This window comes from Nicotiana tomentosiformis, chromosome 4, assembly GCF_000390325.3.
Source record: "Nicotiana tomentosiformis chromosome 4, ASM39032v3, whole genome shotgun sequence".
Lineage (NCBI taxonomy): Eukaryota > Viridiplantae > Streptophyta > Magnoliopsida > Solanales > Solanaceae > Nicotiana > Nicotiana tomentosiformis.
The window spans coordinates 125,918,141-125,989,060 of record NC_090815.1 but is presented as its reverse complement, the minus strand read 5'-3'; the positions used below and the strand labels follow the sequence as shown (position 1 = coordinate 125,989,060).

Here is a 70,920-nt window from a genome sequence, read left to right as displayed (position 1 = left end):
AATCTGATGTCCAGTTTGTTTGGATGAAGTCTAACTGCTCAAATTTATTTATAGGGTATCTTGAAGGGAATTGATAAGGGGGATGTTCTGAGTAGTGGAGCTCCGCAGGTTACGAAAGATGGAACATTAGGTAGAAACTCAACTGATTATACGCAAGCAAGGCGTAACAAACTAGGTACTTATTATTGTTAGATCAGCTTTTGGGGATTTCTGAATCTAGATTAAGCTCTCAAATGAGTTGGTTTGTGCTACGGTTTTGATTGTCTTCATTGTTTTCTTCAAATGCTCAGGTAGCAGAGAAGATTTATCACTTGATGATTCAAGAGAAGAAAGTATTGACAATGCCAAAGGTGCTTATTTGAACCATCCGGAAGGCTTTTCCTTTGAAAAACTTCATTCATATGGGTCCAGAGATGTTGCTCGGACTCTCCAAAAGTGTTGCCGCACCCGTGTTGGATCCTTCAAAAATGCACTAAATTTGGAGGATCCGACACGCACTCACCAACATTTTTGAAGAGTCCGAGTAACATAGGGTCCAATTCTAAATCTGAGAATAAGCAGAATTTTGAGAGATTTTCTGATCCCAAATTAGGTGTTGAAGGTATATTTGTGAATTTTTGTCCCTTGATGTACTATGCAGTTCATCGGGATGTAGTCAATTACAAATCTTAAATGTCACTAAGGTTTGGATGTCCTGTTGTTGAAATCTCGAGATACAAATACATAAGCTAGTCTGTTAGTTGTATATATCTTTCAGTAAACAGAGTTGTCTTCTGAGAGAGTTGCTTCTGAATTACGGTGTTACTTGCTAAAAAGATCTGTCTATAATGCTTGTTTATCTATAATTGGGTTTCAGTAGATTGTTTGAACTTATTATTTATGTTCATTTTCAGTAGAAGACAATATTCTTCATAGAGAAAGCGAGTCTGTCAATAGAGATCCAAGCACACCCGGACACACACCTGGTCTCCATGGTGGCATATGGCGGTCTCCTTCAATTGGTGCACGTTCACATATGGTGGCTAATGATGCTAGGGAAAGGCCATCTGATGTCAGGCCAAAAACATCTGACATTGGTTGGCTACAGAGCCAGAAGGATAAGAATACAGAATGGGAAAGAGATTTCACAGATCCCTCTTATGCCAAAGATGAAGGATCTAAATGGCAGTTTGGAGATCCTGTTCTCAAAAGGCAATTGTCTGCAGTCATGGACAAAGAGTTGGAAACGAGGAAACTTTCACAGTCATCTCCGGAGGACCTAGTTCTATTATACAAAGATCCACAAGGTGCAATTCAAGGTCCTTTCTCAGGTAGTGATATTATTGGATGGTTTGAGGCTGGATATTTTGGCATAGATTTGCAAGTTCGATTAGCTGCTGCACTGCCTGATTCACCATTTTCTCTGCTGGGGGATGTTATGCCCCACTTACGTGCTAAGGCTCGGCCACCACCTGGATTTGGAGCACCAAAGCCAAATGCAGATGCTCCAGGGGGGTTGAACCTGAGCAGCTTCACAAAACTTCATGCAGGTTCAACTGAGATTGATAAGTTAAAGACTGAACTGAATTGCAAGCATTCAGCAACGGAGGCTGAGAATAGATTCTTGGAATCGCTGATGTCTGGCAAAGTGAGCCATGCACCGCTTGACAAGTTTGCTCAGTCTGAAGGTTAGTTTGGATGTTATTTTTCAGTAGCATTCCTCTACAATTTTGCATGATTGTTGTCTATGCTCATATTTTGTTTCAATAATTGAAGCTTCAAAAATTGGAAAGATGTTCATTAATATGCTTTGTGATTGCTTTTCTTGCTCGGCAGGTATTCCGGCTTATGCTGCAAATAGTACTGGTGCCGTTCCTCCTATTGTAGCTGAAGGTGGAGATAATCTGTATCTCTTGGCTAAAAATATGTCTCTTGAGAGGCAGAGATCTCTACCAAAGCCTTTTCCTCTTTGGCCTGGGAGAGATGCACCATCTGTTGTTCCAAATGTGGATAATGTTCAGGATCCTTTGCCTCATTCAAAACTGCCTTTTATGGCTGAACATGTTCGTCAGCATCCCCATAATCAGAATGTTGATTTATTGTCTCTACTTCAGGGTGTACCAGACAGATCAGCTGGCATTAGTGGCGGTGTTAGTGGATGGTCTAATTTCCCCGTCCAAGGGGGATTAGAATCGCTTCAGGAAAGGATGGATATGCATCAAGGTCAGAGTATGCCCCCTCAATCTGCGTTTGGAATGCAACAACAAAGGCTACACCCGCAGAGTCCACCTATGACCAACTTACTAGGCCAAGCCATGGATAATACTTCCAACATTTTGGCTACTGAGAAGCTACTTTCATCTGGAGTTCAAGATCCACAGTTGCTAAATCTATTGCAACAACAGTACTTGATGCAGCTACAGTCTCAGGCAGCACTAGGAGGACCACAGCAATTGTCATTGTTAGACAAGTTGTTGATGCTCAAGCAGCAGCAGCAGCAGCAGCAGCAGCAGAAACAGGAGGAACAGCAACTAATGTTGCGCCAGCAGCAGCAGTTGCTCTCGCAGGTGCTGTCTGATCCGCATCCTCATCAGCGATTTGGCGAACAACCTTATGGCAAGTTGCCAACTCCTGGCATATCTGTGGGAATTGCTACTGTGGATCCTACTCGTTTCCAGCCTTCACCTAATTTGTTTTCAATGAATACACAAGTACAACATCCAGTCATGGAAGAAGCTCATGCATCAAACTTTGTCTTGCCCCCAAGCATTTCTCAGGATGTCACCCAAATAGGTAGTTCTGAGACCTCATCGCTGCACTTGCCACATCAAATGTTTGGAGATGCTTCCAGTCAGAGGAGTTGGGGTTTTGTGGAACAAAGTGATGATATTCAACAAAAGGTCCCAAGGATGGCAACAGCCATGATTGACCCATCATCACATGCCAGCAAACATCCCCTAGGCGCAGAAAACAACGAGCCTCTAGCCGTCACCACTTCTGAAATTGCCTCTCATTTTCCACTTGTTGAGCAAGTAGAAAAGTCTGTTATACCACCACCACCACCAGCTGTTGATAATGACTTGCATCAGAAAAACAAACTTGAATCACCGCCAGCTGCAATTCCCTCGGAGCCGCAGGTTGAAAGAGATCCAAACAATGGGCTGTCTGTCACAAAGGAACTGAAAAGTGTTGAAACACGGGAAGTAAAAAAATCATCTGAAAAGAAGTCGAAGAAGCAAAAGTCCACTAAGGGGCAAGCTTCTGACTTAACGAAGGGAGCTTCTAAGTCGCAGCCATCAAAGCCCTTGCAATCTGATGCCGTGATTGCTTCTGATGCCAAATCTGATGCACAATCTGTTTCAGGCGAAAAAACTACAGCTGTAGGCCCAGAAAAAAGAGATAGCAAAACTGAAGTAGCTTTTGCTGATGTTGTGGACGAATATCCAGGGCAAAAAGCATTGTCTGCTCACGCAACTGTGGAGACAAAAGGTGAAACAGGGCAAATTCCACCAGTTTCACAGTTCAACACCCAAGTACAGTCTGGACAGCGAGCTTGGAAACCTGCTCCTGGTTTCAAGCCAAAGTCTTTGTTGGAAATTCAAGAGGAAGAGCAGAGGAGAGCACAAGCAGAAATAGCTATTACGGAGGTTGCCACATCCCTCAGTTCCTTGAGTGTGTCTACTGCATGGGCTGGGGTTGTTACTAATTCAGATCATAAATTAGTTAGAGATACTCAGCAAGATGCTGCCGACAATGATTTGAGTATGAACAATTCAGATGTTTCTCTCAACCAAAAGAGTAAGAACAATTCAGATGTTTCTCTCAACCAAAAGAGTAAGAACAATTCAGATGTTTCTCTCAACCAAAAGAGTAAGAAAAGTCATTTGCATGAAGTACTGGCTGACAACACTTCGGCCAAGTCAGGCGAAAGAGAGAGAGATTTTCCTGATATGACATTTGTTCCACCTTCTGTACCTGTAAACGACGATGACAACTTCATTGAAGCTAAAGACACTAAAAAGAGCCGCAAAAAATCTGCAAAATCTAAGGGTGCAGGAGCAAAGGTCTCAGTGCCCATTGCTGCTTCGGAAGTCTCTGTTGGATCAAGTCCTATTGACAAAGTCAAGAGCTCGCGCCAGGTACAACCAGACAAGGAAGTACTACCTGCTATACCATCTGGTCCTTCGCTAGGAGATTTTGTTGTTTGGAAAGGTGAGGCTACAAGTCCTGCTCCTATTCCTGCTCCAGCATGGTTTACTGACTCTGGGAAACTCTCAAAACCCACATCTTTAAGGGACATCCTAAAGGAACAAGAAAAAAAGGTCTCTTCTGGACAGCAGCATATACCAGTGCCAACTCAGAAATCTGTGCCAAATGCACCTGCCAGAGTGGGTGGTCCATCATGGTCTGCCACTGGTTCGTCGCCTGCCAAAACTGCAGCTCCTATTCAGATTCACTCACAAGCTGGCGCTAATTCAAAGAATAAAGTGGATGACGATCTGTTCTGGGGCCCAGTAGATCATCCTAAGCAAGAGACAAAACAGTATGGCCCCCCTCTTTCTCTCATTTCCCATCCCTTCTTTCTCCCTTCTCTTTGTTGGTAGGACTTTATATATTGTAATGCCTGCAGGTCTGAATTTCCTCAGCTTGGAAATCAAGGCAGTTGGGGAAGCAAGACCACACCAGTGAAAGGAAATCCTGGTGGTTCATTGAGCAGGCAAAAGTCTGTTAGCAGTAAGCCCACAGAGCGTTTACTATCATCGTCTCCTGCATCAGCTCACTCGTCCCTGAAAGGGAAGAAGGATGCTCTAACAAAGCATTCAGGTAACCATATGGTGTTTTTTGGTGAAGACCTAATGAAAATCTGAAGTAATGCATTGATTCTCATTAGAAAAAAAATTGAAGAAAAAGGTTTTAATACACTTTGCTTCACTGTTTCAGAAGCAATGGATTTCAGAGAATGGTGTGAGAATGAATGTGATAGGCTCATTGGTACAAGAGGTATTTAATGGAGCTGCAGTTCTCTCACTTGATTTAGATATCTCTAGTTCTGGAATAAATTATCATCCCTTATATTTGAAGGGGAGCCTTGGTGTAACTGGTTAAGTTGTTGTCATGTGATCAAGAGGTCACGGGTTTGAGCCGTGGAAACAGTCTCTTGCAGAAATGCAGGGTAAGATTGCGTACGGTAGACCCTTGTGGTCCGGCCCTTCCTAGGATCCCGTGCATAGCGGGAGCTTTGTGCACCGGGCTGCCCATATTTTTAACTCGACGTCGTAGTACTGAAATTTCTTGAATCTTTCAGTTTATTCTTTCCTTGATATGGCTCCTAAATCTTACTCGTAGAACAACCTAAGATTATAACAGTACTTAGAACTATACTGACAGTCCTTTCTCAAAAAAGAACTATACTGACAGTTTGTTTGATGTGATACTGATACCAAATTCTTGTTCCTTCAGATACCAGCTTTCTGGAGTTCTGTTTCAAGCAATCCAAATCAGAGGCTGAAGTGCTTCTAATTGAGAATCTTGGCTCTTATGATCCTGATCATGAGTTCATTGACAAGTTCCTCAACTATAAAGACTTTTTGCCTGGGGATGTTTTTGAGATGGCCTTCCAGGGTCGGAATGTTCGGAAGGTCACTGGTGTAAATGCCAGAGATGTGACTTCTGACAGCGTTGGATTTGACCAGGGTAATTCAAGTGTGCAGGATGGGGCCACAAAAGGAGGAAAGAAGAAGGGTAAGAAGGGGAAGAAGGTTAACCTTTCAGAGTTGGGCTTCAATGTGGTTAGTAACCGGATAATGATGGGAGAGATTCAGACTGTGGAAGATTAGGTAGAATGAGGAACAGTACATACTTTGTGTTGAGAATGTAAATGCTTTAGGATTATGGAGCCACAGAAGCAGTACTATTTAATCTGCTCAAAAGCAATTTTTGTGATACAATTTCTGACTTTAGATCTTCTAAATCAGGAGTAAACCTAGAGATTTTTTTCGTGTTTGTCCTCCACCAGAAGTGTTTTGTAATATTGAACATTGTAATGCATCCTGAGAGTGATGCTTTAGCTGATGTGGGTTCATTAATCTCCCTGCATTATCATTTCCTTTTTATATTTCTGTTCTTGTTGAAAGTCATTGATTGTATTGCTCTCGAGTTTTTACATCCTTGTACGTATGAGCGATTTGAACTCCAGTTATTTTGCAGGACCTCTTGAAGGTTTATGCAAGAAAACTTATCTGCTTTTTTGTTTTCATTCTCTTGGTTCAAAAAACAAAGGTTGTCGAATCTGGAATTGTGTTATTGAAATAACTGAAAAGAGATTTGGCAAAGACGGAAGACTCAATACCTTTCCTTTGCTGGTATTGGTGAATAGTGTCTTGGACTCTGCCTACATATGTAATGTCTCTAATCCTTTGACTTGCAAAACTGAAACACTTGATTCTGTGAGACAGGAATCTTTTAATGAAGTGGTTACGGGGATTACAATAATAAAGAACAAGCATTTTGGAGGGAAGTGATCAACCACAAATATGGACAGCAGGGGCGATGGTGCGCTAATCCAGTAAGATCTGCTTTTGGGGTGGTCGTGGAGATCCATTGGAGCTCACTGGTTCATTTCTGCTACAAGTATTGGATATAAAGTGGGAGATGGTAGAAATTTTGGAATGATAGCCGGTTGGGACATGGGCCTCTTAAAGATCTCTTCTCAGATTTGTTTGGTTTGACTCTATCACCAGAAGCTACAGTTGAGGAGGCAGGGAAACAACAGGGTTGTAAATCAACTACTAGAAGGCTATTCAATGATGAAGCTGCAAAGTTCTTTGAGGAATTTGAAGTGTTTCATGGCACAAGCACTGAAAACTCTTTAATATGGAGTGGCAACAACAGGGAAGTTTCCACTATTAAATCTGCTTCAAGTTGAACTAGCTCTAGGTTTGTTGAAACCTCTTTGCCTTCGACCGAGTACATGCTTTATAACTCATTCTCCAATAATGGACAACAGGGCGCAGGCAGGGGTGTATCTAGGGAGGGTTCCATGGGGCACGTAAACCCATGCTCCCCTCCCTAAATCATGTATAGTAATGTTATATTTTTTCAAAAATACTAAATATATGTGTGTCCACCAAGCTCAAAGTATCATATGATGCGATAATTATTGGATGCACTAAACTGAGTGGATTATGAGTTCAAATCTCATGTCATTCTTTTTTTCAGAACTAGGCGCCCACGAGAGATGGATATGTCAGGTGTCACTTTTAGCATATTAATTAAGTGCTTTTTCTTTCTTTCTCTGTCTGATTTATTCTTTTAAAATTTCACGCATTGAAATTCTTATTATTCTTTTGTTACCATAAAATTTTATATGATTAAACGAAATGTGCATATTAAAACTAGTAGCAGTGAATGATGTAGCATATAGTCAATAGATTCAACTGATCCTAACATTTTCGATAAAGAGTAAAGAATACAGATATAGATGTAAGAAAGTTACTATATAAATATTAAATTTGAACTTATAATTCCAAAAGTATAATGGATGCAATAGTAGAACTAAAGGTGAATCCCTAAAATTTATGTTTTGGATCAACCGCTTCGTAATAGTGCACCCATCCTCCCAAATTCCTGGATTTGCCTCCGGCCTTGGATACATATCTGGAAAGTAAAAGCATCATTCAAAGTGATTTGTCTTTCCTAGTTAGTGTCCAAAAGGCATGTTTGGCTCGTGAGAATCTGCAGAGAAAGGGAATCCAATTTAACTCTTTTGTCCTGCAAGTAAAGAGAACAGTCATCTATTTCTACACTGGAGTTAACTCCAATTGTGACAGTTTTTTTTCTAACAATGATTGGTCCCAAATGGGCCAGTCTATACTGTGGGAGATAATGTAAGGCAAAATAAGGTGGACAACTATCCCAGCACACATATGGACTGTTTGGAAGGAAAGAAACGCAAGGTGTTTTGAAGACAGAAGTAGCTCAATCCAAAGAATCAAGATGCATTGTATTTTGTCTTCCATTTTTTGTGTAAGGAAAACTATGCAGATGAAGCTGAGAGCTTATTAGAACTTTTGGAGTCCTTGTATGTTTGAACTGTAAATATGGCTGCCAGCCCAGCTATTGTACTGATGAATATATTGGTACCTCTCCTTAAAAAAAGAAAGAAATCCTCTCTGGCCTGCACTCCCTAATGGTGAAGCGGTAGTTAGCTACGATTGCATTATAAGGTCTCAATGGAACAGATCGAGCAAGTTCGAATAGACATAACATGAAATCTGTGAGAGCAACAAAAGTCCACAGACCCCCACTTGACACCAATGATAAAAGTTGATGCTTCAGGACCCCACTGTAACAACAATGAATGTGCTAACCTGTTGGTAGGAGTATAAAGAAATTACAGGCTTCCAAATAAAACTGGATTGATAGGTTATGATTGGTAAACTCATTCTTTCTCCCTTGATGTAGTCATCGTATTTTGTACTAGAGGACTCTAGCAGCCTGTTTGGCCAAGCTTCTACTAGTTAAAAAAAGAAGTGTTTTTTCTTCTAAATTTGAAATGTTTGGCCAAGGTTTTTTTTAGGAGAAAAAAAATACTTTTGAGGAGAAACATAATCAGTTTTGGAGAAATAGAAAAAGTGGCTTATTCCTAGAAGCACTTTTGAGAAAAATACACTTAAAAGTACTTTTTAAAAGCTTGGTCAAGCACTAATTACTGTTTAGAAGTAATTTTTAAATTAATTAGCCAAACACAAACCGCTTGCACTTTTGGAAAAAATACTTTTGGAAAAAGCACTTCTCAAAATAAGCTGATTTTTCTGCTTGGCTAAACGGGCTATAGGTCAAGTCTTCCGTATTTCCTAGTGTTTATTAAGTTTTGATACATAAAAATGAAAATGCAGGTATGCAATCAATTACAAAATTTGTGATACATTTAGCTAAATCATTTTACTACGTATGGGTTTTGTGGCACACTAGTGAGTGAATATAGCATGAGTTAGCCAGTTTTCGGACTGATAATTAAAAAATACCCACCGTTTACTAAGTCAATGAAAAATAGCCACTATTTTGCTGTAACACGGAAAGTTCCAGCATAATATACTGTAGATTGGTGCACCTGTGTATGAACTTCCAACATATTATGCTGGAACTCCAACACACGGAAAGTTCCAGCATAATATACTGGAGATTGGAGCACCTGTGTATGAACTTGCAGAATATTATGGGGTTTATTGGGGTGAAATTCAAAAATAGCCAGATTTATAAGTGGTAAATGGTAATTGAAAAATAGCTACAGTTTCAAAATTAATCGAAATTTAGCCACTTTTCATGTAAAGATAAATCGGAACAAAAACACTGTTCAAAATCCGAAAAATATTCCAGCATAATATACCGGAGTTCGAATTTTTTACATGTGAACTTCCAACATAATATACTGGAGTTCCAGCATAATATACTTTCCGTGTGCTGAAGTTCTAACATAATATGCTGGAAGTTTATACACATGTGCTCAAATCTCCAATATATTATGCTAGAACTTTCTGTGTGCTGGAGTTCCAACATAATATACTTGAAGTTCATACACATGTGCTCTAATCTCCAGTATATTATGCTGGAACTTTCCGTGTGCTGGAGTTCCAACATAATATGCTAGGAGTTCATAAACAGGTGGTCCAATCTCCAGTATATTATGCTGGAACTTTCCGTGTTGCAGCAAAATAGTAGCTATTTTTCAATGATTTTGCAACCGCTGACTATTTTTCAATTATTATTCCGAAAACTGGCTAGCTCGTGCTATTTTTATAATTTATTACGGTAGAAAACTTGTAGTTAGATTGAATATTTGGCGATAGAAATTATTATTCTCTTATTTTTCATCAAATGAGCTTAATTAGTCAAGTGCGCATACATTATCGTCATAAAAAAAAACTAAGCAATATAAATATTTCATGTGTTTTAATTAATTCACGAACCATAAACGATCATTACTTCGAATTTACTTCAACTTGGGAAGTAAAGTTAGCGCATGTTAGTACGTATTACCTAACACCGTTATTTCCCAAAATAGGCGGGGGTTTGTCTCCGTACAACTTTCCTCTCCTTTCTGCCTTAGATCCTTCCAAAACCCTCCAAAGTACCCAAAATGCGATTGTCTTCTGCTCCATAAGTATTAACTTACTTTACTTTTTTTTGAGTCCAAAATGCGAGGCAGAAAGAGGTCGAAAGATTCTGCTGTGGAACAAGAGAGTAATGGGAGCAAAAAGCATAAGGAGGATAAGGGAGAAGAGAAAGTGAAAGGATCAGAAGAATGTGGAAGATATTCTAAGCGGTCATCAATTTCCCTGAACAGAAAGAGGAAGGATGAGAATGTACTAGAATCTTCTTAACCTTGTCAAAATGCTTGCTTTATTTGAAAATATGCATCATTTAATTTAAAAAAAATTGGCAGGAGTATGGGATTGAATCCAATATGTGTCATCAGTGCCAAAGGAATGACAAAAGAAGAGTTGTTCGCTGCACCAAAGGAATAGAACTAAGCGATTCTGTGTTCCTTGCATCACCAAATGGTGCCAAAAACTTTTACTCGATTATATGTGAAGTAACTTTCTTTGAGCTTTTAGTTGGTAAGTTGGACTTACGAGTGATAAGATGATAAGCATGAAGAACATTTAACAACATGAAGCTTTATATATCCAATATATTTTTTCCTAGTATTGTTATGTTTCCTATGCTTTTTAGGAGTGGTTTAGCCTTTCAGAGATTATATGTTTAGAAAATATACAAACTTCTAATACTTTTTATTTGGATTTGCATAATATTGGCATGCGATGAGTTTAAATGGAGCGACATGATTGGTTTGGATTCATGTAGCTGATTCGACTTGTTTGGGACTGAGGCATTGTGGTAGTAGTTGTTGTTGTTATATTGTTAGCTTCAACACCAATTATCAATCTTGTAGTTTTCTTTTCGATTTTTCTCATGAGTGCCTTTTCCCTTTATGATGTTTAATAAGGTACCCTAGGATGCCTGAGGAGGCTTTTGTAGAGTCTTGTCCTGTTTGTCTTCAAAACTGTAATTGCAAAGCTTGCTTGCGGTTGGATGGGCCGATAAGGATTGGTTTCTTTGGCTGTTCCACTTTATTAAGTTACAGTCCTATTTTGCAGGTTAACAGTATAGGCTATGCTCTTATCCAAATATTTCTTGCAGGCTTTGAAGAACTTACAATTTGGGATTAGCAATGAAGAAAAAGTTGAATACTCTAAATTTATCTTGCAAAAACTTTTGCCTTTCTTGAGAAGATTCAATGCAGAGCAAGTGATGGAGATGGAGATTGAAGCTAAGATTCAAGGTTCTATTATCTTGCTTAAAGATTAAATGCCGTGGCAATGCTATATATTTTTCATTTGATATGCCATATTCTTTTCATTTAGACGACCCTAGTGTGCATTTTGGATTCTGTTAGGTGATATGTATTGGCACTGCTAGAAAAGATAAAGATAGCTATTTGGACAGATTTGAGTTTGAAAGGAGTTGAAATGTTAAACAGGGAATGTTTCAACATAATTGTTGTATTCTAGATAAGAAAAAAATACTTTCGTGTTGTAGGTAGAGAGATACTAATTTCTGCAAGAAAAATGGAGTGCATAACACATCTTCAGCTGCTCCCAATTGTAACTAGAATCTTTCTTGTTCATTTGGGCAGGATTACCAGTGTCAGAGTTAAAGCTGCAGAGGGCGAAGTGTCAGAAGAATGCGCGAATGTACTGGTAAGCATGAAGAAACTCTTCTTTCCATGTCAATCTTTTGGATGGTGTTCACATAAATTGAACTGAGCCATGTTTTTGTGCAGCAACAACTGCAAAACATCCATTGCTGATTTCCACAGAATTTGTTCCATCTGTTCCTATGATCTTTGCCTTACTTGCTGTCGGGAGCTTAGAGATGGTCGCCTTAAGGGAGGTGATGTAGAAGTCATCATGGAGTTCACTGACAAAGGGGTTGCTCATTTGCATGGTGATATGGAACATGATTCTGTACCAGATAGCGGAACAAGAATATCAAAAAGGACTAGACTTTCCAAGAAGATGGTTGAAAATGGTGATATGGAACATGATTCTGTACCAGATACCAATACTAGAACTTCAAGAAGGACTAGACTTTCCGAGAAGGAGATGGTTGAAAATCGTGATACGGAACATGGTTCTGTACCAGATAACAAAACTAGAACTTCAAGGACTAGACTTTCCAAGAAAGAGATGGTTGAAAATGGTGATACAGAACATGAGTCTGTACCAGATACCAATACTAGAACTTCAAGGACTAGACTTTCCAAGAAGCAGATGGTTGAAAATGGTGATACGAAACATGATTCTGTGCCAGATACCAATACTGGAACTTCAAGAAGGACTAGACTTTCCAAGAAGGAAACGGTTGAAAATGGTGATATGGAACATGATTCTGTACCAGATACCGATACTAGAACTTCAAGAAGGACCAGACTTTCCAAGAAGGAGATTGTTGAAAATGATTCCGCTGGAGATGCCAAGTTTGCATCTGAAATGAAACCTAGGGATAATGGAGGGCTTCTGCCAAAGAATTCTGGTGGTCCTGCTGGTGAATGAAGGTCCAATGAAGATGGTAGCATCCCTTGTCCGCCAGAGAATTTTGGTGGCTGTGGTAAGGGAATTTTAGAGCTGAAGCGCCTGCGGTCAAAGTCAAAATATTCGGTCTGAGTTGTTGACAAAGGCTGAAGATATTGTCAAAAGATGTGAATTGGAATACATGCCTGAAATACCTGAGGGGTCATGCTTATGTATAAATTTAGTTGCTGAAAATGATATGCAGAAAAGTAAATTGCGTAAAGCATCATCTCGTGATGATTCTGATGACAACTATTTATACTGTCCAGCAGCTAAAGATCTTCAGCAGGAGGATCTGAAGCATTTCCAGTGTCATTGGCTGAAAGGTGAGCCTGTCATTGTCGGTAATGTGCTTGAGACTGCGTCAGGGTTAAGCTGGGAGCCTATGGTTATGTGGCGAGCGTGTCGCCAGTTGAAGAACTTAAACCATCCCCTTCTTTTGGATGTCAGTGCTACCAAATGCTTGGATTGGTCTGAGGTCAGTTTAATACTCGGCAATGATACATGAAGCAAAGTTCGTTGTGGGGGGGGGGGGGGGGTTAATTCTATGCATCTTGGTAATCCCTGTATCTATCTACTGTTTCAGTGTACTTCCCGTGTCATCAGTTTATGGTTTTCCTTGCTCTAAGCTTATCTAGACAACAAAATCTCTAATTGTTTTACTTCTAGTTGCGTAACAATATTGAAGAATCTCTCCATCCCTGTTGTTTCAGCTCTGGTTCTCTTGGTGACAATATAATTGGATTGCAAACATAAATACTAACCAATTTACAGTTGAGATTAAAATTTAGGCACTTAATGCGTGATACAAAGTTTATTCCTATGATTGTAACCTTAATGCTATAGTCTTTAGCTCAATCAGTGTGGGATTCTCAAGAATCCTTTTCAACCATGGTACTACATTAGTTAAAAAAAAGCACAAAAAGCAAAACGATCTATTTATCATAGAAGGAAGCACATCTTAACACGGGCTCTGGTCAAGTGATAAGAGCACAGTATATAATGTATGGGTTAGGAGCACATATTAATTGGAGAAGGGTAGAGGGACGAGCCCATTATCTATTGAGTTTTGAACCGTGGACCAATGGCACTCAGGGATTTCTCGGTTATCCCAAAAAAAAAGCACCACTAACCACTGGGTCTTTACTGAAATGTGCTAAAAAGTTAATTAACATTGCTTGCGGTGAAATAATAAAGTTCGACTCTATGAATATTAACTAGGTCAACTTAAATGGGATTGAGGTAGTATGGAGGGAAACATCTATTTGCATTTAGTATATTTTGCTAATGATCATTCTCAAAAATGTTTTGCTAATGAAGTACGCAGCTAGCAGCTAGCTCATCAATTTCAGACCAAGTAGCAGTGTGTGCTTAAGCTTTAATTGAGCTTGTGAAGAGCAGTGTTTCCATTTTAGCCTTCTCAAGTATAGTTTATTTGCTATTAAGTGATACTCCTATTACTCCAATGTAAAGTTATTTCTTCAATTACTGCAGGTAGAAGTTAACATCTACCACTTTTTTAAGGGATACATGGAAGGTCAATTTGATAGTGCTGGCTGGCCACAGCTTTTGAAGTTGCAAGGCTGGCCTAATTTATTTGAAGAGTGGTCACCCCGCCATTGTGCTGAGTTCATTAGAAGCTTGCCTTTTAAGGAGTACACAAATCCTCAAAGTGGCTTCCTAAATCTTGCTGTCAAACTGCCACCACGGTCATTGAGACCTGACATTGGAGCAAAGACATATATCGGTTATGGAGTTCCCCAGGAGCTGGGGCGTGGAGACTCTGTGACTAAGCTGCACTGTTATATGTCTGATGCGGTATACTTGGTTGCCTTTTCTTTTGGGCATATTTTTCTTCTCTCTGGACTCTGGATTCTGCCCGGTTAAGATTTTTCTTGAGCACGTGGACATACTCATGTAAGCTTAAGCAAGTCAAGTTGGATTTATGCTAGAGACTTGCAGAATACACGGTCATTATATTATGTTGCGCTCCCCCAGAACGATCTTTGATCTCTGTTTGAAGGGTGCCTTTAAATATGCAAATCTACACAGAGTGATGTTAAACAGTGAACAATGTGTGTTCTTATCTGCTTCTCATAAATCTGTCTTTGTTCAAATTATTTCCAGGTGAATGTGCTGACACATACTCAAGGAATAAAGCTGACACCTGCACAGCTTTCAACGATAGAAATATTGAAAAGAACATATGCTGCCCAGGATAAAAGGGAACTTCAAATGGCTGAGGAGGAGCAAAAATGTTAAAATGGAGCATCATTTGAGTTCAACGAGGGCCAGTCCTTGCTAGGTGAGATATCTGATCTAATTACAGTTCAAGACTTCGTGAACTACTAATCAAGAAAGAAAAAAGAAACATGAATAGTGAACTAAATAGTGGTAATCAATCAATTGATGCATCTGCTTCCTGTGTGGAATTAGAGAGAGATACTGCTGCTGAGGGGATAACAAATGGTGCAATCCATTTTACTGGCGCTTCTGAAGCAAGTGGAGGGATTAAAAATGATTGTAATATTGACGCGTGCAAAGGTCACCCAGTGTTTGGGAAAAGTGAAATATCTGAGGATAGAGGAGGTGCGATGTGGGACATCTTTAGAAGGCAAGATGTTCCGAAGTTAGAGGAATATCTCAGGAAGCACTTCAAGGAATTCAGGCACATTAATTGCTGCCCTGTACCACAGGTATATAGCAAAATTTCCAAGCTCTTGTACTTCGGAATGTGCAGGGTAGTCCTCCCCTATTTGGGGGGGGGGGGGGGGGGTGGGTATTTCAAAATTGATTGGTTTTAGAATATCCTGTTTCTTTCATTGATGAGGTTTTGATGGTGTTATCTATAGTGGAGTCTGAAATACGAAACATATAGGCTAGAATCAAGCCAAAGCTAGTTTGTAGCAGAAGCAGTCAAGTAGAAAAGAGAAACCCAGATTATCTGCAGTTTCAGCAAGAAGGCTTCAAATTAAGTTCCTGCAATTACAACAACAACAAACCCAGTTTGATCCCATAAATGGGGTCTGGGGAGGGTAGTGTGTACGCAGACCTTATCCCTACCTCATAAAGATAGAGAGGCTGTTTCGGATAGACCCTCGGCTCAAGAAACAATGAAAATAAAGCACCAAGTAGCAAAGAATGTTAGCAACAATGTAACATGGTAACGTGTGCGAATGCCACAACATGCGTAATAAAGAACCGTAAATAGGAAATTACAAAAATAGTCCTGGTACTATTGAATGGCCTAGGAGGAACACACTACTATTTGTCAACCTACAACCCTAATCCTCGACCTCTACACCTTTCTATCGTGGGTCATGTCCTCGGTAAGCTGAAGCAATGACATGTCCTGCCTAATTACCTCTCCCCCAATACTTCTTAGGCCTACCCCTTCCCTTCCTCGGACCCGTCATGGACAACCTCTCACACCTCCTCACCGGCGCATCCATGTCTCTCCTTCTCACATGCCCGAACCACCTCAGCCTTGATTCCCGCAACTTGTCCTCCATAGATGCCACACCTACCTTGTCCCTAATAACTTCATTCCTAATCATGTCTTTCCTAGTATTCCCGCACATCCATCTCAACATCCTCATTTCAGCTACTTTCATCTTTTGGACATGGGACTTCTTGACGAGCCAACACTCAGCTCCATACAACATAGTCGGTCTAACCACCACTCTATAGAACTTGCCCTTAAGTCCAGGTGGCACATTCTTATCACACAAAACCCCCGATGCGAGCTTCCATCTCATCCACCCCGCTCCAATACGATGAGTAACATCCGCGTCAATCTCCCCGTTGCCTTGAATAATAGACCCAAGATATTTGAAATTGTCTCTTCTAGGGATGATCTGAGTACCAATCCTCACTTCCACTTCTTCTTCATGCATCCTCTCACTGAACTTGCACTTCAAGTACTCAGTTTTCGACCTACTCAACTTGAAACCTTTAAACTCCAGCGTTTGTCTCAAAACTTCCAATTTAGCATTAACTCCGCCTCGCGTCTCGTCAATCAGGACTATGTCATCAGCAAATAGCATACACCATGGCACCTCCCCTTGTATGTTACGCGTCAGCATATCTAACGCTAACGCAAATAAAAACGGGCTAAGAGCCGATCCCTGGTGTAACCCCATCTCCACTGGAAAATAATCTGAGTCTCCTCCCGCAGTGCTCACCCGAGTCTTCGCTCCCTCGTACATGTCCTTAATCGCCCTAATGTACGCCACCGGGACACCACTAGCCTCCAAACATCTCCATAGGACCTCTCGCGGGACTTTATCATAGGCCTTCTCTAGGTCGATGAATATCAAATGCAAGTCTTTCTTCCTCTCCCTGTACTGCTCCACCAATCTCCCTGCAATTGACGTGCTAAAAATATTCTCTCAATTCCAGGCTGAGACAAAGATGGGACAGGAATGCTACAGCCTAAAGAAGACCCACCAGTTTGACATACCTGCTTTCATTATGTTGTACACTCGTAGAAGACAATGAACTGCAATTGCTGTCATCTTTTTTGTCTACTCAGCGTAGTAGTAAACTTACTCACGTAGGAGACCAGGACCTATAATGTTACTCTTTGTGCCATTGTGTAGATCTTGACAAGGTTTTCCCAGTATGAGACATCAGTATTCAAGTACAGGGAGGAACCTGTAGATATTGAAAAAAGAAATTTAAGAAAATGTTGCTTGTGATCTTGAAATCCTTCAAAATGAGGAAGTTTGGTTCTAGTCTATTTTGATATTTATTGTGAAGATGTTTATGGTAGATTTGGGCTATGAAGAAAATAACATCACTCTATTTCTTCTAATGCTGAAAAGATTTTCCTTTGCCTTTTCAAGGTCTATATGATTCAATACAAAAATGATAACTGTGAAACATTTTCATGCTTGTATTTTTCTATCTTGTTATTTAAAATGCAAAGTTTTCTGCATGTACCGACTCCTATTTGTCTGGCATTGTAGGTTATTCACCCTATCCATGATCAAACGTTTTACTTGACTGAGGATCATAAAAGGAAGCTTAAGGAAGAATATGGTGAGTGTTTCATGTATGAATTTTAGCTGGGATGTCTATTTCCATGTGAAACTCTTTCTTTTATTCTTCTAATATTTTTATTATAATTATTTTCTATTTCACAGGAATTGAACCATGGACCTTTGTTCAAAAACTAGGGGATGCAGTTTTCATACCTGCAGGCTGCCCTTATCAAGTTAGAAATTTGAAGGTGTGTGAAGACATCATTCAATAATTAAAGTGTCATCTCTCTAGTTGTTTAATCTTTTAGACAGATGAAATATAGTTTATCCAAATTTCAAAAGATCGTGCCTAATTTTTTACACTTGTCTACCTTAGATCGTGAGTCATGTCAACTTGGAAAACATACTTGCATCACTTTTTGTTGTTGTCCTGATAGTCGAGTGGGATACCCTTCGGGGTGCTGGTTGAGTCAGTTCAACTTTCATTTTTAGTTATTTCCTGTGCTCCACTGATGATCATCCAAGATGTACTTGGAGCTTCTTTATGAAATATGCATATTGCACCAAACTATTTATTTTCTCTATTATAGAAGTTTACAAACTTAAGAGGTAATTTATCAAACATCTTGTCCTCCTACTTCTCAACAAAATAGGAGAGTTCAGAAGAAATATATGCATCTCATTACAATGGATATGCCTACATGATCAGACAAGATTAAAAATGATTACATTTGACAGATGTAGCACATGTTAATAATAAAACAAAAGAAGAGCATCAACCATCTTACTGAATGTATTTAGTTGACTCAATCAGGCCCCTGCATCTAGCTGTGAGTTCTTTTTTCCTTAGCTATAGATTAATTTTTGTATATGAGCAGACACCATCAAGCAACATTTTTTTTTTTGATAAGTAAAGCAGACACCATCAAGCAGTATTGCTACTTTTGTAACTTTTGTTCTGCATCTTCTTGATGCCTTTTTGTGATAATTCCCTTACTTCGTCGAAAAAGAAAAAAAAAAGGCCATAGGAGATGGTTTGGCCATGTTCTACCAAAACTCCAAATATCGGTCCTTAGTGTGATATTACAATGAGTGAAGTTGCTAAAACGGGACATGGTAGAACAAAATTCTCGTTGAAAAAAGTCCTACAATCTGTCATTTGGGTCGTAGAATTTATGGAGGTCCGACTTTATGCGGACTTAGGGAAAAATATTACACAATCGAAATAGTTGATACTAACTAGTTGGGATTAAAGCTGTCATATGATACTGTACGTTAAGTCTTAATCTGTCTAGAGATTTGTATGTAAGTAGAAAATTAGAGGACCGCTACTGTGCAGAAACCCAAATTATTGAGTATTGGAATGCAATGGGTTCAAATGGAGCGAAATCGACATTGATGAATCATAGAGTTTGCTCCAACTAGTTTATGATTGAGGTGTAGTTGTGGATCAGAAAAGGAATGATCGGTGTATAATTGTCACTATTGTTGAGTTGACTGCCCGCACCCTGCAATATATTTCATGGTTGTTGCGTTTTTAAGGAGCTGTGGTTTTCACATCCTGTTATTTGGTCGAGTGCATGCATTCCTCTATTACCCATAATCAGGTTCTATACTCTTTTATGTCCACTTGTCTTTTTGTTTCTTTTGGAGCACATGTTTGTTCATAACCTGGCCATTGGAAGAGATGAATTAACTTCTCATGCTCTTAAGGGTGTGGCTTTTGGTTATTTTTGAGTTTGAAAGGGATATCATTGCACTTAAATTCTAGTTTGCCTCTTCAATTGTTGCTTGGTTGATTTTTGGTTTCTTTTTATCCAGGTTTTCTCAATTACTGTGCACTGTGAAACATGTTGACATAATTTGATATGAATTTATATAATCTTTGCGTTTTCTAGACATAATTCTCGAGAAAATGGAAGTGTCTAAATGCTCTGCAATTTGCTGAGACTTTGTAGAAAGTTCTTCGGATATATCCTTTTTTTAAAATAAAGAGTGTGAAATCTAAGATAACCATATTTGATGAAATTTTAGCTATAAATTAACAGTATTATCCCGTCAGCTGGTCTCTCTTGAAAACTGAATGTAAGATGCCTTTTCTCATACTAAAAGGTTCCTGAATATTGAAACGTGACCTGTTTGCCTATTAGAACAGAGTCTGTTTCTTTTGGACCATATTTTCCTCTCCAATGCTAGCAAAGTCAGATAGTAATTCGGGTAGAGGAATAACAGAAGATTGTGGCGTGGTTTTTAGAATGAGGCCGTCAGATGTCTTTTAAACTCATTGTTCAATAAGCTTGAGACTAATGATATTGGTCCTTTTTTTTATCAGAAAAGTAATGATATTGGTCCTTTTGTATCAGAAAAGTAATGATATTGGTTTTGTTAGTTTAGTTATTCTAAATTGTTTCTTGCTCCCATAGTCCTGCATAAATGTTGCTCTTGGCTTCGTTTCACCTGAAAATGTTGGTGAATGCATTCGTTTGAATGAGGAAGTCTGCAAAGTTCCCCAAGATCATGTTGCTGCAGAAGACAAATTAGAGGTACTTCTCTTGTTTCACGTTTCTCAGAGCTGTTTGCATATTTCTGTTTGTATGACCATGTTTCTTCTCACAATTTCATTTTACTGCTCTTGAACTCTACGACATCTCATTCCTTATTAAGTTTATAGATTACTTCCTGTATCCCATATGACACCATTATTATTTTGGGTAGTCAAACAGTTTACGCTTCTAAATGCTTTTAGTTGTAATAAGGTTTTGAATTATACTACTTTTTATATAGTTTCAAATATGTAAATTTTATTTTGAAAGTTTTGAGGAAATATTGTCCGAGTTCGCACCAAGAATCAAAAGGTTTTGCTCTATTGCTCAGGACCTCACCATTGTTTTCAAACAGAGTGAGTATTATTTATATGCTCTTCAATTGTTCGAGATATATGTAGCTAAGTATGCATGCATCCATCTATGTGTAAGGCTATATTTGAAACTCAAAGGGAAGTTTAATTATTTACTGTTGAGGAACATCTTTCTTCTAATAAGTTTAAACTGTTTGGGGAAATCTTCGAATCTCATAACTGGAATGAGTGTACCGCAAGATCAGTCAGACAAGTTCCTCCCTTGCCTGGCAGTGGCAGCATCTGTCGTTTAAGTCTATAAATGAGCTTTCACTGCCCGCCCGACCTCTATCCTTAATTAAGAACTTAAGGTTAGCTATAGTTAAAGTTCTTCCAGAGTTGGAGACGCAGGCTGCTTTTCCTTCAATTAAGGTATTAGTGTTTGTTCTATTATACCACAAAAGGCGCATTTATCCACTTCGTTCAAATAAGTGTCATGGTCGTTTTCCTTATCTTAAGACAATCCCTTGCTTGGAACCAAAAGAAATGAAGAGGCCTTTAATGGTCAAGTAATGTTTAATGCTCTGCCATATGGGTATGAGCGCGAAATGAGTTGTCTTCGACTCCTAGTCTCAATTAATAAATTCTTGGATTTCTTCATATGCTCCTAAAAATTGCTTGTGGATAGAATACAACTTTCCATGAAATAATACTCTATGATCACATCAATACAACAGCTCATTTTGCCAACTTATCCGTATTAAGTGTTTGTGCAAATAGTTGACATAGTGTCATCACTGGAAGCCCTTATATATTATTCTACAGTTACCATTTTGTTGGTGGAAATTGCTTCAGTGATGCCTTTTAAATCATTCAAATACATTATTTAGGAGTGTGGAACCTTTTGCAGAAATCTTCTACTTCGATTGCTTGTATGTGATTTTGGTAAAGTTGATAACCTGCTCTCCCTACCACAGGTAAAAAAAATGATCCTTTATGCCACAAGGGAAGCTATTGAGGACCTGGCAATGCTAAGTCAGTGAACTACTTTCACCTGAAACTGTACTATTCTCCTCACCCCTCCTTGTTGCCATCCGTTTTCCCATATGTAGACATAAACAAATTTTGTTATTGATGGCAGTTTATTTATTAAAGTAGGTCCTGCTGATGTGTGCTGCACGTGTGAATATCTTCTTTATAAGATTGTCTTTTTAACTCTTAACTCAAAACAATATTGTTTCTTTAATATTTCTCTTACTTGAAGGGATCTTTGTGTCAACGGTAAAATTGTCTCTGTGTGACCTACATGTCACGGTTCGAGCCGTGGAATCAGCCACTGATGTTTGCATCAGGGTAGGTTAGGCTGCCTACATCACACCCCCTTGGGGTGCGGCCCTTCCCCAGACCCTGTGTGAGCGCGGGATGCTTCGTGCACCGGGCTGCACTTAATATTTCTCTTACTTGGAAGATGGATTAACATGTGAAGCTTGATCACTATGCTACTGAAGTATGGGCATCAACTGTAATGGTTATTTCTTTTCCAGTTTAGCAGCTTGTGACTTAAAGTTATTCGCTTTAACTTCTTCCCTAACAGAAAATTATACTCCTGTTTGTTTCCTGGATTTTCTATCAAAAAAATTAATTGAATTCTATAGATATTCAACTTAACGGAAATCCTATTGAGAAGACGAATGATGAAGATTAGAAAGCATCTCGATATTATACCATCATTACTTGGAAAACTATAATATTGAACATATGACCCCGCGATTCCTTGGTTCTGAATTGTACTGCATAAATATTACTTACTCCAATAAGATTGAAACACATGATATAGCAAACCAAAAATTTAATGCTAATTTTTTTTAATTATTTGACATGACCGGTTGGACCATTATAATTTGAATATGATGCACAAAGTCATTGAGGATTCACATAACATCCTTTGAAGCGAGCTTTGGCCATTTTTTGTCACAGAAATAAAATCGATTTTAGAAAATGAACTGTTCCTTCAAAGACTATAGTCTTTAAAAGCATTATTATTGGGTATTTAACTTGCTCTAATCTTTGAATAGGAAGTAACACTGTAACATCATAATCCACCAACTGGCTTTGAAATGGTATTATTAACTGGGAAAAATCAAAAGGAAGACCTTTGCCTTCACTGGATTTTGATCTTTTGATATAAAATAAAAGCCTTAGTAGGTATAAATACAAGTAAATACTATGACTACCAAGAAGAATGAGTTCAACATCAACTCTGCATCTATCTTCATCTCAATAGACACTGCACTTCCATTATTGCTGTTGCTTTGCAATCGTCTTCGGCTCGCTTTTTGATCCTCTTTCCTTCTTTACTTCTCTGTTCACAACCAGATCAAACAATTGTTTGTTATAAGTAAATTCTAGTCTAGATTCAGTTTCAAATAGTTGGACTTTTAGGAAAACTTTCAACTACCCTTTTACATTTTTTAAGTTGCTCCTCAAGATAGTTGTTTTCTCAGTGAACCCCATAAAAAATCATCATCTCATATGATAAAAAGCAGTAAAGACTAGTTTGGTGTAAGTAAATGCTACTGAAGATTCAGTTTCAACCTTTGGAGTTTTAGGAAAAGTTTGAACTATTCTTTGACATTCTTAGGTTCCCCCTCAAGATAAGTTGCTTTCTAAGCTAATCCCATTTTCTAAAGATAAAAAACAGTAGACAGAAGAACTCAAATAAAAGAACCCCCTAATTTGCTATTAGAGCGGAACAGATATCAAGAATTCATATAGCCTGATTTCGACTAGTTTGGAACTGAGACGTAGTTGATTGATATGTATATATATATACAACAAAACAAGTTTGATTAGAAAAATTTACCTTGGTTCGGATTGCTGGTTGGAAAGTGATTCATAAGTGGAAATGGAACGCAGGGACATCTTGGCAATCTCCGCCACAGCAGTGTCTCGGATAGCTGGTGAATCACTTGTCAAATCTAGGTATGCTGCTTGGAAAGCTTCTTGCCAGAATTTAGGCAACCTGATTCTGCTACTTTGTGTGTACACATCCCACATATGTTTCACCATTCTCTCCTTTTCCTCCAATTCCTACAGATCAGCAGATAACTTCAACATCTTAACACATAAAATGGTGTAAATTTCAAGAGATAAAGATCTCAAACAAGAAATCCCATCATCTAAAGTATATAAAGAAATAAGAATAGAAAGAGGAAAAGTAGTAAAGAAAAGGACTTTTTAAGGTGATTTGACCTGAAATGTACTCCTATTATTACCAATCAACCACATTTCAATACCAAACTAGTTGAATCAGCTGACTTTACTACTAATACATCTAGCAAAAATCAATTCATTTTTTCTTAGTTATTTATGATTTGCCTTATAGTAAGTGACTCCTCTTTGACAAGGTGGGTTGCTCTGATGGTAAGCACCCTCCACTTCCAACCAAGAGGTTGTGAGTTCGAGTCACCCCAAGAGCAAGGTGGGTAGTTCTTGGAGGGAAGGATGCCGAGGGTCATTTGGAAACAGCCTCTCTATCCCAGGGTAGGGGTAAAGTTTGCGTACACACTACCCTCCCCAAACTCCACTAGTGGAATTATACTGGGTTGTTGTTGTTTGTTTGTAAGTGACCCCTCAAGGTCAAGGAAAAATCAGTTCAAATTTAACATCTAAAGTAGAAAAAGAAGATTAGGAAAAGGGCAGCCAAAAAATTTTTTTTTAGGTAAATTTACCTGATATGTACTCCTAATCTAACCACTTAATCTTCATCTAAAGTAGAAAAGAAGATGGTGAAAAGTACAGGACTTTTAGGAAGATTAGAAAAGAGGAAAAGCTAAAAAGTACAGGACTTTTAAGGTGACAACAAAAACAACTAGTCAACAACAAAACCAGTATAGGTAGAGAGGCTATTACCGAGAAACTCTCGGCACGTGGGGTCTGGGAAAGATGGTGTGTAAGCAGCCCTTACCCTACCTTATGCAGTTAGAGAGGCTATTTCCGAAAAACGCTCGGCATGTGGGGTATTGGAAGATGGTGTGTACGCAAACCTTACGCCTAACTTGTACAGGCTATTTCCGAGAGACCCTCGGCTCGAGCAGGACTTTTAAGGTGAATTGACTAGAAATATAGCCCTACTACAACCAATCAACTATATTTCAATACCAAACTACTTGAATCTGCTAACTACACTACCACTGCATCTAGAAAAGATCAAATCTTTTTTCTTATTTACTTAAGATTTTTACCTTAAAGTAACTGACAAATCAAAGAAAAAGGAAAAAGGAAAGTAGAAAAAGTACCAGAATATCAAGATCATCATGGATTGAGAAATCAGAAGCATCAGATAGACGGCTGAGATTAGCAGCAGACCAATTGAGACTGAGAGTGAGTGAACCAGTGAACATAGACCAAAAAGCTAGCAATAAAATTGCAGCCAATACCCACAACTTATATTTACCTTTACCCAATAATCCATTACATCCTTCTTTTTTACCACTTGCTGCTGCTGGTGCTACTACAACGGAAACTGCAGCTGGTGTTACTGTATTTGTAGTTATACTTCTTGTTCGAGCTTCTTCATCTTTCATTTCTTGGTATATTCTCATGATTTTTTGCCAACCCAATTGAGAAAAAATAAGATCTTTGTTAATAAGAATCTTGAATATGTAGAGGAGAGAGCAGAGTTTTGGAGAATCAAGAAGATGGGTGTATTAAATAGTAGTGTGATGTTAGGATTTTTAGTTTAAGGAACAGTGTGTGGAAGTGAACATAAACATGAGATGAGGGGATTGAGATTCAAAAGGTAAACCACCGACAAGAATAGAGAGTGGGACAGTGCCATTAAAAATGTAGTGTTATCACTGTATATTTCAGTAGTTATTAGTAGTAGTACCAATTAGCTGCGAGGAATGTGGAGAACTAACATAGGTTTGTGGTGAAGCAGGGATGACAAAATAGTTAAATGAAAATAGTTAACTATATTTAAAAGCAGATTAAATATGAATAAGAATAATATTATCCACGTAGAAAATGAATAACTGATGAGTTTAATTTTTATATTTGTAAAGCCTCAAATTGGGGTTACTCAAGTTTTGAAGACTATGAATTCTCTCAAAAGTGATCATAATTCAAGAAGTCATGTCTATATTATCTGCCGGTTAATACATTTTTTATCCGTATTAAATATGAGTCGGTTCGGATAATTTATCCGTTTTGTATTACCCGTTTTCGACCCGAACCATATCTGACCCGACCCGACTGTTTGCCACCTCTATGGTGAAGTAACAAAGTATATGTTTTTACTTGACCAGAAATTTTGAGTTTGAGTTCTGAGGATTTTGTTAGGTAATATTTTATCTTAATGTGAGATATCTCGACACAAATTTAAATTTAATTAAAGTCTCAGAGGTATATACATGGCGAATCCACAAGGAGTCTTATGGGTGTTTAAGCACCCATTGTCTTTGGCCAAACTTAATAGATTTACATAAGCAATTATCAAAATATTTAATTAAGTATTGAGCGAGCACCTATCACTAAATTCATTTTTCCTCTTCTTATTATATTTTTATCGGTGAACACTCATGACTTTGAAATCTTGAATCCGTCATTGTGTATATATATCGTCATCAAATGGAAAACCAAAATAATATAAATATGAGGAATGTAGAAAATATTAGACAGGGCATGTGGGGTTTGTTAAATATATTGGACTATATTGACGGCATGCCGTCAATGGCTTTCAAATTTGTATGGACACTCAAGACTTGGGTCACCTAACCTTTACATAAATAACCATCATATTTCACTATTTATTTTTTCTTATCGGTATACATAAATTATACATGGTTATTCACATAATATATATTTATCGTCTATTTTTAGTTTACGTAATTGAGTGGGTTGATATTTAGGTTAAATCTTCAACCTTTTATCTCTTCGTATCTTTAACTAGTAATCTACCTAACAAAGAGTATGGCGAAACCATTAAAATTCTTTAACCTCTCACATCTCGAGTTTGAGCTCTATAAACATATAATCTCTGCATAGGAAACATATTACCATTTTTTTTATAATCGTAATAATCAAGTCAGTTTGTATACACTTTGTCTAATTTTATAGAAACATATTAACTCTCATCAGTATAATTGTATAACTTTGTTCATCAAAACTTAAAAAAGAATTAGTAATAGATTTCAGGGCTGGAGCTTGGATGTAACATTAAGTGGGCGTTTGGACATAAGAATTGTAAAATTCCGGAAAAAAAGTAATTTTTTTTTTCAAGTAAAAATGGTATTTGAAAACTAGAGTTGTGTTTGGATATGAATATAATTTTGGGTTGTTTTTGAAGTTTTGTGAGTGATATGAGTGAGTTTTGAAAAACAGTTTTTTGGAATTTTTTAAATTTTCGAAAAATTTCAAAATCCATCTTCAAGTAAAAATTTGAAAATTTATGATCAAACACTGATTTCGAAAAAAGTAAAAAAATTTCGAAAAAAAAAAAAAAAATTCTTATGTCTAAACGGGCTCTAAGGTTATAAATTCATCTTGAACTCAATTATTTTGACTCATACCCTTAGGTGAACTCGGCAGTCGCTATTCGAATGCGTGTGAATATATGATATGGATATTGCACTTTTTTGTTGTTGTTAATTTTAAGTATATTCTTAAAGTATTTTTATACAAAATAGTACAATATTCATACGACGCTCTCAACACGGATATACTTATCCTTTGTAAATAGCCAGAAGTTCGCTAGCACTTGTATAGTGATGAAAGCAAATCCATTTTGGAAAATGCTACAAATACCAAACATGCCAAGTGTTGACAGCTTTCTGTTTTGACGAAGTTGCAACGAAATTGGCCTTTTCACATTTCGTTTGTCAAAGTCTTCAACTATTTTAAAATGGGAGAAGGTCAAAATATAACCCACTACTTTTGGATATTATTTATTTCTATTATACTATCCGGTCAAACTTACTCTTGCCGTTATATTATCCGATCAAGTTTACCCTTACCATCATCAAATTTTTAAAAATTATCCCTCAGTCTGTCAGGTGACCTAGAATCTTCTAAATCATTTTTAAAAAGTCACTTATTCTTCTTCTTGATCAACTATTTTCGAAATATTTGGCATTTACCTGCTTTTTTAATTGAAAAATAAATAAGAGAAAGAAGTATTAAAATAATACAACAGTTAATAAACAAAGTATAGTAAATTGAAGAATCTAAATTAAGTAGCTTATCTAAATTTCAAAAGTATTTATAACATCTCAACTTTAATGAATTCGTTGAACCAAAGGTATGGTGACTTTGCAAGTATTAGTAATAGAAGTTGAAGTTACTTGGAGACTTTACATTGTCGAATTCAACTTTGTTTTAATAAAATACCTACGCATTTTGCACTCTTAAGTTAGTCGACTGAATTCTATACTAACCAGACAATAACAAATATATTTGAATATACATGTACATATACCATGATCAGCCGCATATAATATACAATAAATAGACCCATTGAATTCTACGGTGTGTATATGGTTAAAAAATAAATAAAATCTTAAACAAATTCCAAACCCATTATCACAAGAAGAGAAGTTGGTGCATTGGTAACTAAAAATATCCATAAATAATTTATATAGTCTAGTGCCTTTAGCATTCACATCAATTTTAATTTCAAAAAATAGTGGAGCAAGAAGAACAACAAGATATTTGAATAAAAAAAAATTGGGAGATTTTAGATTAGTTAACAGATCAATGAGTATTTTTAAAAGTTTGCTGATGATATTAGTAAATTTGACCGAATAGTATAATGATAGAAGTAAATTTGGCCGGATGGTATAACAGAGGTTAAATATAGACAATATTCGAAAGTAGCTAGGTATATTTGGCCATTTTCCCATTTTAAGATACTAATGGTTTCTTTCTATAAAAAGAAGCCAAAAGATAGAGTTTTTCCTGGGATAGTTCAGCCTAAAGCATATAAAATTTGCGCGTAAAACATACATAACTTTATGTTAGTTCTGTTCGGGGATCTGGGTGGTGTTTTGTGAACGAGTATTTTAATATATTTTAATAGGAGGAGCCTCACTTTTTTTAATGACAAACTTGACTTTTTAAAAGATGTAATCCTTTTTTAAAATAGAAAAGGTGGTTTATAATCGCACCTTTTTCTAATAATTTCTCGATTAAGATGGTTTGTACTTCCTTTTAAGACAATTTTTGAAGTGTGTTGGTTTCGACGAACTGTTGCTGTTCAACTCATGCCAATAAACAAATTAGACAGAAATCCAAAACGAGTAGATGGTAAGTTACAATAAGAAAGTTTTCATAATCAATCAATCAACCAACCAATAGTGTTTCAATGTCAAGCTAGTTTTTTATTTTATCCTTATCCAACCACGGCTCGAACTCGAAACTCTAGTTAAAGTTAAAGAACATATATTCATCCTACTACAACTCTTGTTTGTATCAAACTATTTAAATAAAGTAAGAGTATTATCATTTTTAGCCAGTGCAAGAAACTATTTACATTCGGTAGCAAAAAAAATGTATAAAATTTGTATATAATATACATAATGTAAACATATATAAAAAAAAATATATTTTTCAGCTATTATTTTGAAAATGGTTATACAGTGATATTTTCCCAATAAAGTATCCAAACTTTTATGTTTTCTCAATTACATATCAACCTTAGGTGAATACATCACAACCAAAAATAACTATTTAAAGTTGTTTGTCAACCTACTAAATTCCTCCATGTTCAGAGTTATGAACTAGTTATACAAAAGATAAAAACAGAACTAAGCTTGAGAACTTGAAGAAAAATTATATTTTCACCAATGATGGTCTTTTTTTCGAAACTAAATATGTACCAAAATTAGCGGTTTATAAATACCTGTAGTTAATGTGTACTTTTTATCCATCCAATAGTCATATATTGGTCTAAAACTAAAATACTTAATCCATTAATTCTTTAAATCAATTATCTACATACAAGAGATTTAAGGTGAAATCCTCCTTCACTTGAGTTAAAGCAATTTAGTTAAAGATTCATGTTTACTCGAAAAACGGATAGAGTTCAATTTATACGTAGTTCTAAGGATATGTGATATAACTTGACACAATATCGAATATTGACAGAAAAGAGTAAAAAATAAGCAAAGTTGAAAAGAGGATGATTTAAGGATTGAGCAATATGAGTCAATCTATGAAGCTCAAAAAGGATAATTCTTCAATATGAGAGTATATAATATCTGAGTTATAGTGTATGCAAAAACTTAATACTTTACAGAGATAATAACCAACCCCTTTATAGTGAAGAGATCCTACTTTAGATACAATTAAAAATACATAGTGGAGACCCATGATAAATCAGTTTTTCCATAATTTCTGCCAAGATTCTCTCTCCTAGTGCGGTTGCAACGGCTTTTGTCTATGAGCTCGATATTGTCTCGAGTTCGATATCGACTCGAGCTCTCGATCTTGACTCGAGCTCGATTCTGATTCGGAGCCTTGTATTGATTTGGAGACAGTGTTGGTCAGTCTCTTCCTCGTAAGCTCGGTAATCTTCATCATAGTTCGATTCGGATTCGAGCTCGATAATGATATCGAGCTCGACATTGATCGGTCCCTAGGGCTCGAAGCTTGATAACCTGACTTCGGACCTCAACCTGATCTTCGATCCAATACATTACCATTTTGACCAGTTCGTACGAAGGACTAACCGATTTTACCGTATACAGATAGTCCCCTCATTTCTTGGGAAGTATGTAGCGAGAAACGACATGATTTTTCAACGGTACGATTAGATATATACTGACGTTTGCATCGAGTCCGATCATGACGTGCGTGATAGTTGTCCCGTCGGTTCAATTTACCTAGGCATTTAATGCGTGTCAGACGATGGTCGGCTATTTATCGAAATTGAACCGCCATTGCTCTACCTATAAATAACACTTTTTCACTTTTAATCACTTTTACATATCCAAACTCTAAATTTTCTAACTTCTTTCTCACACCTTCTGAATTTATTCGCAAATCTGTGATTCTTCTCTGCAAAATCCTTCTTCAAAACACCATATCTTAGTTATCTCCTTCTTTAAATCCAAAAATGGTGAAGACCCCCATCTGGCGAGGAGGAAACTTCAACCCCGGTTTCTAAACCGGCGAAGGACAATAAGAGAAAAAGGGCCTCTACTTCCGAAAATCTAAAACCGAAGGCTCGTAAGTTGAGGAAGAATACCATCCCTTTAACCTTAGAATTAGTTCGTCGTCTAAGGGATGAAGACGAGGAAGAAGAAAAATACGATGGGTCCGTACTAGTAGCCCGAGTGAAGAAAACCGTTGATGCCCCACAGGCAGCTGGATCGATGGTGGTTTACAAGGCTCTACCTCGAACTGAGGGTATATCAGAGAAAGATTCGGGCAAAGTCCCTGAATCGTTGGAGATCGAGGATATCTCCCATCGAAGTCAACAGATGGTGGATATGTCTGAAGGGGCCGTCCCTGAATCTCTTCGAACTGAAGAGAACGCCTCAAGAAACTCACTTGGGGCAGTAGTAATCAAAGACTCGCCCACTTTCCCTGTTTTTTCCGAAGGGGCGATTCGGGAAGCCCAAGCTTTGGGGGCCCTCGAGGTAGATGGATCTCATGAGGGAGAGGACCCTTTTTGTGATTTGTTTACCGGTGTCAAGGACGTTGCCGCCACTAGTGATGCATCAGATCTTTTCCTCGGAGTGCAGCAGGCTTTGAATCGGGTAAGCCTTAACTTACTTCGTTGGTATTGTCTTTATGCTTGTTTTTCTTTTCTAACTTCGTTTCTTTTTTCTTTGTAGGCCGCAGCAGTTCATCAAGAAGCATGTTCTCGGTCTCGAACCGAGCTGCGTCGATATGAGGCCGACCTTCAATGGGTCACGGAAGAGAGGAATGCCCTTAAACTCCTCTTAGGGCAAATGGGAGAGGAAATCAAAGACCTCCGAGCTGAGTTGGCCAAGGCTCACCAAGATCAGACCGATATGTCCGAGAAGGTAATGATACTATTAAAAGCCTATGGGCTCGATACCGGAATGATGTCTAATTTTTCGGTCTCACAGCTGCAGCAGAAACTTGAGATGATCGGAAAACTCCGTGAGGAGATCGATGTGATAAAGGTGGAGTCCTTGAAGTGGAAAGAAAGTATGGACCGCTTTGCTGCAGAGAAAGAGGCTACTCGAGCCAATTATCATCGGCTGAAAACCAACTTCAAAGTATGAAGGAGAAAAGCTTGGTTCAGGAAAGAAGAATAAAGGAGCTCGAGGCTAGGTTGGCCTCCGAACTTGCCAAGGCCTAATCTGATGCCGAAAAGGAAAAGGCCGATGCGGATGCATTCGTGGCCGTCTATCGGGCTGATGCTGAAGCTGCTTAGGTACAAACAAGAGAAGCAGCCGAGACTGCCAATATTCGAGCACATTGGGTTGCTGAACTTGCTAAGTGTCGATCTCGGAGGGAGACCCTCGAGGAGATTCATGCTCGAGGTTTCGATCTCACTGAAGAGATAAAATGGGCTAAAGAGCTCGAAGCCGATGTTGAAGCCTTGGCTTCCGATGATGACGATGGTGATGATGATGATGATGATGGCAATGACGGGAGCAAGAGTGGGTCCGAGAGCGGGGAGGAGCCCGATGGAGAAGAGACTACCCCCGTAGATAACCAAGAAACTTAGCCCTTAGTTTTCATTTTATTTTTTTGTGTAGGGTCATGTTCGGACATTGTAAACATTCTTGTATATATATATAAAGATCTTTTCTTTTCCCGACTTTCCTCTGTTTTATTCTCTGCCTCATGAAGATTTTGTTTCATTCATGCCTTATTAAAGATTTTTCATAAGGCTTTAGGCTATTTGATCGTATTTGGACCTTGTAGACTTTACAATTAAGTGAGTGCTTGCTCGAACTCGAAATAAGGTAGCCCGTAGGCTTTATTAATGGAGTGAATGATTCGAAGTCGAAGTAATGTAGCCCGTAGGCTTAATGGTCGAGTGAGTATTTGCTCGAACTCAAAACGAGAGTAGCCTGTAGGCTTAGTAGTCGAGTGAGTGTTTGCTCGAACTCAAAGTAATGTAGCTCGTAGGCTTAATGGTTGAGTAAGTGATTTCTCAAACTCAAAATAAGAGTAGTCCGTAGGCTTAGTAGTCGAGTGAGTGTATGCTCGAACTCGAAGTAAGATTAACCCGTAGGCTTAGTAGTCGAGTGAGTGACTGCTCGAACTCGATATAAGAGTAGCCCGTAGGCTTAGTAGTCGAGCGAGTGTTTGCTCGAACTCGAAGTAAGAGTAGCCCGTAGGCTTAGTAGTCGAGTGAGTGATGCTCAAACTCGAAGTAACGTAGCCCGTAGGCTTAATGGTTGAGTGAGTGATTTCTCAAACTCAAAATAATAGTAGCCCGTAGGCTTATGTCACGCCCCGAACCTGGGGGTGAGACCGGCACCTAATGCCTTACCTATCCTTGCGTACCAACTTGCGACTAAGGGAATCTGAATATATAATGTCATACTTTGGCCATGGGCCACATTGCAAGACAATTTGCGAAGCAAAATATAAAACTGAATGGATACCAAAGCTGACTAAACATCAATATAAAATTGGGCCAGCAAGGCCGTCATAACTACTATAGCTGACAAACCAATAAAATATAAATACAAGGCCTACAAGTCCAACATACTACACCAACTGACAGGATATGTCTACAAGCCTCTACTGATGGATGTACCGTGATCGGAACAGGGGCCCGACCTGCTAATAAACTATATACATATACACACAAGATGTACACAAAACTCCTAGACCCGACAACACTGAAGGACGTGGAGCTTACCGATAAAGCTGAACTCGGGCAACACCTACTGAGGAGGTCTATCTGCCTGTCTGTCTAAACCTGCATGCATGAAATGGAGCGTCCCCGGAGAAAAGGACGTTAGTACAAAATAATGTACCGTGTATGTAAGGCAACGGAATAACTGAAAGCTGAAACTGAATTGATAATATAATAACTGAAAGTAACTGGGAGTCAAAGATAATCTAAAGATATGCTTACCTGTTGATACTGACTGAACTCTCTCAATATAGTAAGTAAAATAATTGTCCGGCCCTATAAGGTTCGGTATATATACAACTGCTCTGCCGTAGTAGGCTCGCTCATAGGCGCTCGGCCATACTAGGCTCTGTATCTCGGTCAACTGGGCTCGCTCATAGGCGTTCGGCCACAGTAGACTCGGTATATAACTTACCATCTGATCAGAGGTTGCCCAATAGGGGCCTGCCCATCGATTATAGCTCGATGGTAATGAAAATACTGTAATACTGTATATATAGGCTCTCTGCTCTCTTGACTGGAAGAAGACAATACTTAATTAAATATGAAGTCCCGATAAGGAGAATACTGTAATTTATGAGACTAGAATAATGTATATAAATTCGGGAGTATGAACTTTTCTTTATGCCTCGTTATCAAACACATGTAATTACGAGATCATGCCAAAATGAAGGAAGGGCTTAGCCTTGACATACCTGGAGTAGAGAAAAATTCGCATGATATTCTTGAGAAGGATTGCACCGTACTCCCTTAAAATCACAAAATTCCGTTGCCATAACATTACGTAGTCTCGTATAAATTTCTTTTTTTGAAGAACTCACGTTACATGTATATACATGTTCTTATATGAACTTGCTGAAGCAAACTCATGTTAATCTATCTTACTTTGTAAAAGAGTCATATGAATCTTGTTTGAGATTTTTCATCCGTAAATGTCTCACTTAAAGATATATGAAAGTCATTTACAATTAAGATTTGTGGGGCCCATTTGCATAATGACTAAGCCACCCAAAATTCACCTAACTTTGCCATTTTACAACATAATTCATGAGTCACTAATTATAGTGATGGGCTGCCACATTGGGGAAGGATTTAATCTTATCCAATTTCTCTAATTAATCACCCAATAATTTCTTAATTAACTAGGTAATCCTCATTATCCAATAATTAACTAATTATCCACATATTTAAGAATTATCTCAACTTACTTAAAATACTACTTACTTTTAACATACCTTATACACCATACTATCATGATCATATAGTTTCTTGTATGGCACTAGTCCATAAATACTGGGTATTATAGCTTTGACCGTATTTTATCCCCAAATTGCCAAACTTCAACGAAACTCATTTTCTTCGATACGCTTACCCTCTCTCCTTCACGAATTTACTTATCACTTGTTTGAAATAGCGTAATACTTATAATCTCAAAATAATTTCATTCCCGAGCTTACGTCGATTAACTTACGACAAAACTTTAATGTACGAAAATGCGGGATGTAACATCATTCCCCCTTTGGAACATTCGTCCTCGAATGTTGACTGATGCACTTATCATTTTCATAACTTATGTCTTCTGAATACTTTAATATTCTCCTTGCCATTTAGGCAACTATTCTTTGAATAAATCCAAAGGCCAAGGCATTCCCCCCTTTAAGCCTCTTTCTCACACCACGACTTGTAGTCAGAATCCTTCTAATCTCGTAACTGTTGCTACCTTCTATCATGCAGCCTGTACGACTCTAACTTTGTATGTATGCCTATGAGACTCTTCTAGGTAGGCCTTGCCAATCTCTAGGCTTCACTTTGTGTTCATATATAAAATTATGTCAAGCTGTCCCTCTGGGCGTCATCAGCTTTACTTCATCTAAGTAGACCATACTATACCATAATTCTTACTTCGATTTATCGTTACTGAGGTCTGCTACCAAATTCCAGGTTACTCTCGTTGCTTATCCTATATGCATAAAGCTTAAGTCTTTTAATGCTTCTTCATTACTGTTCATCTTAAGACTGATGGCGTAATCGCATCTCGTACTTTGCAGCTTTTACTAATTCATTGTTGATTTGCCTCAATGTTGATCTACAATCTTCCATTGATAACTTGAAACTTCTTACGTAATATATTGTCACTAGGGCTTACGCTGCATCGTGGAACATTTGAAGTGATCTTCCTGATCCACCTGGGGGCGATACTATACTTTCATAACCATATTTCATAGCATCCCAATGTGATTTTCCTCACGTGAGTATTTTAATTCTGTACAATTCATGAAATCATTACTTAATCAAAGGCCCAAAGGCCATCCTTCATTTATCACAATTACACCCTCATTCTACTACCAGGGCAGCATTCCATCTCTTCTAAATGCTACTAGTCTTAGACTCTTTTGAGTTCACTCAGGCTATACTCAGTTTTCTATAACTTAGAGAGACTATTAGCTCCCTTGTTTTCATGGGCTTAATCCTGAAGACTTATCTATTCTCGTCACCTTCTCACTCGCCCTTTCTTATCCTTACTACTGCCTTCCTAAAACCTTGTCGTTTTACCATACTTTAGCTTGCGACCTACACATATCTATTTATACTACTCGCAACCTTCCTTCAACTTACTTGCACCATAGATTTTCTCGTGTTATTCTGGAACATAAAGCGAGACATCACATCGTCTCTAACTCTTCTTTACTCTTTTAACTAGATCTCTCGATACCTAAAAACTATAGGCCGGAAAATATGCCACAGACGATACCGTTATCATTCCTGGATACTGAGTCTCAACGCTTCTGGCCTTCTATCTGAAGTATGGACTATTCACAACCTTCAGCATTTGAGTATCTCGTACGTTATTCACCTTTACCTTACTTACCTTAAAATCTCGCCTCACATCTTCCGTGATCGAATTCATTAATCCGTGGTCGAACGCCTGCAAGGGTTTGTTTCGAAATATATAATTGAACAGGGGGGTCATACCTTAGCAGTAGTATCATTTTAGCTGTTTATCACACCGAGCTTGTAGGATTTTTCATTATACGGTCGGTATCGGTCTTTGATCGACCTCTGTTCTCGGTTGACAGCCCTTCTAATAACGGACCCAAAACCCAACTGGTCGTCTTCGACTCTTATTTTAGATTGATATCGATTATGCATATCGGCCCAAGTAATAGCTGGGTATTCGATCAGGTTATGCTTCAACCGCCGTGAAGCCATCGAGCTTTGTTCGTTTAGACCTTGAGTGAAAGCTTGAACAACACAATCGTCTATGATTGGTGGTAGATCCATTCGTTCCATTTGGAAACGGGATACGAATTCTCTTAGCATCTAGTTATTCTTTTGTCTTACCTTGAATAAGTCCGACTTCCTGGTCTCGATCTTTATGGCCCCAGCACGTGCTTTTATGAAAGAATCTGCAAGCAAAGCAGAAGAATCGATAGAGTTAGACGGTAAATTATGGTACCATATCATTGCTCCATTTGTCAGGGTTTCACCGAATTTTTTCAATAATACAGATTCGATCTCATCGTCCTCTAGATTGATCCCTTTGATGGCGCATGTGTAAGAGGTGACATGCTCGTTGGGATCAGTCGTTCCATTATATTTAGGAATCTCGGGTATGCGAAATTTCTTTGGGATCGGTTTAGGAGCCGCGTTCGGAGGGAAAGGCTTTTGTGTAATTTTTTTGGAATCTAAGCCCTTCAATATCGGTGGTACCCCCGGGATCTAATCAACCCTGGAGTTATATGTTTCAACCTTTTTATCGTTTGCCTCGATCCTCCTTTCTCCTAATTCAATTCGTTTGGTCAGTTCTTCGAACATCTTAGCAATTTCTGGATTAGTCCCCGACTCCTGCTCATTTGACCACTATAGCTGGTTCCGTTATGTGGGGGACTTCTCGGGGTGGATCAGGCTCCGACCTTCTCGGTACCTCGGTTTAACTCTATAGCTGAGCTATCGCTACCTGTTGAGTTTGCAACATTTCGAAAATCATACGCAAGCTGATTTTATTTTCCTCAACATTATGGGTTTCTCGAGCTGCAGATCAAGTACCACCATGAAAGCTATTTTCAGGTTCAGAACGTTTGTTTGTCTCAATGGTCATATGTGAATTGACGTCTAATGGTACTTCGGCTCGAGCCCCAACGGCGTCGATAAGCGGCCTTTCGGTCCTGGGGGTCAAGTTTTTGTTCTCACCTTGAAAGCCAGCTTCTTTGTCGATAGATAAGGCCATTTAATTTGAGAACTTGTCGTTATTAATCCAAAAATCAAAAATACTTCCAAAAACAAGCGCTAAACGGTGTTTTTGAAGATTCGTATCAAATAATCACTATTATCTTTAGCCTCCACAGTGGACACCAAACTGTTTATCCGAAAAACGAATAAAGTTAAATTTATGCATAGTTCTAAAAATATGTGATATAACTTGACTTAAATCATAAAGGTGAATAGAAATATCGAATATTGACTACAATAGAGTAAAAAATAAGCAAAGTTGAAAAGAAGATGATTTAAAGATTGAGCAAGATGAATCAATCTATGAAACTCAAAAAGAATAATTCTTCAATATGAGAGTATATAATATCTGAGTTACAGTGTATGTAAAAACTTGATGCTTTACAAAGATAATAACCAACCCCTTTATAGTAGAGAAATCCTACTTTAGATACAACTAAAAATAAATAATGAGAGACCCATAATAAATTAATTTTTTCATAATTCCTGTTAAGATTCTCTCTCCTAGTACGATTGTAAGAACTCTCGATCTTGACTCAAGCTCGATTCTAATTCAGAACCTTATATTGGTATGGAGGTAGTGTTGGTCGGTCTTTGCCTCGTAAGACTAGTAATCTTCATCATAGTTCAATTCGAATACAAGCTTGATATTAATATCTAACTCGACATTGATCGATCCCTAGGGTTTGAAGCTTGATAACCTAACTTTGGACCGAACAATGCATTAAACTTTCCTCACATTTTCAGTCACTTTTGAGCTCAACAGTTCAACAAGACAACATGAATCACATATATAAGGTGTTTAACAAATATAAAAAATTTAAGCGATTTTAACAAATATAGGGAGTTTAACAAATAAACCAAACTTAGATTTGCATACAGATTATTCATTTTAATCCAAACATCAAATATAGCCAGGACTAAACAAGCCAAATAAGATGTCCATTAATAAAAGAACTGAAACAAATAAAAAATCTGCTCAGAATTTGCAATTAACTAATCACGGACAATTATCATAAGTCCAGACATAATTTTGAGCAAGTTCATCACTGCAATCAGCTGAAACCAAAAAATTTCAACAAACACCATATTCAGCATATAAAAAACACAAACACCAGAAATTCCAACCAAAACTGAAATCAAAAACACAAATTAAATTTATTTGTATAAAAATATTATCTATAGCTTTCAGAGAAATTCCATGAAAGGAAGTAGTGCAGACATTCAACACAGCATCAGGTTCTGACCGCCCGTCTGCTTGTTCCTCATCAATAAGCTAACAAAATAGATTTATTTAATAAATAATAGGAGTATTGGTAAATATTTTCAAATCTAAATAATAATTAAAAGGCATCAGAAAATTAATTGAGTTATTTGTCTTCATTCATTTTCAGTGTGTAGTATAAGTTTTTTGTTTATCATCATTTGCCTCCTACACTGCAACTTTAAGCAAACTTATCAAGCAGAAAATAAAACTAAATAGAGAAAAATTAAAAATTAAAAAAAATTACATTTTAGATATGGCATCAGATAATAAGCGGAGTAAATAATCAACAAAATTATTCAGTATTTACTGTGTTATATCATCATATGCCATAGGAAAATCATTAAAAATAACAAATTTAGAAGAAAAAATCGAAATTTTTTAATATCTGAAAAGGCAACGATTTCAGTTGAAGCATCAGCTATATCTCCTTGTTCACATCTTTCAGCACAAGAAGAGGGTAAATCTGATGCTATTTAAAAAAAAAAAAAAAAAGATAAACAGATTATACATATATATAACTATTTTTTGTAAACTCAATGTACAAAGAAAAGCTAATGTTCTAAGAAATAACGGAGAAAATCTTGCTTAAATAGAGTTTGGACTGTGCTTAGGGTTTTGGAGTTGCGGCGTTTGGCCAGAAAACTGGCGAATATCCTTCTTTGCCCCTGTGGTTTTTCAAAAGTACATTGTGACTCCTACTTAATTTTTAATTACTAAAATACCGAATTTTTAGTAATATCCTTCTTTGCCCCTGTAGTTTTTAATCTCAATTGATGTGATGTTAAGGATTTTTTCTATTTAAAAGATTATTTTTACTATGAAAATATGTGGGATTATAGTACTATAATGTTATTTATGATTTTTTACTCTCTTTTTAGTTTTTTTTTTCCTCACCCGATGTCCGGTACCCACATTGAGACCCGACTAAATCCGGATTCGCGTCGGAAAGTCCCACATTGGGAGTAAAGCGCTCCCTAAGAAAGACGACTTCATACCCAAGGACTCGAACCCGAAACCTATGATTAAGGATGAATGAATATTTACTACTCCACCATAAACCCTTATTGGTTCTCTTTTTAGTTTCAAAGCTAGTAACAAAACAAGAAAGAAGCATACTTATTGAAGAGTGATTATTTCCATAAATACATTATCTAAGCGGAACATCAACAAGAATAGACAAACCACAAAATTGGCCGATTGGTCAAAATTAATTGTATTCGCCAAAAAGTGTGTGTTTCATACACCTATCCTGGTTAATTATGTTTATTTTCATATATTAATAATTATCAACGTTATTATTCTTATTTTGTTTATAGTTGGGTGTTAGTTCCATGTAACTTCATGTTCATCTATGTGTCAAAACTTCATGACTACTTTGTCATTTAATTCACAATAGATTATAAATTAAAGCAATCAAATAGCAAATTTACTTTTCGAAGTTATTGTTATATGTTTCTATCAGTATAATTTTTGTTGACCTCTTTACATCAAAATTGTCTTTTTCCTAAAATTTCCCGACTGTTGGAATAGGGAGAGAATGTATCTTTCTATTTGGGGAGAATCTATGAAATATATATACATATATATATATATATATATATATATATATATATATATATATATATATATATATATATATTATCACGTTCTTAAAAGTCAATTACAATTCGTAGCCTACTCATAAAAAGAAGATTATTTTTTTTAGTTAGGTAGTTCACCCGACCTACCTATTTATGTATTCGAGGAAGAGGCAAGAACCAAAAAAGACCAGGTTTCACACATATGAGACGGGTAGAATATATGAAACGAGTAGTTTATTGAAGAGAGAATTTAATTCTATAGTCATCTTCTTTGTTCGAAAAATGCACCTTAAAGAAAAGTTGGTTTGATGGCAAAAAAATAAGACACTATCAGGTAAATGAATTAAATATATTATTTAATACATCAATCTTGATCAGATTACATTAAGTCTTATATTTGTACTGTTATTACAGCAATCTTGATTAGATTACATTGAATCTTAATGTAATCTATATCATGTCTACATTAAAAGTCTATCACCATTGTTCTCCTCCATTTGCATAGCATCACAAACAACTTAAACATGGAGAAAAACATAACCCTTTTTCTTCTTGGCTTTCTATTTATTTCTCATTATGTGGTCATAATCCAATCCAAAATCCCATTCCCTCCTTGTGATCCATGCACTTGCACTGGTAATGAGTGCAAAAAAACTCGTGGACTTAGAATCAGTTGAACCGGTGATCCAATTTGCATCACAGTATCCCTCAATCACCGCAGGGAAATTACTGTAGTGCAATTCAAAGTTCTGGGTATGTTCTAAATATCCCAAAACTCGTTTCATTGCCATCCAATGAGATTGGCCTGGATTGCTCGTATAAAGATTGTTGTTTCCCGTCAATATAGCTGTATTTGTAAATAATAATTCTAATTCTGCAAAATATAAATTTACGTAATAAAACAGTAAATAATTCGAGCCCACTGAATTCACAGTGTTTCCTTAAGGAATTTAATCCCCTCCTAGTACCCAAGGTAATGGATTATTTCCTCCCAGGATAGAACGAATAACACACTGGTGTAGCGGTACTTCAAACCCCAGTGTTTCAGCGAACACAAAGTTCGGTAGCAAATCACACTTACAGTTGCTTTGTTTGAAGTTAAAAACAATGCAGAACGAAGGAGTATAAACTCAAAAAATCGTATGGAAATGTTGAGAGGAAGGAGTGCAATGTATAGCCAATTTGTTGAGCGAATTGTATGTTGTGTGTTGAGTGTCTTTCTTTAACATCTGCTGCACATATATATAGCAGCAAAATATTGAAGAAGACCAAACGTCCACCCTCCATGGTGGAGCAAGCATTACATGTTTGTGGAGCAAGCACTTTCATGGTGGGAAGACCATTATCCGGCTGCCAAATGATCAATACACTGATTGGAAATCCAAATCCGAATCCGAAGCCGAAGCCGAAGCCGTAGCCGTAGCCGTAGCCGTAGCCGTAGCCGTAGCCGAGCCGAGCGAGCGACGACGACGACGGCGCGAGGCTTGCTTTCTTCTTAACTCTTTAAGAGCTACAAGAAGAGCAATTATATATATACCCACCAAAAATGTCTTCCTCTTCCAATATGGGACAATGTCTCATTGTTAAGAGGGGGAAACTTAAAATTTTACTCAAAATTTTATTTTTCCTCCATTTCCCATTCACCCTCATTTTAAGAATATTCATCTTAAAATAATTAAGAATATTCATCTTAAAATAAAACCTCAATAATCCCCCACATGAATGGGGAATGGCTATATCACGGAAGTATGCATGGAAAAACTGTGTGATTTACAAGCAAGGATTAATCGCATCTGGATAAGTAGGTTTCCCTTTGAACTTTCCGTAGTAAACTTATGTCGGATATACTCGGTCAATCGGTAGATTTGATATCTTTGAACCGTCGATCTTTGGTGTATACCTAGACAACCATAAGTCACACAATTAACCCTTAACCGTCTTTGGTTCTCATTGTTGTGTTCGTTTCAGCCATGAACACCGCCTGGTTTCATAAGTGCGTAGAGAACTGGCCTTACAAAGTTCTCCTTGAAGCGGCTAACACTTCACACTTACATAGGTGATTCCTAAACGTGTCATCCTGTAGATACACTATTTGATATACCCCGTATCAAATTTAGAAATCATTAAAAAGCCTTAATGCTTTATCCTTGGTACTGAACATTGTCTCATCACGAGAACGGACTAAAATTTTATTTGACAATGTTGAACCGTCATTAATGACTTTGTTTGATCTCCTTGAACCTAGATCTTGGGATCTCCAGTCTTCTAGGTAGAGTTACCGCCACAATGACTTGTTCTCGGCCATAGCCCCATTCCCCTTGATAATTTCTCAACTACCTCTCTAGTTAGGCCTTTTGTAAGTGGATCCGATACATTATCACTTGACTTTACATAGTCAATCGTGATAATTCCTCTAGAGAGTAATTGCCTAACGGTTTTATGTCTTCGTCGTATATGACGAGATTTACCGTTATACATAACGCTCCCAGCCCTTCCAATTGCCGCTTGACTATCACAATGTATGCATATTGGTGCCAACGGTTTGGGCCAAAATGGAATGTCTTCCAAGAAATTCCGGAGCCATTCAGCTTCTTCACCGGCTTTATCTAAGGCTATGAATTCAGCCTCCATTGTAGAGCGGGCAATACATGTTTGTTTGGACGACTTCCAAGATACCGCTCCTCCACCAATAGTGAATACATATCCACTTGTGGACTTAGAATCAGTTGAACCGGTGATCCAATTTGCATCACAGTATCCCTCAATCACCGCAGGAAAATTACTGTAGTGCAATTCAAAGTTCTGGGTATGTTCTAAATATCCCAAAACTCATTTCATTGCCATCCAATGAGATTGGCCTGGATTGCTCGTATATCGACTCAGTTTACTTATAGCACAAGCTATATCTGGTCGTGTACAATTCATGATATACATTAAGCATCCCAATACACGAGCATAATCCAATTGTGATATGCTTTGGCCTTTGTTCTTTGCTAATGCAAGATTCACGTCAATTGGAGTCTTTGCAACTTTAAAGCCCAAGTGCTTGAATTTTTCAAGTACTGTCTTAATATAATGAGATTGTGACAATGCCAGACCTTGAGGAGTCTTATGGATCTTAATTCCCAGAATTAAATCAGCAACTCCCAAGTCTTTCATATCAAACTTGCTATTGAGCATACGCTTAGTAGCATTTATGTTGGCAATGTCATTACTCATTATCAGCATATCATCCACATATAGGCAAACAATGACTATGTGATTTGGAACATTTTTAATGTACACACATTTATCACATTCATTTATCTTAAAACCATTTGACAACATTGTTTGGTCAAATTTTGCATGCCATTGTTTGGGTGCTTGTTTTAGTCCGTAAAGAGACTTAACAAGTCTACATACCTTCTTTTCTTTACCTGGAACCACAAACCCTTCAGGTTGTTCCATGTAAATTTCTTCCTCCAACTCTCCATTTAAGAAGGCAGTCTTAACATCCATTTGATGAATTTCAAGACCATACACTGCAGCTAATGCTACTAACATCCGTATGGACATAATTCTTGTAACTGGAGAGTATGTATCAAAGTAGTCTAGACCTTCTCGTTGTCTATACCCTTTGACTACGAGCCTTGCCTTGAATTTATCAATAGTGCCATCATCTTTGATTTTTCTCTTAAAAATCCATTTAGAACCCAAAGGTTTATTTCCAGGAGGAAGATCAACCAATTCTCATGTATGGTTGTTCAATATGGATTCTATTTCACTATTGACTGCCTCTTTCCAAAACAATGATTCCGAAGAAGTCATAGCTTCTTTAAATGTTTGAGGCTCATTCTCCAATAAGAAAGTCACAAAATCTGGACCAAATGAAGTAGACATTCTTTGACGTTTACTACGTCTTGGATTCTCCTGATTACATGTACTTTCTTTTGTTTCTTCCCGAGGTCGTTTAGATCCTTCATCAAACGACTCACATTCCTTTTTATACAGATATATATTTTCAAAGAACTCAGCATTATCTGATTCTATAACCGTATTATTATGAATGTCGGGATTTTCTGATTTATGAACCAGAAATCGATATACTTTACTATTTGTCGCATATCCTATGAAAACACAATCAACGGTTTTCGGTCCTATCTTTACCCTTTTGGGTTTAGGAAATTGCACTTTTGCCAAACACCCCACACTTTAAAGTAATTCAAGTTGGGCTTCCTTCCTTTCCATTTTTCATATGGAATGGATTGTGTTTTGCTATGGGGCACTCGATTTAATATTCGATTAGCCGTAAGAATGGCTTCCCCCCACAAGTTCTGTGGCAAACCAGAACTTATCAACAACGCATTCATCATCTCCTTTAATGTGCGATTCTTTCTTTCCGCAATCCCATTAGATTGGGGCGTGTAAGGGGCTGTTGTTTGATGAATAATTCCATATTCTAAACATATTTCTTCAAAAGGAGATTCATATTCACCACCCCTATCACTTCTTATCATTTTTACTTTCTTGTTAAGTTGCGTTTCAACTTCATTTTTGTATTGCCTGAATGCGTCTATTGCTTCATCTTTACTATTCAGTAAGTAAACATAGCAATATCGAGTACCATCGTCAATAAAAGTTATGAAATACTTCTTTCCACCGCGAGATGGTATTGACTTCATGTCACAAATATCTGTGTGAATTAAGTCTAAAGGATTTGAATTCCTTTCAACTGACTTATAAGGATGTTTAACATACTTAGATTCCACACATATTTGACATTTTGATTTTTCGCATTCAAACTTGGGCAGTACTTCCAAGTTAATCATTTTCCGCAAGGTTTTATAATTGACATGACCCAAACGTACATGCCATAAATCATTTGACTCAAGTAAGTAAGAAGAAGCTGAAATATTATTATTATTTTCAACAACCATTACATTTAGATTGAAAAGGCCCTCGGTGAGGTAACCTTTTCTCACAAATATTTCATTCTTACTAATTACAACCTTGTTGGACACAAAAATGCACTTAAAACCGTGCTTAACAAGAAGTCCAGTAGAGACTAAATTCTTTCTCATTTCGGGAACATGGAGGACATTGTTCAAAGTCATGACCTTGCCAGAAGTCATTTTCAGAAATATCTTCCCATATCCTTCAACTTTTGCTGTTGAAGCATTTCCCATATAAACTGTCTCTCCGGGTTCAGCAAGAGCATAGGTAGCAAAAGCCTCTCTAACTGCACAAACATGGCGAGTGGCTCCTGAATCAAACCACCACAGTTTAGGATTTCCCACCAAGTTACATTCAGAGAGCATGGCACACAAGTTATCAACATCATCATGGTTTACTACCATGTTTGCTTGACCCCTTTTCTTGTCTTTCTTCGGAGCACGACACTCCGTAGATTTGTGTCCGGTTTTCCCACAGTTGTAGCAGTTTCCACTGAACCGCTTCTTGCTTGGGTTGTATTTCGGACCAGAAGCCTTCTTCCTCTTTTTGTTAGCTTCAACAATATTTGCTCCCATTATTGTTGAATTTCCACGGCCTCTCCTTTCAGCAGCTTTATTGTCCTCTTCGATTCTCAACTGAACAATGAGATCTTCAAGGGACATTTCCTTTCGTTTGTGTTTCAAATAATTTTTGAAGTCCTTCCACAATGGAGGCAACTTCTCAATCATTGCTGCTACTTGGAATGCTTCGTTGATGACAAGACCTTCAGCAAGTAGATCATGAATAATCACTTGCAATTCCTGGACTTGGGTAATAACAGATTTGCTATCTACCATTTTGTAGTCCAAAAATTTTGCGGCAACGAATTTCTTCATCCCGGCATCTTCAGTTTTATATTTCTTTTCAAGCGCATTCCACAATTCTTTTGACGTCTCCACGCTACTGTATACATTATACAGATTATCATCCAGTCCGCTAAGAATATAATTCTTGCATAAAAAATCAGAATGCTTCCACGCTTCAATCACGAGAAAGCGTTCATTATCTGGAGTTTTATCTGGCAGATCAGGAACATCTTCCTTGATGAACTTCTGTAGACATAACGTAGTTAAGTAGAAGAATATCTTCTGCTGCCAGCGCTTGAAATCAATCCCGGAAAATTTTTCGGGTTTTTCTGCCGGTGCCAACGCCGGTGTTCGGCTTGTCGATGCGTTGGCAGTTACCATCGGCACAACTTGATTTTCGCTTTCAGTCATCATTTTTTACTGTAAAAAAAAATGACACAAACAAACGTTTAATACACGTTTTCAAACTGGAGTAAAAATCACGTAGATTTTAATATCCAACAAAACGCCACTAAGGCTTAACTCTCCAAAACGGGAGTACACAAAACCACAAAGGTTTTAGTTTGCAGAATAATAAGAATAACACAAATACAGAAATAAATATTAAATTCCTTAAGATTGTTATTCCTCACAATATTGCTGTATTTGTAAATATTAATTCTGCAAAATATAAGTTAACGTAATGAAACAATAATAAATCCGGCTGCCAAATGATCAATACACGGATTGGAAAATATCCGTTACAAATACGGATAATCTTACGTTAATATTTACTATTAACAAATAAATTTGGTCCAAAAAATTAATCAATCAATCATTTGACCAAATCCGAAGCCGAAGCCGAAGCCGAAGCCGAAGCCGAAGCCGAGCGAGCGACGACGACGACGGCGCGAGGCTTGCTTTCTTCTTAACTCTTTAAGAGCTACAAGAAGAGCAATTATATATATACCCACCAAAAATGTCTTCCTCTTCCAATATGGGACAATGTCTCATTGTTAAGAGGGGAAAACTTAAAATTTTACTCAAAATTTCATTTTCCCTCCATTTCCCATTCACCCTCATTTTAAGAATATTCATCTTAAAATAATTAAGAATATTCATCTTAAAATAAAACCTCAACAAAAACTGTATCGATAGAGGAGCTAGATCGGATTATGGATCCGAATTATCATTCTCAACTTTGAAATATATTATGAATTTTTTTTTTCTTTTCAAATAATATTATGTGGATGTACTACTTCGTTCTCTTTTACATTTTGATCTAAGCTCCATGAGCACCATCTCAAATAGTAATAGTAACAACAACGACTCTGTGTATTCTCACAAATGATGTTTGGGTCAAATAGTAATAGTAGTATTTCAAAAATATGGCTTCAAATTCTTTCACAAGATTAAAAAGAAAAATAATCAAAAAAAGAAAGTAACATTCTATCTATATTTACAAGAATATTTTCACATTAGCCAGTAGCCACTAATGCTTGAATTAGAGTAGGCTGTCTACATCACACCTATTGACGTGTGAACCTTCCCCGGACCCTGTATGAACGTGGGATGTGAGATGTCTTGTGCATCCGGCTGTCTTTTTTAGGATACAGCTCTGTTGTCGGCTAAAGCGATCCTAGAATCCCATTCTTCATTTTCCTTGTTAACATCAGCAGGAGGCAAAAAGCAATCCATTGACAAACCACTTATATTAAAATCAATCTCTTCAATTCTCCAAGTTTCCTCAACTTTTGCTCTATAGTCTATGTTCTTTCCATATCTATAAATTGTTGCTGTAGTTTTCCCACTGTGTGCTATGTTTACACCTTCAATATACCGATAATCTTTCAACATAGATTCCATACTTGTTTCCCAAAAAACACTATCATCTTCTTTTGCTGATTTCAATCTTACTAGTTTTGTGTCCTCAAATTGGATAAGAAGTCCGGAACGTTGGCTGAAATAGCCCCATATAGTGTGATGAACAACTTCTGTGTTAGCTGTACTCTGTGCCTTTAACATGTCTTTGCTAGTCTCAAGCTTTAGTATAAAGCATTCTTCATCCTTAATTTTCTTTTCACCAATACAAACAGCATTCAAGAATAAATTGGCTGTTGATCTGGGGTCTAATCCCTGTTGATCAAGAAGAGTTTCATGAACAAGAGCAGTATTTATATAAGTAACCATTTAGTGGGCGTTTGGACATAGAATTATGAAGTTCCGGAAAAAAGTGAAAAAAAAAAATTCAAGTGAGAATGATATTTGAAAATTAGAGTTGTGTTCTGAATTTTTGTACGTGATTTGAAATGAAAATTTTGAAAAACAGATTTTTGGAGTTTTTCAAATTTTCGAAAAATTCTAAAATTCAACTTCACGTGAAATTTGAAATTTTCATGGCCAAACACTAAAAAGGGCAGCTCGGTGCACTAAGCTCTCGCTATCCGGGGAAGGCCCAGACCACAAGGGTCTATTCTATGCAGTCTTACCCTATATATTTGCAAGAGGTTGTTTTCACGGTTCGAACACGTGACCTCCTGGTCACATGGCCAAACACTGATTCCGCAAAAGTGAAAATTTTGTGAGAAAATTTGATTTTTTTTAATGGCCAAACGGGTCAATAGACTCCGCATGAGTAGAACTAGTTGTTGGATGATTGCATCAAGAACAAAAGGGTAAGAGTGTGACTTGCAAATCAAAGAAAAGAAGTATGTTACCTTAGCCATCTGAAAATGATAAAGAATGTGTAAAGAAAACTTTATACCACAAAAATTCGAGTTTAAGTCCTATGCACTAATAGTCTAAAAAGTATTTATACAATTAGCTCACTTATATAATAACTAACGAGCTTTGTTCGCTCGGATCCTCCAAAAATGCTTTTGGCAGATCAGACACAGATGTGGAGGCATTTTTGAAAGATCTCGAGCAATATAGATTATAGGTAAATCTCCGTGATATACATTAACTAATAACCTGCTAAAATGGCAATGAACGTGTTATCACATGTAAAACTACATGTCATCGTGTATAACTTAAATCCTACGATTTATGTCACTTGGGGTACCTGAAAGAACCTCCGGGGTGGTCTTGGAGGACCTTTTGAAGCATTAGAATTGTTGGAAGAGTGACTCCAAGCTACTATTCCATTACTACCTGCACTGACCTTGCAATGAGAAACAACCAATTCTAGAAACCATAAATCAGGGTTCTTTTGCCAAAGAACAAATCCTCCATCCTCACAAGTCCTTTTGGAATTCATATGGTTACCACTTTGATGAATATCTGATGTTGCCATCTGCAATTGTCCCACTGCATACATGCTATTTATTGAATTTAATGCAGCTTGCCCTCCACTAGCTGCTAGATATTGTTGTACTATGTATTTTGCAGTAGAAGCCTTCTGTTGATCACAATCAAAAGGATTTTAGCCTGATTTTTGTTTCCGAAATTTAAGCAAAATCTATCGGTAAAAGCCTTCTGTTGACTACAATATTAGAAGGCATATAATTGAAAAGCATAAAATTCGTGGATTTTGCAAGATTGTTACAGGCTAATGAGTTTTATTAGGGACATGCCAACCAACATAGTCGGAGCGAGAAATTCTGAAACAACAACAACAACAACAAACCCAGTGAGTTTCCACAAGTCAGGTCCGGGGAGGGTAATGTGTATACAGACCTTACCCCTTCCCTGAGAGTGCAGAGAGACTGTTTCCGATAGACCTTTGGCTAGAGAATAGATGAAAAGAAGCATTATTCACAAGTAATAATAACAATAAGATATTAAGAAAATCAAAGCAAACGATATCAGCCAAACGGTAGGTAGAGATAGCAATCTAAGAGTAAAAAGGATATCATACTAACAATAATGCTGCCGGTCTAAGAAAGAAAGAGCAAAATGCTCGACTACTAAGAAATTCTAATAAGAGAATAAAAAAGTGCAAGTCCTCAAATTTGAAACTGCAACCTGAAACAATTTTCGAACCACCTTTGCTGTTACACTAGAATCTTCCTTAACTCATTGAGATTTAGAAAATTATATATATGTGCAAGAAATTTTCTTTTACCCTATTTTATGATATATTTTTTCAGCAAAAGAGATTCAATTGAACCCTAGTCTCCACATAGGTCCGGACTTGTCCACCAAAGTAGGTGCTACCTTCCGAATATAGCTAAATAAATATAGAAGATGCTTAGATTTGACCCTTATTTATTTGACAAATTGAGGCAGAGTTGATTGATTTTTGTCGATAGATTGAAATAAAAACCAATTTAACATTAGCATAAATGAAAAATATAGAGAGAGAACACTCACAATGGAACCATCCATAACAGGCAAGCTAATAGAATGATCCAATTGAACTTGAAAAGGGATAAGAGCAGAGCCAACAATTTTCAACAAGAATATAAATTGATCATTATTGCTTGAAACAGCTTTTGATTGAGCAGATAATTTATCAGCTGTCATAAGATTACGCATATTTTTCCACCTTAGGGCTGCATTAGTACCCATTTTGCTAAACATTTCCTCTGGAATTGGCACCTCTAAAACTGTCTCTAAACCATCTTTTTTCTCCAAATTAGGACACAATTTCCTCATTGTGTAAAATGTGACACATTCTTTAATTGTCCTCCAATTTTTTATGAGAAAAAGAAATAAGAAAAATTTATACACGAGAAAAAGGAAGATTGTAGGAAAGATTCATTTTTGCACAAATTAAGAAAATGGGGTTTCCTTTTTTCCTCCTTTGGAAGTGTTTGAATGGAGTAGGTGATTTTGAGAGAAATTTGGGGAAGAGGAAAGGGAGAAATGTATATTTCTGTGCCTCCTTTCTCCAAAAGGTGGTTTTTTTTGGTAGTTGCTATCGTGTGGGTATGGTTTTGGCGGGAATAATATTTATGTTTTTTTTTTCTTCTTAAATATGGAGAGGGTGTCAAATGGGCGGGTTGGATAAATATAGACGAATTATAACATTTAATAACCTGGCCAAAGTTTTCTTGGGCTTATATGGTCGCGTTGATTAAGATGTACTAAAGAATAGATCATACACTTATTTTAATTGATTTTAGTTACTCTTAATCTCTTATCGTATTCATATTCTGTGTCGAAAATACTAGATTTAGTTGAAACCATAGCTAATAAGCGACATCCACCACTCCTTATCAAACTTATCTTTTATAGTGTTGATGAATAAAAGTTAGCTACAAAAACAAGGAAGCAATATGTCTACCATAAAATACTTACTGTGATATGTTGTTAATTGAAGACATAATTAAGTAAATAAAAGTAAGTTCTCCCTAATAGTGAAAGCCAAAGTCATTGTAGAACGCACAAATCCTAATATTACTGGCGTCGTGCTAACCCCTGAGTGTGGGGTAATATTTGACATTTGTTTCAATCGTGTGTGGCTTTGCCCCTGATAAACATGGTCTTAGTAGAAAGTTGCCCAGAGTTGGGTCATAAAACTTCATTAATGAAGGAATTAGATCTAATTATGAATAGGAATTATCATTTGAAATAGTTAAGTACGTCAAAATCCTTTTTTTTTCAAACAATTTATGTGAATCTAATTTCGTTTTAAATATTTTTGGGGAGGCATAAAAATCAAATGGAGCGATAAATAATACTCCAAGATAGCAGCTCTAGCGTTAAACTACTACTCCGCTTTCTTTTGCTTTACGATTTAAATACTGTAGCAGAGTGCATATCCTCTTTCCCAAGTTATCAAATTGTATTTAGTGTAGATATATGTACTGTAGTTGATTTTAAACACTCTTATGGGGAACGTAATATTTGAAGCAGTTAATGAATAAACAATAAAGGAAAAATGGTCAAATTTGGCGCTGCACTTGGTCATCCTTTAGAACTAAGCTTAATCCCAACCATAGTTATTACCGGCCAGGATTTTAACTAAGGGGGTCAAAATATAAATAAGCAAACGAAAAAAAATCAAGAGAAGTTAACGTATAGTATAAACACATAAAATTAAGAATTTAACGTATTTATACGGTATAATTTTCCGACGAAGAGATGTCAATTGACTCCCTTGCCAATGTGTGGCTCCGCCACTGGTCATTACATTGCTGAATTTATTTTGGATCATTTGCTCGAAATATTTTGATACGTGAAGTCTACTTATTTTGCGCTTGAGCTTTATAATGGCAAAGACAAATATAAGAAGATTTACTAACATATGATGAAAATATAACAAAAATAAAATTGAGCAACTTCAAATAGTACATGAGCAATTTAAACATTTTTCCATGTTGGACAAAGAGCACATAATATTAATTAGAGAAAAATGCCGGACAAATAGTGCCACAGGAATAAGAATGGAATAAAGAAGACAATACGACCAAATCAAAACAACCTTAAGTCAATATCGATTGCAACTTTTATAATTATCGTTTTGCAAATTTTATCCTTCTCTTCTCTCTCTTTCTCTTTTTTTTTACGGTTGTTTTTGTTCTCAGAGAAAATTGACCGCCCTATTGAAATTATACAAAAACCAATGTTAAAAGATTGTTAAATTAGATGATTCATACAAAAACTTAAGACGAGTAGATTCACATTTCTACAATTAACGTATTATCTTTAATATTCGGGGAAAAAAGAAAGTATTTACTCTCTTTAATAGGACTATCTTTATGGTATTCGGACAGCAAGGAATTCTTCAACTCACAGCTGGATACATTTTCAGCATTTGTTTAGCAAAAATAGTATTTAACTTGTTCAGTATTCTAAAAATACATTTTCACTTTTACTTGTTATTTTTAGCATATCAAGAGAAGACAATTTCTTTTTTCTTGTTATACCCATAATATTAATTATTAATTACTCATTTCAAATCATTTTCTCAAATCCATTAAAAATATGCATCAATTAATATGGGTATCATGGTAAATTATGCACCTCATTTATTATTTCTTAAGGGGTATGCAAAGTTCATAGTGGACAAATAAAAATGAACGGAGGGAGTAATATAATTTTTCTACGTAAACTCCTTTTGTGGATGACTAACTAACAACCTTTTACAAGAAAAATATACTGATAAAAATTCTGGAGCTTGCTGGCAATAGCTGACAAATTTTTTTATTTTATTTTTTTGCATTTGATATTAAGGAAAAATCTAATGTCATTAAATTAAGAGTGTATTTGGTATGACGGAAGCCATTTCCATTTGCAAAGGTTTTTTGGTGTTTTATTTGTAGTGACAAAATATTTCTCCAAAAAAATACATACTTATTAAAAATAAAAATATTAGCATGGAGAATTGTCTCATTAAAAAATCCTAAAAATTAGTAATAATATCTCATTGTTAATTGATGCAAGTAATATGAGGTCAAAAATTAAGATAATACGAAGAAAAATATTTTTCGTGGTAGCCAAACACCAAAAAAATAACTTTATCATGAAAATCATTCTCCTAGAAAATGACCTTTATCGTACCAAAAAGAGGGTAAACATCTGAAATAATTAAAAGCATGAAAAAACAATTCTGGAAAGATAAATACAAGAGAAAGATAAAAATCTTTGATGTCACAGTCAAGAATAAACATTACATTAAAAAACTATTTGAGACCATTTCCTCTACTTCTAGGATGATCTCAAGGGAATTTATATGTACCTTTCACATCTGAATGTCATTACCTCACTCAGATTTAGTCAGTCAATAAACTCCTAATATAGGGGGGGGAAATTAATCTTATTAAAAGATTAGCCTATTATCATCCGACCAAAAGCCGGCCATTTCGCCTCCTCAATTTTCTCATATAAAACAACACCATATTCTTGAACTCCAAACTCATAGGACATAGCCTGTAATTGTACAGGCGCCCATAGGAATAACATATTTTGGTTCAGGCATTCACTCGCAATTTTTCAGAACTTTTTTATAATGACAAAGCGTTTCAAACTCAAGCTTTCTATGCCTTCTTTTAGCTTTTGTCGATCCAAAAAAAATTCTTATTTGCCTAAAAATCCAATGCCAACTTCACTATACAAAATTTCTCCTGCCTATAATCTTGATAATTCACCTATTCCAGTACCCCCCTCAACCCCATATCACTCTTCTTTTAAACAATTCAGAAAAGATCACAACTTGACACAAAAAACATATAATTCGCCGATTTCTGATTATTCTGATCATGATAATAACATGATCATGAAAAAGGAGAATAGTAGAAGAAATGAGTCAAGAATTAATAGGTTGAATAATATGAGTTTTTCCTCAACTGATAGAGGCTGGTTTAGTTTCAGCAGTGAATGTAGTAATGAGAAGCCTAATGATGAAACTGAAAGCTTTATTTCTTCTCCAAGTTTTGAATCTTCATTCGTCGTTGATTATCCTATTGACCCTTTAACCGAAACCAGGAGGAAAAAGAATAACAACGCGAAAGTAAGAAGGATTAAACGTTACATTTCGAATAGTTTTAAAGATTCTGATTATCAGAAGCTGACTACAACAAAAGCGTCTGTTATAGAGAAACTGATGCCATGTATGGCTGATGGGAAAGTGAATGAGAGTTTTGCAATAGTGAAAAAATCAGCAGATCCTTATGAAGATTTCAAGAATTCAATGAAGGAAATGATAGTGGAAAAACAGATGTTTGAAGCAGAGGATTTGGAACAGCTTTTGCTTTGTTTTCTGAGTCTTAATTCAAGACAACATCATGCAATTATAGTGGAAGCTTTCACTGAGATTTGGGAGGAGTTGTTTGGTAAATCGTCCAAGTCTGTGGATTTAAAACTTAGAAGATTTCAATAAACAATAATATAGCATAATGTTGGTTTAAAGCTCAACTTCCTAAAACTACATAAGGAGAATCACATCACATGTTAATTTTTTCATTTGTTTAATCATAACTTTTCATATGCTCGTGTAATCTGGTTATTGTGCTTTGCTATTTTTGTAATAGTTGTATTATGATTCATGTTATATGCAATGATAATGTAAAGATCTTTTTATACTGTGAATAATATTACTCTAGCAAAAACGTTTCTCTGCCCTCCAAATTCTATGGAAAGCTAATTATGTTCCTTTTTATCTCTTTTGAACTGGTAAAAGTAATTGATTATTATCCAGTTTTAATTTGCCAAAGAACCTTTCCATCACCTGCGAGCTGTCTCTTATTTAGATAATAATGACGAGAATACCACTTGAACCGTGCATTTGGGGACTCAGGCTAACCGTCATTTGATCTAAAGTACAAAGCAGAATCATATATTAAAAGTCATTTGATTTGAAGCACGAAGCAGAATCAATATTAAAATGTATTAGGTTCTGCACAATGGACAATAATATTTCATGTTACATTATTGGACACAATCAACCAGCAAGATACACGATAATCCATTTGTAGAGCAGGAATATTGAAAAATCCTGCAAAAGCTGCACGTAGAGGCCTCTGATGTCGATCTAAGGGAATCATCGAGAAATATATCACTTTCCCTGATTTCACTTGAGCATCATATTAATCAGGGCAAAGCCTTATGGGCTGTTAAAGTAGGTCTGGGCTGAGGTCGTTCCACTGCTGCCACCTCTTTGGTAAAGTAGGCTGATGGGCTAGCAACCTTCTGTCGCAAAAATCTAAGCACACCGATATAAATGGTACAAAGTCTTCCAAATTTTCATACTTTTAGAGAACTTCCAGTAATCACAAAACGAAAAGCTATGTGAGGTAAGAGAATAGGTCGTTGATTGTTACTAAGAGCCTAACATAACTTCTCATAGAATCAGGTCTTCTTGTTTACCACTATCAGATTCCAAAGTTAGCTCGGGATCCTCAAAATAGTTGACATGACAGAGCATACCACCAGCTTCATCAGCGAAAGAAATTTTCCTTCCCTCCCTGTGGACTGTGTTCTTGGAAACAGCAGCACCATTTTGACTCAATTTCTATATCACAGAAAAACAATATGACTAAAATAATGAGTTATGAAGTCCATATTCAAACATTGGAAAAGTTTGAAGATGCTGCAACTATGAATAACAGAATATGAATGGTACCAACCATGATTTTACAGAATCTGGTGCAGTCCCTAGTCATCATTGACAACCACTTTCGTGTTGTCTCTTCAACTTTTGTTGCACTTTTTATGGCAATCTTCACCTGTCAAACATAAGATACTAGTGGTTGAGAATGATATACTTACATCACATGTAATTCATCTAAGCATGTCATTCTAACATAGCCTTTTCCCCGTGTGTCAATGCCTATTTCAAGTTATGACCATTCCTCATATAACTGAAATAAAGATCAAATTGATATGTTTTCAATTGTTAGATGAGGTCTTGGAAAATGAAACATCACTAGTACTTGAAAATCTAAAATGAAAAGTATCGTTTGCTATATCAGACATAACTATGATTACTTTGGTCGTTTAACTCAACAATGCACCTCAGATATGCCAGTATATCTGAAAGAACATACCTCATCAGCATCATTCTTCAAAGAACTGGTGCGATATGCTTCAAAGAGCAATTTTTCTTCTACCATATCCTTCATCGACTTCAATTCAGTCATAAGCTTCAATGCTAGAGATTCCATGTCATGCATCTGCCTCTGTGAAAATGCTATGGCACTCTCTGAACAACGTGTGATAGAGGTGCACCCAGTGTTAAGTTGAGGTAGAGAACGAGAGAGACGAGGACCTTCCAGATTGCCTTTTGGAGGGGAACTCTGTTTTAGTAGATTGCCTTTTGAAGGGGAACCTCGTTTTTCAGTCTTCCATCTCTTAGCGATCTGCTTGGGACCTATAAAAACTTTAACCTTCTTAAGCAGTGCAGATCCTTCAGTATCTTTAGTTGTGCTAGCATCAGCAAGGCATGATCCTTCAGAATTCTTATTCCCAAAAGTGAGTTTCTCTTTACATTCTGAAAGAATTTAGCCAAGAAAAAATAGGTCAGCTTCTGTGGCGCTCTCATGTTCTGAGGCAGTTCAGAACATTTAGGAAGAAAAATATTATCCTTATCACAAGCAATACAAAGGACACCATCATTAAGAGTAAGAGAACCAGGATTTTCAGTCCAAGCTTCTGTGGTCACTCTCATTGTATGGATTAATTGGGATTAAGTCCAGAATAAAATGTGTGGTGGATAACCTTAAGAAAGGAATTTAATACCTTTCAAAGTTGAAGTATGAAATCAAGAGTTTATCGTTCATTTGACTTTCACTTCAACTAGTAAATTAGAAACTTACTCATTTTTTCATGTTGCACGATACGAGCTAAAAGCAGAAGTTTTCCACCCATCAGTTAATATTTGATATGATACTAGAGTCAAAGCAAGAAGGCACTCGAAAACATAAGTCTGACAAGAAGTAAGCCATCTTTTTTTTTAATAATAGTCTGTTATCTTCATTTGTCAACACATATAAGCTGGATAATATATAATTTGCAAATTATTTAATTTGTCTGATTTACTGTAAATCAAAAGGCTTGTAACTGAAGACACGTCTGTGTCTAAAGTAAAACCTTGAGAACCAAAGATAAAATTCACAAATATCTGTATGATTTGGTCATTTGGTTATTGGTTCCTGGGCTAAACCAAAGAAGCAACCACCAGAATTCTTAAGATGAAACAGCTAAAATGAACTTTGAATTAAGTTGAAGCACTGTTCAGTTGTTTCTCTGATCTCAACTGGCATAGATTTATCCGTCAAGAAATTTGAAGCAACACATCAACTGTGCTTGGAGTTGCTATGCATATACATCAGTTGGATTATATAGAAAAGGGATAAAAATATAAAGTCTGTCCACCTTATGATGAAAAACCTAATTTCATATATGACTTACTATAGTTCTCCAGGTCATCGATTAATTCTATGGAGTTCATAGCCAGACAAAGTCGCTCTTGAGAGCACGGAGAAATAGCCTGCATAAGAATATATAGTTTAAAATACTTCAAGAAATACAAATAAAGCAAATTATCTTCAGCAAACACCCTAACCTTTCGTGTTGAAAGAAGTCTCTCAGGAGGCTGTGACAGCTCGGACGCTGAGATCTGATCCGAAGCATCCTGAGATGGACTGGTTAACCTCAAATCTTTTTCCTCACAAATACTTGAAGATTTCAGAGGCTGATTTTCATCATCCAAGCAATTTCCTGAAATCAAGCAACTAGCTGCTGCATCAGTAAGGCAGCACTCTGTTAGCTGCTCCTTGTCATTTATGTCATCTACGAATGGCAAACTATTGTCACTGCCCGAGCAAGTTTGCAAATTACACGATAAGATACACTTATCAACAGGGTCATCTACTGAACAAACTTCCTGATTTGAGAGCAAAACTTCATTATCTCCATCTCCAGACATGCAATCTGCATAATGAAGACCAGCACTGTCGGTGCGATTAGGTATCGTTGCCTCAGGAATGTGAATCCCAACATTGTTGGTACTCTGACCAGAACTCTTATCCATATCAGAACAATCCATGAGGCAGTCATACATGCCTAAACTCTGATCATTTGCAGTTGCTACTATTTCTGTAGATCTTGATGGAGCAAACAACTCTTTTTGACTGTTTTCTGTATAACATCTGTCCTCCTGATTATTTACCTCTGCTAGAGCTTCACTAGCTGAGTAAATATATTTAGGATCCACATGTTCGAACTGATCATTGGAAATCTGATTAAGAGTACAGAGTTGCTGCTCTTCTGCAAATGAAACATGTATCTTTTCCTCAGAGTCAACTACGTCTGATAATTCACTACACGTAGTTGTATCAGAATTAGGTTTGCTATCCATCCAGATATTAGAGGGGCAATTGGAAGAATCTGAGTTTCGGGACATTGAAAACTCAGATTCTGAAGTCTCAGCTATGGGCTCTGGCACTTCAGGCAAATCAGTTCTGAGCTGTGGAGAAACTTCAGGCTCCAGAACCACTTCAACTTTAATTGATACAGGTTTGTTTGGTGATGCAAAGAGATTTCTGTTGGTGCACCTTCTTTTACGATTTGCTTTCTTGGAAATCCCCAACTTCAAATGACTAAGGGGTACTTTTAGATCGCCATCTTCCTCTAGCTGATAACATCCGTTAGCCTGCTTTGGACTTGTAGAAGTAGGACTTGGAGTAGCAAATTTCCTTTTCTTGGATTTGCATCTCTCCTTTAGTTGTTTCAGTGTTATTTCTCCAGAATTATAATCAGCTGACTGACTGTTCACCTCATCATCAGCAAGGCAACCAAATTTGTTATTTTCAGGTTCTATTGCCTTTAATGTTCTGGCTACTACTGGAAAACATTCACTTTCACACTTAACATGTGACCCCCCGAGTCTAGCATTTTCAGTATCATAGATGTCTTTTAACTTCTTGATCGTCAGATCAGGCTTTCCATGAGAATCTACATTACGGACCTTTACTATCAAACCTCTTCTCACAACCTGGATATAGTGCAAGTAGTTGCCACTCCTTCGCTCCATTGTCTAACAGGTTTGACTCAAGTTCATGAACTATTGGTGGAAATGCAAATGCCTATGAAGGTGTAAGTAACTCTACCCTGACTATATCTCCAAGATGCCACCAGTCTTCCAGAATACTGCAGAAGAAAGAAACCTTATAATTTTACTCAGATAACATCCTTTGGGCAAAAAACCTATTTTGGGATGTCTAAAAAGACAAACACTTAATAATTATCTCATATTGATGTTCTTATAAACATGAAAAAACAGTTCAAGCAAAAAAAGGTATGTTGAAATACATGGAGAAAAATGAACACAAACCTATACAATAATGCAGAGTAGTTCAACAAATGATTGAACTGTAGTAGGAAACAACAGTGTCACGTCTTCCACTAAGTAAAGATCAAGATGTCGACCAACCCCAAGAACTGAAAAGGAAATGTCACTCTTACCAAGAGCTTTAACCAATTTCACATTGACTTTCTGATTAGTAATGTCTAATAAGGTGAGGTCCAAAAATCATAAAACTAAGTCTTCACATTAAGAAAGATTTTCTTTGCTCGGTATTTCAATTCACATGGAGCTGAATCAGAAAGACAAATAAAAAGGAAAGCAAAATTTCACAGCTAGTAAATTACAGAAAAGTTAAGTAACGTCACACAAATAAGACAATGGCATTTGCAAAAAAAACAAAGTGGGAGCAGGAAGTGACAGAAGAAACCACTGGGAAAAGTGGGACAATGAGATGACAAATTTATGCCACGTTGATTACAGGTTCCGCCAAACCAAGTAGCTTTTGCTCAAACAATATATTTGTGTAAAGAAATACATTAAATATGTACAAATATTAAATCTACAATCAAGTTAGCTCCGCCTCTGCATATACAAAGTCTCTGAAAATTGTTTCTACCTCACAGCCCTATATGTTTTCTCTTTGACAAGACTAAAAGATAAACGTCATGCCTTAGCTCAAGCACAAATAGTCAATTAGTACTTTTTAACCTATAACACTTGTAATTATCAAAACTATATCTCAATTGAACTAAAAAAAATCTGAAAGATAGTACATTATCAAATGCCCAATAAACTAAGCTAGGAATATCTCAAATTAATCACTTAAAACACATTTTTTAACCAAATAAATTAATTACGTCACATGTTTCCAAGTAAAAATAAATGGGTACATATAAACACGATTCATTTAACATGTTGTCCCAACACATTTTTTCAATCAAAACGGTAAACTGGATCTATCAGTGCATACAAGTCGAAGATCCAAAAAAATAGAATCTTGATCAGAAGTAGTAGTAAATGAAAATGGGGGTCTATAAAATCCCTAAACAGCTAATATATTGAAATAAATCTCATGTGTTTAATTAATTGTACAATAAACAGAGAATGCTTTAACAGAGAGACAAATCAACAGATCTGGGAATAAAAAGATAGCAAATTGAGCTCACCTGATTATGAATCGCTGGTTCGAGAGTGACAGAAGAAAGTTGAGGAGAAGGATGAGAGGCTGAACTTTCCCGGGTAAATTAGTGAAATATAAGGATATTGCTGAATGTGAAATCGCGCCAACATTATTGGCGGGAACTGGACTAGGGCTTTGTACTTTTATATTGGGCCTTAAGATTCCGCTGACTTGGTACCTGCCTATTTTCCTTTTTGTCTTTTGTTTTCTTCTTTTTTATGATATTTACACTTTTGGTCCCTCAACTGCTGATAAATTTCGACTTTAGTCCTTGTAATAATGGCTAAGCATATTTAAACTTTAGTTTATTAAAATGTGCATTTTCGATCCGTTCATATAGGAAATATGTGATATTTGGATTATTTCTTAAACAACAAAACGTTCAACAATGAAGCAACATTGCATACTTAACATAATACATTAGTAACTACGAGATGCTAATTCAGAATTTTCATCAAGGGGTGTCAAAATATAAATAATTAGATATATCGAAAAGTCAAGGGGAGTCAACGTATAGTAAATCTACATAAAATAAAAAAATCTATCTAGCGATATAATATAATTTTCCGGCGAAGGGGTGTCGACACCCCTTGGTTCAATGTGGCTCCGCCACTAGTAACTAAATGGTTTTTTCATTGAATTTATGAATATTTACCTGAGGCGTCAATATGCACATATTGATTAATTGAAGATTAGATGTACCTAACTAAAAATTATAAGGACCGCCCGGTGCATTAAGGTATCACTATGCGCGGGGTCCGGAGAAGAGCTGGACCAGTCTATTATACGCAACCTTATTCTGCATTTTCGCAAGAGGCTGTTTCTACGGCTTAAACCTGTGACTTTCTGGTCACATGACAACAATCTTACCAGTTACGCCAAAGCTGCCCTTCTAACTAGAAATTATAAGGATTAAGTTAAAAATTAATTCATATCTGAGGCTAAAATCGCAATTTTCCTTTTATTTTTTTATCTTTTTATTGGTATTGGTTGCACTTAATCCCCTTCATTTCTTTATAACTGGCATGCGAATATTTTTAATTTCTAAATGTAGCTGTGAAATTTGAAAAAAATATTAAAATATTTATACTGTAAGGCCAACAAATGTAATACCTTCAATAAAAAACAAACACAATAATTCACATGAAATTCTATTTCTTCTACATGATATATCAAACTTACTTGAAAACCAATGTCATGCTTATTATTATATTATAATAATAATAATAATCACAAAATATTTATGTACATTAAATATTTTAATTATATTTTTTATAATAATTTCCGGCACGTTTTCTTATCGGAAAAAGAAAGAGATTTTTATATAAATAGTTGGTCATATTAATTGTTTATTTTTTTAGTTATAAACATAAATTATATATTGATTATATATAATTATATATATTAATACATAAATAGAGACAAATTAGAACGCCGGCCAAGATTAAACCCGGAGTGCTAGAACTATCCTAAACCTCAAGGCCTCAATCTCTCCAATCTTATCCCACTCGCAAGGGAATCAAAACAAAAAACAAGGTTCCATTTTCATTCGGAAATGACGAAGGCATCATTCAAAGCTCGATATGAGACGGACAAAGCCGCCGCCGCCACTACGGTCGCCTTCAACGCCGGCGACTTTAAGCTCCGAGCGTCCATGACCGATGCTACTGTTGTCAACGGTCCCAGTTTAAACGGCTTAGCTCTTGCCGTTGAGAAACCTGGCTCATTCATCATCGACTACAACGTCCCCAAAAAGGTGTCGTGCATCATTCCTTCTCTTTTTTTTTGAATTTTTTGTGTTTAATTTTGACTCAGCCTATGTCAGTTTCGCAAATCATAGTCCGTCAGTGAAAAAATGAAGCTTACTGTAATTAAATAGAACGACGGAATAGATATAATTATACAAATGATTTATATAACTGATCCTAACTATAATTAGGAATCCAGATGTAGTAGATTGATTGACTGTGCTCTTAAATTCGTATTAGCTCTTAATTATTACTAAAAGTTCTGTGATTTCAGGATATTCGGTTTAAATTTAGTCCGTTAGTGAAAAATACTCGAGTTAAATATAATAGAATTGATACAAATGATTTACATAATGGATCTTATCTAGTTAGGACTTAAGATGCAGTTGACTGATTGATTGATTGTGTTTTTAAATTCGCTTTAGCTCTTATTGTTGCTACTCTTGAAAGTTTATGCTACTATTGAAAGTTTATCGTTCAGGACATTCGGTTTCAATTTAGTCCATCAGTGAAAAATACTCGAGTTAAATAGAATGGACTGATACAAATAATTTATATAACAGATCCTAACTAGTTCGAATTTGAGATGTAGTTGAATGGTTCATTGATTCATTGTGTTTATAAATTTGCTTTAGTTCTTAATTATTACTGAAAACTTTGTGGTTTCAGGACATTCGGTTTCAATTTATGAACTCAATCAGGGTTATGGAGAAGCCATTGAATTTGAATTACATTCATTTTCATGGAGACAATCGAACAATATTGGATGGGACTTTGGTGTTTGATTCAGCCAACAAGGTGTCGGCTAATCACGTGATGGGGTCGGGGAGTTGTAAATTGAAGTACACTTATGTGCATGGAGGACTCGCTACTTTTGAGCCAAGCTATGATACATCAAAGAACGCATGGGATTTTGTGGTTTCACGTAAAGTTTACGGGGACGACGTGTTTAGGGCTACTTATCAGACGACGAGCAGGAATTTGGGGCTCGAATGGTCCAGGAGTTCAAAGTTAAATGGATCTTTTAAGGTATAATTTCTAAGCTTTTCATCCATATCAATTACCATTGCAACTGAATTACGAAGCTAAGCTATGCAATTTCAATTGGCATGCTTATATTTGTTATTCATTTTTGTTAATTAAATATTTTCTGAATTTGGTATCTTTCTAGCTTGCTTATCTCATTTGCCAACAAAAGTCTTAGTTGGTGGACAATGCTTTTAAAGTTACTCGATGCTTACTAGAAAACTGTCTTATGGTGAAATATTAAAGAATTTACTAGAGGTGTACATTCTACTCCACTTGTATTTGCACTAGCAATGGTGTATACTATTTGCAGATGACATAGTATTGCACTAGCAATGGTGTATACTATTTGCAGATGACATAGTATTGATTAACGAGATACGTGGCGGGTTTTAACGCTAGACTGGAGATTTGGAGACATACCCTTGAGTCAAAAGGTTTCAGGTTGAGTAGGACTATATAATACTTGGAGTGCGAATTTAGTGACGCAACACATGTGGCGGATGTTGAAGTGAGGATTGATACACAAGTCATCTCCAAAAGAGCAAGCGTCAAGTATCTTGGGTCAGTAATCCAAGAAAATAGATAGATTGATGATGATGTCACACTTCGTATTGGAGCGGGGTGAATGAAATGGAGGCTCGTATCCGGTGTCCTATGTGATAAGAAGGTGCCACCAAGACTTAAATGTAAGTTCTATATCGTGGTTGTTAGACTAACTATGTTGTATAGGGTAAAGTGTTGGCCAGTCAAGAGCTTACACGTTCAGAAGATGAAAGTAGCAGAAATGTAGATGCTTAGATGGATGTGTGGACATACTAGGAGAGATAAGATTAGTAACGAAGATATTCAGGGCAAGGTGGGAGCGGCCTCCGTGGTGGACAAGATGAGGAAAACGAGGTTGAGGTGGTTCGGGCATGTGAAGAGGAAGAGCACATATGCCCTAGTGATGTGGTGCGAGAGATTGGCAGTGATAGGTCTATATAAATGTAGAGGTAGACTGAAGAAGAATTGAGGAGAGATGATTAGAGAGGACATGGCACATCTTCAGCTCACTGAGGACATGACCCTAGATAGGAGAGCATGGAGGTCGAGGATTAGGGTAGAAGTTTAGTAGAAGTTTATATAGGAGGACGTGGTTCTAGTTTAGAGCACCTAATCTGCTTCCTATTGTCATTATTAGTATTGCTATTATACTATTATTATCTTATTCTTAATTTTATTACTACTATTATTTCCTTTGGTTTGGTTATCTTATTATTTTTGTTACAAATATTGTTATTTTCTTCCATATTTTCATCATAGCGTCTTTACTCTTGTATTTTTCAAACCTCTTCTGAAAATGCTTTTCTTGAGCCGAGGGTATATCGGAAACAGCCTCTCTACCTCACAAGGTAGGGGATAAGGTCTGTGTACGCTCTATCCTCCCCAGACCCTACTTATGGGATCACACTGGGTATGTTGTTGTTGTTGTATTTGCACTAGCAGACATTTTTTGTAATCTATGGAATGTGGGATAATCTATAATCACATGACATGATTTTGGAGCATTTAAATCGAGGGAATGTAATTGTTACCTTGGTGTTTAATAGGTTGTACACTGGGATAATGTTTTTGTTTAATGGGGTTGTATCCTTTAGGTTTTGTATACAGCTTTAGGATATGGATTGGATCCCAGGGGTGCCTTCTCTGTGTGTGTGGGGGGGGGGGGTGTACGTGCGTGTGCGTATCCGTCTATGTATATACACTCTGGAAAGAAAGTATCTTTGCTTGTTTGTTTATCATTTTGGCTCAGTGATAAAACACAATTGGATATTATTTTTAATTGTTCATAATTGTGAGTCAGCAGCCAATGTCTCGCCTGAGAAGGGCCTAAACCTCCTAGATGTCACAAGTTTAGTAATTGATCAAATTCTTGTTTGCGGTGAAGGCTGCATGTCAAATTGGAAGTTCATTTTATGGATTTAGTAATATAAATGTTCCTATGTCGTATTGGTTCATGGATTCATTTGTTGGGCTTTTCTGATTTTGTTGTGCATCAAACAAAAGGATTTTTTTCCTGTTAAGTGTAAGCGACCATGAAAGTCATTCTGCATTGGTTCCCCGATAGCCATTTGAAGGGCCATTGCCTTGTTGGAGTTGATGGACGATGAAGCAGGACACAATCTCTGTGATTTTTGGAGTTATGCTTTAGCATTGCTGAAGAACCAGCTTAGATCCATCATGTTGCTATAAGTGTGTTTTCTATCTGGTTGTTTAGGACAGATGAACAAGTTAAAAATGGCCTTCAATTGTTAATAGTAAAACAGAATGTTCTTATTTGTGTACACCTATATGTGATGATGTGCTATCACAGTGTGCAAAGAAATGCCCAAATTATAACATTTACTATTGTCATCATTCATCATATATTATCATCATCGCTATTGTTATGCATTCTTCTGTGTGAAAATATTTGGATTATTTAATAGTTGAACTATAATTTATTTGCTTTTTCAGCTTCTTCTTCTTCTTTTTTTGTTGAACTATAATAGTTGAACTATAATGTTGTGCATTCTTCTTCTTTTTTTGTTGTTGCTGGTGCTTCTTGATAATGTGTTCAAGGTTTGGTCTATTCATATCTAGTGAGCTAAGTGAAGCATGTAGGAGAAGTGCTACCTTTTTTGTTTTGTTTCCCCAAGACCATTCTGACTCAAGTTCTTCTTCCTATCTCCAGATTTGTGCATCTCTCTGTTTGCTTGAAGAACGCAAAATGCCTAAGTTAAGTGCTGAGACTTCGTGGGACTTCGAGATGTGATTTCGTTTTTTTTTTACAATTATTCAGATACAATTACTTTTGGCTATCCATCATCATTGGGCTCAATCTAATGTTTTCTAGCTGAATTTGTAGATTCACAAGTGGGATGATCGTTTTGATATGGTTAACTATTAAAGGTTTATGGTTAAATGACATGAGTATTGACCCACAGCTGCTTTTCTTCCGCTTCAAGACATATCCTTGTTTTTATGCCTTGACTTTACCCAAATTGATAATTTGCATGTACTCTCCCCCTTTAACGCTCCACCAAAATGGTGGATCCATTATCTTGTTCCTAGCTTTATTTGGTCATTTGGAGATACTTTGAGATATTGATTGAAATCATTTGAAGCTCCTGCCATTTGTAGTTGTCTCATTACATTCTTCACAAAAGGCTGGCAAATTATTCTACTAGATTGGTACTATAGCATTAATCCTTTACACGTTTTCGAGAGGTTTTGTAAATATTTGATCACTCAGTTTTTCCATCCTTTGGCTTGTAGATTTAGTAGGCATTCACTGTTTCAGATCTCAATAGAAAACCGTCCAATCAGGACATAAAGTTTGTGTATAAATGTTCGAGTTAAAACTCTAAAACTTAGATATTTGTACTCTAGTCCATGTCATTCTTGAAAAGAGTATGAGTTTTGTACTGAAAAAAATTCCGGTAGGAAGCGATTTCCTCTTTAACGGGGGCTTATGTGGCTTGGATCCAAATTAATCGGGACTCAAATAGTCAAATGCAAGTATCTGACATCGGATAATAAATTTTAAAAATGTAGAGTACATTTTTATTCTTTTTTTTGGGGAAGAATGTAGTAGCCAATAGGTAATAAGATGAGAAAAAGCAGCGGGCATAAATAAAAGAAACATTGTTTCTGTAGTTTTAGCAGTAACATTTTACTAATCATTTTAGTGGACAAGAGTGGGTTGCTCTAGTGGTGAGCACTCTCCACTTCCAACCAAGAGGTTGTGAGTTCGAGTCGCCCCAAGAGCAAGGTTGGGGAGTTCTTGGAGGGAGGGAGTCGAGGGTCTATCGGAAACAGCATCTCTACCCCATGGTAGGGGTAAGGTCTGCGTATACACAACCCTCCCCAGACCCCACTAGTGGGATTATACTGTGTTGTTGTTGTTGTTGTTGTATTTTAGTGGGCATAGTGTTTGAACAAAAAACTTGGTTTTGGCTCGACCAATAGAATAATATCCAAAAGACAAAGTTATGAGTGTCAACACCTAATAACTAGTATATTCTCTCCGGATGATAGTGAATATGAGCAATGATAGTAATATTCAATGATCCAAAAAGATAGAATATGACATTAAATAGTAATAAATAGCAATAAATGACATTTGGGTAAATAAAACGGTTGAGTCACCCGAAAAGGGATGAGATTAGTGGTTATTCTTTCTGACAATGTTGAATGATTTATAAGCCTTTGAACAATTGGGTTGTTCTTGGATCCGGTGGAAAATACTAGACAAGAATCTTGGTAAACTGGTTGTTTTTGTATATATGCGATAAACCCATCATCTCTCTTGTTTTCATGGGCTTAATCCCGAGGACTTATCGATTCTCGTCACCTTCTCACTTCGCCCTTTCTTATCCTTATTCATGTCTCCCTAAAACCTTGTCGCTTACCATACTTTAGCTTGCGACCTACACACATCTATCTATACTACTCACAACCTTCCTTCAACTTGCTTGCACCATAGATTTCCTTATGTTATTCTGGGACATCAAGCGAGACATCACATCATCTCTAACTCTTCTTTACTCTCTTGACTAGGCCTCTCGATACCTAGAAACCATAGGCTGGAAGATATGCCACTGACGACGCCGCTATTATTCCTGGATATTGAATCCCCGCGCTTCTAGCCTTCTATCCGAAGTATGGCTTTGCTAACCACCAGTTAAAGAGAGTTTGTCTCAAAATAGTGGTGGCTTTCACGCCACAATAGCCACCAAATAACTTCCAAGCATTTGATGCCCCATCGCTGTTAATGAACACATGTTCAATGGTTTTAGTTTTGGGAGCTTTACATCAAGAGCATATAGACGGTCAAACAAAGCCAAACTTCCTAGAGATTTCATCAATAGGTAGTCTATTATGTATCAATCTCATCATAAAGTATGAAATTTTAAAAGGGATCCCTTTATGCCAAATATTGGAAGCAGAGTTAGTAAAATTTCAAGCTTGCTTGAAAGTATGCCAAGCCGATTTACAATAAAATGAACCATCAATAGTAATGGTCCAAATTGGCTGATCAATTCTAGAATTGAAAGGCACATTAATCATGGAGATATTCCTTGCAATGGGACTAGGCAGGACAGTCTCAAGAACTGCAAGGTTCCAGTTACCTTCATGAGTGAAGTCCATAATTGTCTCCTTTCCTCTACTTGGACCATTAATAAGCTTGGCTATAGAGCCAAAATCGGACCAGTTATCCCACCAGAAAGAGGCACTTCCATTAAAAAGTCTCTATTTGATATGATTCTTAGCAACAGTTTTAATGTCCATCATTTTTTTTCAAATCTATGAGTGACCAGGTTTCCATGAAGCAGCAACATGGTGACTAGTATTACAATATTTAGCTTCAATGAAATCCTTCCAAAAGGAGTTTTTTGTTCTAAAGATCCACCATGACTTTGCTGCAAAAGCCTTGTCTATATCATGAATGGATCTAAAACCAGCCCCCTCCTTATCAAAACAAAAAGATGACTAAGAGAACCAATGATGCTTTTTATTCTCTTCTGAGTTAACCCATAAGAAGTTGCAATATTATTTTTCAATGGTCTGAAGCGTAGTTTTGGGAGTTTTAGTAGCTGCAAAGATGTGCATAGGAATAGAGTAAAGAACTGCCTTAATAAGGATAGCTTTACCTCCATAGGACACAAGTTTTCCATTCCAGCCTTGGATTCTCCTACCAACCTTGTCAGAAAGATAATTAAAATATTCAATTTTTTTCCTTCCTCGGTAAATATGAGCACCAAGATAAGTGAACGGAAAATTCTTATGAGAAAACACAAGTAAGATTCATAATATGGTGAGCTAGATTATCCTCAGCATTAAGATGTAAGAAAAATGTGATTTACTGAGGTTTATCAGTTGTCCAGAAGTGTTGGAATAATCATCTAAGCATTGCTTGATGATCTCAATAGAAGTGGTGTCAATAGAGATGAATAATATAGTATCATCAGAATAAGTAAGGTGTGTGATGCAAGGCCCTTGTTTCCTCATTTTGTAAGGAATAAAGTCTTCGCACTGAATGATATTATTCAACATCTTGGATAAGAGTTCAGAGGATAAGACAAATAAAGAGGGAGAGATGGGATCTCCCTACCTTAAACCCCTGAAGGAATTAAAAACCCCAGTTTTATTTCCATTTATGGCAATGGAATACCAGATATTAGAAATAAGTCTGAAAACAAGATTAATTCAAAATTCATAGAAGCCTTTTCTTCTCATAACTTGACATAAAAGGCCCATGATACTCTATCTGTCACGACCCAAACTGATGGGCCGCGACGGGCACCCGATACCTTACTCAACCGAGTACTAACTTTACATATCCTTCTTATCGTACTATCATTGGCAAATGGGCCAAACGGGCCGTCATGGGCTAATCAGAATAAACATAAGGGAATACTCAATATAAGATGACCCAATCTGATATAAAAACTTATACATATGACATACGAGCCTATAAGGCCAAAATGATTACTCGTACACTGAACATAGGCCGATAAGGCCATACAATTTTTCATATATATGACATCTGTCTACAAGCCTCTAAGAGTACATAAATATCATAAAAGTCGGGATAGAGCCCCGCAATACCAATCAACACATGTCCTAATCATACTGACCAAATAGCAACTCCGGAGCAAATGGAGCGCACCAACACCTTCCGCGGAGCTAGTAGCCTACTTGGAGGACTCTCAATCTGTCTAACGGGACCTGCGGGCATGAAATGCAGCATCCCCGGGCAAAGGGACGTCAGTAAAAATAATGTACCGAGTATGTAAGGAATGAAAATCAGTAAGTAATAGACATGAGAGAAACATGGAGTAAAAGACTCAACATATAAGTCTGAATAACTCTGTGAATCATTTCATATTTATAATGTCATGCATATGCGTATAAATGTCATATCACACATAGGTATATGCGTTCATAACATCATCAAGCCTCTGAGGGCATCCCATCATATCATCTCGGCCATTGTGGGCAAATCATCAACGTATACCAGCTGATCAGATGGTGGTGCATATATAACGCCGTAACCTTTTCCCATATCCCATATACATATTATATACATATATACGCGTATATAACGCCATCTAGTCATGGGTCAAT

At 36.8% G+C, this 70,920-nt stretch overlaps 6 protein-coding genes, 1 long non-coding RNA gene, 2 other non-coding genes and 1 pseudogene across 12 annotated transcripts in view; 5 read left to right on the top strand and 5 right to left on the bottom strand.

The window, feature by feature from the left end:
* Positions 1-6,075, top strand: part of LOC104106661 (protein ESSENTIAL FOR POTEXVIRUS ACCUMULATION 1) — a 10,480-nt gene extending 4,405 nt beyond the window's left edge. Inside the window, exons 4-10 of one of the 3 annotated variants that reach the window (XM_009615249.4) lie at positions 55-175; positions 291-350; positions 897-1,667; positions 1,816-4,522; positions 4,610-4,803; positions 4,921-4,980; positions 5,440-6,075. In XM_009615249.4, coding sequence (XP_009613544.1) covers positions 55-175; positions 291-350; positions 897-1,667; positions 1,816-4,522; positions 4,610-4,803; positions 4,921-4,980; positions 5,440-5,816 — 4,290 coding nt within the window. In that variant the 3' untranslated portion in view covers positions 5,817-6,075. Of the gene's footprint in view, positions 1-54; positions 176-290; positions 351-893; positions 1,668-1,815; positions 4,523-4,609; positions 4,804-4,920; positions 4,981-5,439 lie in introns of all 3 variants that reach the window. The other 2 variants (XM_009615248.4, XM_070200226.1) reach the window with 2 other exon arrangements.
* A 3,905-nt stretch (positions 6,076-9,980) lies between these two features.
* LOC104106660 (lysine-specific demethylase JMJ25-like) lies at positions 9,981-21,681 on the top strand (annotated as a pseudogene).
* An 849-nt stretch (positions 21,682-22,530) lies between these two features.
* On the bottom strand, positions 22,531-25,279 carry LOC104106659 (uncharacterized). Its single transcript, XM_009615247.4, has 3 exons — positions 24,734-25,279; positions 23,299-23,525; positions 22,531-22,797 (listed from the first exon to the last, which is right to left on the bottom strand). Exons 1-3 carry the CDS (start codon positions 25,037-25,039, stop codon positions 22,734-22,736), a joined length of 597 nt encoding a protein of 198 aa, XP_009613542.1. The 5' UTR covers positions 25,040-25,279; the 3' UTR covers positions 22,531-22,733.
* On the top strand, positions 23,550-24,150 carry LOC138909107 (uncharacterized). Its single transcript, XR_011415629.1, has 2 exons — positions 23,550-23,842; positions 24,080-24,150. It is a non-coding gene; the product is annotated as an uncharacterized lncRNA (long non-coding RNA).
* A 13,582-nt stretch (positions 25,280-38,861) lies between the features above and the next one.
* LOC117279284 (small nucleolar RNA R16) lies at positions 38,862-38,948 on the bottom strand. Its single transcript, XR_004509699.1, has one exon. It is a non-coding gene; the product is annotated as a small nucleolar RNA R16 (small nucleolar RNA).
* An 86-nt stretch (positions 38,949-39,034) lies between these two features.
* On the bottom strand, positions 39,035-39,113 carry LOC117279283 (small nucleolar RNA R16). Its single transcript, XR_004509698.1, has one exon. It is a non-coding gene; the product is annotated as a small nucleolar RNA R16 (small nucleolar RNA).
* An 8,358-nt stretch (positions 39,114-47,471) lies between these two features.
* On the bottom strand, positions 47,472-50,929 carry LOC104105551 (uncharacterized). The gene is made up of 3 exons (XM_009613892.4): positions 50,433-50,929; positions 49,183-49,518; positions 47,472-48,254 (listed from the first exon to the last, which is right to left on the bottom strand). The coding sequence occupies exons 1-3, from the start codon at positions 50,715-50,717 to the stop codon at positions 47,724-47,726; spliced, it is 1,152 nt and encodes a 383-aa protein (XP_009612187.1). The 5' UTR covers positions 50,718-50,929; the 3' UTR covers positions 47,472-47,723.
* A 3,086-nt stretch (positions 50,930-54,015) lies between these two features.
* On the top strand, positions 54,016-54,885 carry LOC138910505 (transcription repressor OFP7-like). The gene has a single exon (XM_070201747.1). It carries the CDS (start codon positions 54,016-54,018, stop codon positions 54,883-54,885), a length of 870 nt encoding a protein of 289 aa, XP_070057848.1.
* Positions 54,886-55,337: 452 nt separating this feature from the next.
* Positions 55,338-61,118, bottom strand: LOC104105552 (uncharacterized). 2 transcript variants are annotated; one of them, XM_018773940.3, is made up of 7 exons: positions 60,978-61,095; positions 59,839-59,975; positions 58,069-59,654; positions 57,915-57,993; positions 56,552-56,994; positions 56,132-56,230; positions 55,338-56,016 (listed from the first exon to the last, which is right to left on the bottom strand). In XM_018773940.3, exons 3-7 carry the CDS (start codon positions 59,536-59,538, stop codon positions 55,846-55,848), a joined length of 2,262 nt encoding a protein of 753 aa, XP_018629456.1. In that variant the 5' UTR covers positions 59,539-59,654; positions 59,839-59,975; positions 60,978-61,095; the 3' UTR covers positions 55,338-55,845. The 2 variants fall into 2 exon arrangements, with proteins under 2 accessions (XP_018629456.1, XP_009612188.1); XM_009613893.4 differs by lacking the exon at positions 59,839-59,975 and having other exon boundaries at positions 60,978-61,118.
* Positions 61,119-62,404: 1,286 nt separating this feature from the next.
* On the top strand, positions 62,405-66,733 carry LOC104105553 (outer envelope pore protein 24B, chloroplastic-like). The gene is made up of 3 exons (XM_009613895.4): positions 62,405-62,747; positions 63,409-63,768; positions 66,482-66,733. The coding sequence occupies exons 1-3, from the start codon at positions 62,547-62,549 to the stop codon at positions 66,560-66,562; spliced, it is 642 nt and encodes a 213-aa protein (XP_009612190.1). The 5' UTR covers positions 62,405-62,546; the 3' UTR covers positions 66,563-66,733.
* Positions 66,734-70,920: the final 4,187 nt, after the last annotated feature.

Bases quoted from the DNA above. Each gene is read 5' to 3' on its own strand.
- LOC104105553 (XM_009613895.4), top strand. From the start codon at position 62,547: ATGACGAAGGCATCATTCAAAGCTCGATATGAGACGGACAAAGCCGCC. The intron at 62,748-63,408 runs GTGTCGTGCATC...TTGTGGTTTCAG, and splicing joins ACTACAACGTCCCCAAAAAG to GACATTCGGTTTCAATTTAT. The intron at 63,769-66,481 runs GTATAATTTCTA...TCCTATCTCCAG, and splicing joins AGTTAAATGGATCTTTTAAG to ATTTGTGCATCTCTCTGTTT.
- LOC138910505 (XM_070201747.1), top strand. From the start codon at position 54,016: ATGACAAAGCGTTTCAAACTCAAGCTTTCTATGCCTTCTTTTAGCTTT.
- LOC104106659 (XM_009615247.4), bottom strand. From the start codon at position 25,039: ATGAGAATATACCAAGAAATGAAAGATGAAGAAGCTCGAACAAGAAGT. The intron at 23,526-24,733 runs GTACTTTTTCTA...GCTGATCTGTAG, and splicing joins ATGATGATCTTGATATTCTG to GAATTGGAGGAAAAGGAGAG. The intron at 22,798-23,298 runs GTAAATTTTTCT...GGTTGTGAACAG, and splicing joins AACCAGCAATCCGAACCAAG to AGAAGTAAAGAAGGAAAGAG.
- LOC104105551 (XM_009613892.4), bottom strand. From the start codon at position 50,717: ATGAGGAAATTGTGTCCTAATTTGGAGAAAAAAGATGGTTTAGAGACA. The intron at 49,519-50,432 runs GTGAGTGTTCTC...TGTGATCAACAG, and splicing joins CTGTTATGGATGGTTCCATT to AAGGCTTCTACTGCAAAATA. The intron at 48,255-49,182 runs GTACCCCAAGTG...CTTGATCAACAG, and splicing joins CACCCCGGAGGTTCTTTCAG to GGATTAGACCCCAGATCAAC.
- LOC104105552 (XM_009613893.4), bottom strand. From the start codon at position 59,538: ATGGAGCGAAGGAGTGGCAACTACTTGCACTATATCCAGGTTGTGAGA. The intron at 57,994-58,068 runs GTTAGGGTGTTT...ATTCTTATGCAG, and splicing joins GACTTCTTTCAACACGAAAG to GCTATTTCTCCGTGCTCTCA. The intron at 56,017-56,131 runs GTTGGTACCATT...TCTGTGATATAG, and splicing joins CCAGATTCTGTAAAATCATG to AAATTGAGTCAAAATGGTGC.